This window comes from Nuphar pumila, chromosome 7 (genome assembly GCF_984573655.1).
Source record: "Nuphar pumila chromosome 7, dmNupPumi1.hap1.1, whole genome shotgun sequence".
NCBI lineage: Eukaryota > Viridiplantae > Streptophyta > Magnoliopsida > Nymphaeales > Nymphaeaceae > Nuphar > Nuphar pumila.
Window position 1 is genome coordinate 35,187,137 of NC_143255.1, and position 71,845 is coordinate 35,258,981.

General features: G+C 38.3%; 5 protein-coding genes and 1 pseudogene across 7 annotated transcripts; 3 read left to right on the forward strand and 3 right to left on the reverse strand.

Annotated features, from left to right (window-relative positions):
- Positions 1-9,451: 9,451 nt before the first annotated feature.
- LOC149831887 (rust resistance kinase Lr10 pseudogene) lies at positions 9,452-10,519 on the reverse strand (annotated as a pseudogene).
- Positions 10,520-23,823: 13,304 nt separating this feature from the next.
- Positions 23,824-26,419, reverse strand: LOC149831888 (rust resistance kinase Lr10-like). The gene is made up of 4 exons (XM_090012269.1): positions 25,585-26,419; positions 25,302-25,334; positions 25,174-25,209; positions 23,824-25,018 (listed from the first exon to the last, which is right to left on the reverse strand). The coding sequence occupies exons 1-4, from the start codon at positions 26,351-26,353 to the stop codon at positions 23,901-23,903; spliced, it is 1,956 nt and encodes a 651-aa protein (XP_089868395.1). The 5' UTR covers positions 26,354-26,419; the 3' UTR covers positions 23,824-23,900.
- Positions 26,420-29,539: 3,120 nt separating this feature from the next.
- Positions 29,540-33,111, forward strand: LOC149831889 (rust resistance kinase Lr10-like). Of its 2 annotated transcripts, XM_090012271.1 has the most exons (3): positions 29,540-30,347; positions 31,207-31,236; positions 31,866-33,111. In XM_090012271.1, the coding sequence occupies exons 1-3, from the start codon at positions 29,543-29,545 to the stop codon at positions 32,960-32,962; spliced, it is 1,932 nt and encodes a 643-aa protein (XP_089868397.1). In that variant the 5' UTR covers positions 29,540-29,542; the 3' UTR covers positions 32,963-33,111. The 2 variants fall into 2 exon arrangements, with proteins under 2 accessions (XP_089868397.1, XP_089868398.1); XM_090012272.1 differs by lacking the exon at positions 31,207-31,236 and having other exon boundaries at positions 29,577-30,347.
- Positions 33,112-47,957: 14,846 nt separating this feature from the next.
- Positions 47,958-50,740, reverse strand: LOC149831890 (rust resistance kinase Lr10-like). The gene is made up of 4 exons (XM_090012273.1): positions 49,709-50,740; positions 49,426-49,458; positions 49,302-49,337; positions 47,958-49,148 (listed from the first exon to the last, which is right to left on the reverse strand). Exons 1-4 carry the CDS (start codon positions 50,484-50,486, stop codon positions 48,031-48,033), a joined length of 1,965 nt encoding a protein of 654 aa, XP_089868399.1. The 5' UTR covers positions 50,487-50,740; the 3' UTR covers positions 47,958-48,030.
- A 2,054-nt stretch (positions 50,741-52,794) lies between these two features.
- LOC149831891 (rust resistance kinase Lr10-like) lies at positions 52,795-56,519 on the forward strand. 2 transcript variants are annotated; one of them, XM_090012274.1, is made up of 3 exons: positions 52,795-53,632; positions 54,490-54,519; positions 55,149-56,519. In XM_090012274.1, the coding sequence occupies exons 1-3, from the start codon at positions 52,825-52,827 to the stop codon at positions 56,243-56,245; spliced, it is 1,935 nt and encodes a 644-aa protein (XP_089868400.1). In that variant the 5' UTR covers positions 52,795-52,824; the 3' UTR covers positions 56,246-56,519. The 2 variants fall into 2 exon arrangements, with proteins under 2 accessions (XP_089868400.1, XP_089868401.1); XM_090012275.1 differs by lacking the exon at positions 54,490-54,519.
- An 8,446-nt stretch (positions 56,520-64,965) lies between these two features.
- Positions 64,966-66,257, forward strand: LOC149831892 (uncharacterized). Its single transcript, XM_090012276.1, has 2 exons — positions 64,966-65,211; positions 66,034-66,257. Exons 1-2 carry the CDS (start codon positions 64,990-64,992, stop codon positions 66,118-66,120), a joined length of 309 nt encoding a protein of 102 aa, XP_089868402.1. The 5' UTR covers positions 64,966-64,989; the 3' UTR covers positions 66,121-66,257.
- The last annotated feature ends 5,588 nt before the right edge of the window (positions 66,258-71,845 follow it).

A 71,845-nucleotide genomic window follows, 5' to 3' on the forward strand; every position in this document is an offset into this window, starting at 1 on the left:
TAATGCCTTTTCTATCCTCTTTCGGAAAAAGACTCATTTACCCCTCTATGCCTAATTTTCGTTTATCGGATCTAATTATGGTCGGGTTCGAATTAAATCCGGCAGGTTTGAACTTTTACATGTATTTTTTTCATCACCATATGGCCTCAAATCAACTCCCAAGAAGTTTCCTGGTCCGGTGAGAGCGGACCTAAACGGCTCAGTTTTAAACGCTTGGGAATGAGGTTCGTTCTCATTGACAGTGATCATACGATTGTTCTATTAAAAAGACTTTTATTTATGCCTTTTTAAGACTATAAATCCCATATATTATAATGTGGATCTAACCTTATCTCAGATCCACTGCATGGATTTTGAGTCATAACCGGGCCCTATTGGAGCCCAATCCCATGCTATTGTCAGTTCATTATTATCCTTCGCCTGCTTAGCTTATATTAATCAAAGAGCAAACTGTAACGAATTACTACAGAATACCAATTCACGTGATCCCATAAAATGTCATAGTCACATAAAAAAAACTAATAAATTCCATCCATATTTGGATTTTTTGTCTCCGACCCGGATCCTAACCAAACCTTCTTATTTATCACCAAACCCTGATTCGATAGGGTTAGGGTTTGGTACAGGTCAGGTCCGAATGAAACCCTGCCCGTTGAGACCCCTAGACACAGCCTGTCAACTGTGGAACCCAACACTAGATGGTGGATGATCAGGTGCAGCAGCACACTTGAGGTGTGCAATCACATTAAGGGTGTCATCAACCCATCAGGTTTGGTTCCTACCCAGGTGAAACCAGACTTGGATCAGATTGTCAGGTATGGTATCGGGTCCAGACACCGGTTTAATCGGGTATACTATAAAAGAAGCCATACCTCGACCCAATAAGAATTACATGAACCATGCCCGGTAAAATAATATTTTTTTATCATTTTTACATTGAAAATTACGGGTTTTGATCAGAACTCAGGTCGGGCCCTGTCTGTTATAAAATTTCACAAACTATACCCGGATCCATGTATTGATCGAGAGCCTTCGTGTCCGAACCTGGGTCTTCTCATTTGTCACCATACATTGACCCTATACCCGTTGACACCCCCAAATCACATTCCACCTTATCTCAATCGAGAGCAGATCGGGTCATAGTTTGTGGAACCCATTAACCGTTATTATATTCAAAATCTCCACCCCACATCTCACTTGGGAAATGTGAGAGTGGGGCTTGCGCATATGTACTATTCAGTATGGTCTCATGTTGAGGAGGGGTGGACCAAAGACTGACCCAACCTTTTGTGCTTTGTATGAAGTGGCTGCTCTCAAGTCTCAAATTAACGTTTTTATATTAACATTGCACTGAACAATTGTCATTAAAAAACATTTACCCATTCCAAGCATTAGTCCCCGCCATCCAAATAATTTTATCCCACTGTTGATCCAAACGTTATCATTTATCTACCCACTTATTTATGGAAATACCATTCCATTTCCACTTATGGCCCGTTTGGAGGTAGGGAAAAAATGTAAAAAATTCCATACCAAATGCGAAGACCAGAATATTCTTACGCAACTCCAAATGCCAGAAAAATTTTCATATGAATCATATTTCATACTAACCACAAATATAAAAAGAGTTCCCTGTTCGAGGAGAAAGACGAATAATAGTAAAAGCTTTTCATCCATGCATCCAATACTTTTCATGTGATAGGAATGTTCTTATTTAATAGATTATTTTTTTGTAATTCCAAATGTGGCCTTGGAGTGATAAAATCTCTCTCTGATTAGTCCTTGCTTATTGGTTAGAATGTTATTGTGAGGAGTATGAGAAATTCTTTCAAACAATATCAAGAATTGCCAAATCCAACAACCACCAAGTATCTTATTTGCCAATTCCTAGTTCTCTTCCCAAACACCAACTGCCAAACAAAACTCTATGCCACGGTTGAAACTCGAAACTGAATTCTTTAAGCTTGAGCTAAGATAGATACTAGTACTAATACCATCGATCTAGCTTTAAAAGAAGTTAATCTCTATATCAGGTCAAGCCTAGCTTTAAGGGTGCAAATGAACCTGGTTTAAGAGGATATTTGGTCCAAATCGGACACTGTTATGCAAACAACAAGATAGAGAGGAAAACACAAAACAAAAAAAGGCACTCGGTTCACTGGCAAAAAGAGGAGCAAAAACTCCACTAGCAAGATGTGAGAAAATATAGAGACCATATATATATATATATCAAAACCCTAACCCGTAATGCACCCAAAAACTCTCACTCTGCTCTAAGAAAAAAAATCTTATATATATATATATATATATATACACACACACACAAAAACACACCAGTGCATACAAAACGAACTCGCATCGGCGCGTGATGGATGCTCTGTGCATGGTTCCGCCAAAGAAGACCTTTAACGATGACTTTTGATGCCACTAAAGGTCTCTTTTGTCGCTGCTAAAGCTCTAGTTCTGTAGAAACAAGCATGGAGCGTCCATCGTGCACGATGGACATTCCCGCCCAAGTTCGTTTTGGTCATGTTCAAAAGTGATCATGCACCTACGTGTTAATATATATATGAAATCAAGAGCATAAAACTCTAGCCAAAGAAAATTACAAAACTAAACAAGTTCATACCAGGTGCCACCGAAGAGGTTTATGGTGAACTTCGATATTCTCGCGCCTAACAACCTGATCCCTTTGCTACCATAACATCATTGAAAATTTCAATCTTACAGACCAAAATATTTTCAGATTGGGTAATGGATATGTGCGAGGTCAAAATTCAAGACACCCACAACAGATAAATTATAACTAAATATGATCTTTAGCTTAAGATCTGTAAGTGTATTACGATCAGATCTGGAACTGCTGGCTGAAATTACTTTTGGATTTGGATCAATATTTTGTGTCTGATCTGCATTTAATTTTGGATCAGAACTTATCCATTACATGTTTCTACAAGAAGAAAAGCTTGTTTTTAGTCCTTTTCACCAGATGCAGTATGCCGTATATATTTGGAATCTAGACTCAACCATACTTCATCAAATCTCATTTGGATCTAACTGAGATTCATATCTCTTGGATGCATTACATATTCAGATTAGGATCATCTTGGATGCTTAATTGAATATTGAGTAATTGCAAATGGAGTTGGATTCAAATTCATATAGAAAAAGACGGTATCAAATCCAGATAGTTTAAAATAGCTGATTCGATATACTTTTGCACATAATCAGACTTGGATATCATCGGATACAGATTCTGTTTAAACTCTGATATGGATTTGGGTGTAAAACTTCATACCAAAATCCAACTTGGATTGTTAAACCCCTTGTTATTTACTCAAATAAATCTACTTAATCATATTTTAGATTTAATCGGATATACAAAATTCAAACACAAATCTGATCTCATCAAGATAGCTTAAAGAATCTAAGTACTATCTTTTACAATGGATACAGATCTATGTCAGATATTCAACCAATCTGGATCAGATTTTTTATCCACATCCAAATTAAGTCCAACCTAAAATACTGGTCCAAATCTGCTCTGATTCCAATCCAAATGCACATATGGATCTTACTTTAAGCACCCTAATCCACAAATAACGCATGGAATTTGGATAGACTATCCAATTCATTTTCCCTCTCCATAAGTCTAAGTAAAATTATTATATTATCCTCTTAGATCAATGGCTGTCATTTTCTTGCACGAAGGTGGTAATTAGCGGTGTAAACGGGTTTGGTTTGGTTCAGAACCAGACCTGATTTGAGATGATGGTATCAGGTTTTGATTTAGGTCCCATTGGATCCACTATAAGAGAAACCTTGCCCAGATTACATGAACCAGACCTGGTAACATAATAATTTTATGTATTTATTAATGAAAACTTACGATCTTATTCAAAATTCGAGTTGGACTCAGGTCTAGTATAGAATTTGGGTTGGTCCTGAATTCTAATCGAACATTTTTTATCACCAAACCTTTACCCCCACAAGGTTATGGGTCGGGTTTGGGTCGAACCTGACCTATTGAAACCCTATATGGTTTACTTCGGGTCCATATACTCCATTTATATTTAGAGATGGTAGTGGATCGGGGCGGGGGCAGAGGACAAGGTCACCAACCCAACCCTGTCTGATTTTTTTTTCTCCATCCTCAGTTCATATAGTCCCTATTTCTGTCCCTGTTCCCATCTCAAACTAAAGAATATATGTTTACATAGATAAAGATTTATAATATATAACGATATATTAATAATTTTATTAACGATAAGGGGGCAAAAACAAGTTCATTTATCTCCGGTTCTTTTATGTCCTTCATTTTGGATCCAAACGGGTCCACTGCCATCTCTATTCATATTGTCTGCCGCATTCTTAGGAAAGCTAATTACTGAAACGGCCCATCTTGTTATGTCTGCATTGGACCGCCAAATAAATAAATAAAAAAATTAAATAAAAAAATGAGTTTGAGTGATCAGATCATCAGAAGCACCAAGAAGTAAATAATAAAAACATAACGGGGGGTAGAGGGACAGGGAGAAGGTGGGTGTCGGGTGCAGAGGCAGCAGAATCGAGGGAAAACAGCTATGGTAGAGAAGAGTGGTTTCACTTGGTTGGTGAAAATTACTTTTATACCCTTGTTCACAAACTTTGTAATTTGTCTTTTTTCTTTCGTCGTTGATAGTTTTAAACCGGATTGGTCCTAGTCAGAAGTCATGGCCGAAACCGGTTATGGTTTGGGCGCTAGCCTAACTACTAGTGGGTTATCTTGAAAAGCATATCCAGTCAGAAGGTCCAGTCCCGAGCAATATCTGATTAGATCTGGTTCAGTAATGCCTACATTGAATCGAATCTAATCATTTTACATCCATAAGCCTAAGTAATAGGGGAGGAGTTAAGGGCCGATCTGACTATATCAGATCCAAATATTAGGCAAAATCTAATTCTCCAATCCAATTCTGAATCCAATTAGACAAACGTTGAGCATGAGAAAACTTGGTAGAGTTTTTTCTCCAATCCAATTCTGAATTCAATTAGGCAATATCTAATTACATCAGATTCAGTGATACCTGCATCTGAAACCGAATCAATCACCTTACATCTATGATTTTTTTTTTTTTTTATGATGAGGAACCCTCACCTAAGCGAGGATTTAACCCTGGGTGGGACCCCACAACCACCCTGCCTTACAGGCTTACAAAGAATAAGGGCGAGCAGGTTGTATGTTCCCCCCCCCCCCCCGAACACGGGGCCGCGTGTTCGCGGGTCCGAATGAGTGCCATGTTGGCACTCATTCGAGAGTTATGTACGGAGGAATATCTTGGGATCCGCAATATTCCTTCGTACACACCCAAACTGACGAATGAGTGCCAACGTGGCACTCATTCGAACCCCCGAACACGCGGCCCCATGTTCCACGGGGAACATACACCACCCTCTCGAATAAGGGGACCAATAGGGGGCTCCGCTTGTCTGGCAGGAGCCGTTAGTGCATGTCACCTTGTGTTGGGATGTTGCAAGTTCGAAATAACTGGTAGGGTTCTGCCTAACCCTAGCTTTCTCTGTCGAAAAAAGAGAGAGTAAAAAATAGGGAAATTCTTACTCTCAAGAGCTCTTCATACCTGGCTAGGTGGGTTCAGCTTAAGGTGTTCAAAACTGAAGGACGCCGAGAGATGCATATCTTTTACCACAAAGCCAAAGCATATCTCGGTTATAAGATGTCTAAACAGAGATGGGGGCGATGGGCTAGAATATCGGTGTTGGAAGGATAAGCCACCTGACTGGTTTCCTTCAGTCGATGATTTGTAATTGAACTTTTGTGTTTAGGTAGGGATCTGCCTAAAACCCAGCTTGCTTATAACATAAAAAAAAAATGGTGTCAATATGAATGGACTATATGGACCCGAAGGAAACCGTATTCATGGTGGTGGTGATAATGATAGTAATAGTGATGGGGTGGAGCGAAAGAAAATGATCCAAACACGAAAAAATGCTACTTAAAATAAGCATATATAGCAAGAAACAGTTTATAAAGTGATCCAAACAGGTATAAGAGGGGCTGATTTAGTCAAGTCTCCCGGCCCGTTCTTCTATTTTTTATTTCCAAAGTTGAAAACCGAGGAGTTGGTTTAGTGAAGTCTCTTGTCCCTCTAATTTTATTTCCAAAGTTGAGGCCATGTTCTGTTAGTTGCTAGCTAGCTTTAATTGCGATGCACCCTCTCTACCTGGAAAAAGAACCGGGTAGCTCGTGGCTTGGTTCTGCTTGGTGTGTCAAGAGTATGTTCAATTAAACCTTAAGCTACTAGTTTAAATTACTGAGCCGAGCATGAACAACGGGTGCCCTTGCTTGGCTTGGCTCATGAAGGTTCGTTAATACTAAAAAAATACATAGTTTAGGTGTAATTTAAGTTATACAGAGTTAATATAGGAGTGCTTTAAGGTCTGTGGCTTGCAGATACTAGTTTGGGGTTCGATTCTTGCTGTTACAGCACAATAGTTTTCCTTTCTGTTGTTTTTTTTAATATCTTTCTAGTGCCAGCTCGAGCCCTGCTCATGTAGCTTGGGCATATACTGAACGATTGCTCTGCTCGGCTTACCACGATCTCAAGCTAGGTATGAACCTAAACGAGCAGAACTTGAACACCGCAGAGCTCGGTTCCTTCAGCTCGCTAGCCCTACGTATGACAATTCTTTCTTTTTTTCAACTGCATTGTGTCTTAAGAATGGATCAACTAATATGGTAAATTTAATGACAAGCAAACGTGGTGCCACCACATAAAATGTAACAAGGGTGTGCAGGTACCTTTAACTGGTGCGCTCCGTAAGGGCTTGGGTGTTGGTCACACTACCAAGGGTTTACCTCGCAAAGAGGCAGGGCTTATTAATTGACCCAGCTCTCAGCGTGGGTTCCTTGTCATCCAAAGAAGAAAGATTTGTAACGAGTCTTCCGAAGGTAAGCCTCCCAAGTGCATCGTTGTAGCATAAGAGTCGTGACAAGTGATGTAGATAAAACCTCTAGAGGGGATTTCTGCAAGCCCAAAGCTTCCTGATAATTTAAAACTTGATAATATACATTAAACTTAAAATTGGATTTGGTTCAACCCATGAATTATATTATTTTGTTGTTGAAACCAGCAAATTACTTCTTAAGCTTCACTACAAGAAACCTGTGGATTAGCGACCACCTAAATTCGTCGCTAATCCGACGCTAATCCATCGCTAAACTGTTTAGCGTCGGAAAACTTTCATCGCGAATTTTTCGACGCTAATCCGTGCCAGAACTTATCCGCCGCTAATTTGCGACGGATTAGCGACGGATATGATCCATCGCGAGTCCTTCGCTATTTTAAATTAGTGATGGATAATATCCGTCGCTAATCCGTCGTTAAATTTTTTAAAAAAAATTAAAAAAAAAATTGCTCGCTACCGGCGCGTTCTCCGGCAAGGAGCAATTTTTTTTTCACAGAACCGGCGCGTTCCGGCAGGCTGCGACTCCACGCGGATCCGGGGGAAGCTCCTCTTCAAGTTCCAGGTCTGCCACGAGAACCAGCCGAAGAGCTTCACGACAGTGGCGCGTTCCGAGGGGAGCTCTTCTCTTCAAGTTCCAGGTCTGCCATGAGAACCAACCGAAGAGCTTCACGGCGGGGACACTCAGCTTCAGCTGAGACTCTGCGCGGATCTTCGCGAGCTGCAGGGGGAGGAGCAACGAGTACGACATCTTCGCAACTCCGGCAGGCTCTTCGCGCGGATCTTTGCGACTCCGGCAGGCTCTTCGCGACTCCGATAGGCTCTTCGCGACTTCGCGCGGATCTTCGCGACTCCGGCAGGCTCCAGTGGCTCCCCAACAACAGCCACCTCTTCGTCGCCACTCTCTTCGACTCCAGCAGGCTGCAGTGGCTCCCCAACGCCTCCTCTTCGTCGCCCCCTTGACGTCTCGGCTCCGACGAAGCCACGACGGCTCCATCTGCGACTTCTCGTAGGGATCGACTCTTTGTGCGTGTGTCGTCAGCGGAGCTTCGGGGATGGTTTAAATTGAACGGGGGGGGGAACAAAGGGCGGAAAATTTTTGAACGGAGGGAGGGAAAATTTCGCGCCTCAGGTGGGACGAAAATTAGCGACAGAATTAGTGAGGGAATTTTTCCGTCCCTAATCCGTCGCTAATTAGCGACGGATTAGGGATGGAAAAATTCCCTCGCTAATTCCGTCGCTAATTAGCATTTTTTTGTAGTGTTTTGGCGACGAAAAAATGTTGTCGCTAATCCCTCGCTAATTAGCGATGGCTTTAGCGATGGAGATATTTCCATCGCTAATTTTGCAAATATTTCAAACGTTAGCGACAAATAGTTTTCGCTCGCTAATCCGTCGCTAATTGGCGACGGAAAAAATCCGTCGCAAATTTCCGTCGCTAAGTAGCATTTTTCTTGTAGTGCTTGGACTCTTTATTGAACCAAATTCAAATGATTTAATGTGAGCATAGTTTACATAAAAAGCAAGAAAACGAACAATCTTGCCTTTACCTCTTAAAACTAGGCTGTTTTTTTTTCTCTAGTTTCTCAAAAGAATTCAACAATCAAGTCACCCAAATAGTGCTCATTCCTTTTTGAAATAAACATAAACAGAAACAATACAAATTAAGCACATCCAAACGCACTACTTTGGTGTCAGCAGGGAACTATCTTGAAGGCAAGAGGGAAGAGATTGAACTGAGTTTTGTACAGTTGAATACCTAATTTCTTGATCGTTGGAACTGTGGTGAAAGTGGCCAGTTTAGAATAGAATGGAAGTATCCGATCCATAACCCAATTCAAAAATATTTTGATGACCATTAGGGTTTTATGTCCTTCGTCATATATATATATATATATATATATATATATATATATATATATATATATATATATATATATATATATATATATATATATATATATATATATATATATATATATATATATAAACCGCCTATTTTGACAGTTGGGTAAGAGAGTTTTGGGTGAATTGGGCATTAGGTATTTGAGAGCTCTATATCTCGCTTCTCTATTTCCTCACATTTGCTAGTGGATTTTTTTGTTCTTCCTTTGCCTAAGTGTCGAACCATGTAAATCTCATCTTCTCCCGTTTTCTTTCTTCTTTTTATCTTGTGGTTTTGATTGTGGTTTGCATAACAAAAGACTATAAGATAATTAGGATTCTGTTTAAGTGAAATCACAAATTCAAAAAGTAGAATACATTGGATTAGGAGGTTCGCAGCCCAAGGCATCTTGAAATGGAAATCAAAATTGAATAAAACATGAGATAGTTAACAACGGAATTGTTATATATGTGTGTGTGAATAAATACATATAAAGATGTACTTATGTGTTTTAGATCAAGGTTAATTCACAGATTCGAGCAATGATGTTATGTCATCTGATTCTGAAGCAGGATCTTTTACATCCTTTCTTGGAGGAGAAGATTAAAAGGGCTTTGGAGGCATTTGCAAGGCATGAACACTCCCCTCCAGCATCTCTACAACTTGGCTCATTGTGGGACGATCAACAGGCATTGTCTGTTGCACCATAGACCCACAATACTTAGCTTCTTCATTATATCCTCCATTTCTGTTACATTGCCAACTTCCATACTCTCTCCACTGCTCAACCGGTCATAAATTCATGTGGGGAAGTAAATTTGGCTTGAATTCTCTGCAAATGGATTCACATTCCTTCTTCCAGCCATTTCTAGCAGCAACATTCCAAAACTGTATACATCAGACTTGTAGCTAATGCCTCCAAATGCTCTGGAAATCTGCTCTGGTGCAATGTAGCCTATACTGCCTCCAGCGGCAGTGACGCTTACCGTATTGTGAGTTGAAGGATATGGCCTTGCAAGACCAAAATCAGAAATCTTTGGGCAGAAATTGTCATCTAGAAGAATGTTGTGTGGTTTGATGTCGAAATGGAGAATTCTCATGTGACATCCTCTATGAAGATATTCAATTCCCCGAGCTGTGCCTAAGGCAATTTGGTACAGTTTTTCCCAACATAACGTGTGGCCTTTGTCATTTACAGCAAAGATGTATTTATCTAATGATCCATTTTCCATGAACTCATATATGAGGGCTCTCTTAGAACCTTCTGCACAGAAGCCAATGAGATGAACCACATTGACATGATGAATTCTACCAGTGGTGGAGACCTCATTGATGAATTCTTCACCGTTGTTTTTCTTGGATTTTGCCAACATCTTCACGGCAACTGATCGACCATTTGGTAACCTTCCTTTGAAGACAGAACCAATGCCTCCCTGTCCTACTTTCTCCTTGAAGTGGTCAGTGATCCTCTCGATCTCCAAATAAGAATAGCGTGTCGGCATGGCACGTTGATAATTCGATAGAAATTGCTCAATGTTAATCCTTAGACAGGTGGATTTTCCAAAGTTTGTAGATAAGGTATACAATGAAGCATGCTACTGCAATCGATGTTCTTACAAGCATGTAATCCTCTGTTTTGAGCAAAATAAGGATGAGTAGGTTAGCATTCATTCTTTTACAGTCATGAAAACACTCTATGCTGAACAGTACACTACAAGAAAAATGCGTAATGGCGACGGATGCTATCCATCGCTAATCCGTTGTTGTACATGTTTACGATGGATTTTGCAACGAACTAGTGACGGATATCATCCGTCGCATAATCCTCGTCGCTAAATTGCGACGGAATTTATCTGTCGCCAATCCGTCGCTATGTTGCGCCGACTTAGCGTCGGATAATGTACGTCGTGAATTCATCGTTAAACGTTGATCGATTTGGTTAAGCGACAGACTTTAATTTGTCGCTATTTCCATCGCTACCATTTATCGATGGATGAATATCCGTCGCTAATTTGTGACGGACATTAGCGACGGCTTAAATTCCGCTGCAAACCGACGACTACTTCAAATTGGCGATAGAGTAGCGACGGATAATATCCATCACTAATTTGTAATAAAAATTTATTTTTTTTGAAATATTTTGAAAATAAAAAAATTTCTCGTACAATTCATATATCCTGTAGTACAAATAAAAAATGCATACAAATTAAACAAAAATGCTAAGTTAAGCAAACTTTAACTACCAAGTACAGTCCTTACGAAGTTATAATTAGTTACAAGTTTGTCAAACAAATTAAACAAAAAAATTTAATCCTCGCCAAGATTTTGGGCATCATCCTCTTCATTTTCTCGATTTGCCCCTTCTTCCATGCCTCCATCAGCTCCTCTACGTTGATCATTTCAATCATCCTACAAAAGAGAACCAAAATGTTAGTATTTATAAACAAAACATAATGAAATAAATTATATGCAATCCACCTAATCTAATGCAACAAAGTAAATGGCTGAATGACAACTAAACTAGTAATAAACTGAAGGACATTAAAAAAATTATAAGAAAAAATTTATCACAATTCAATCATGTATACCTGACGGGCGCCTGAGCTCATGTTGAATGCAGATGAAGTTCTCCTGTCCTGAAAAAAGTTGCAAAACTCATTACGGAAAAGGTTGGGAATAACTTCATTTAAAAAGTGTTGCATTTTGTCCTCAGGATGCTGACAAACACCATCTCAAGACATAGTAGGGTCAATAGGAAGTTGGGAGTTGATGCTGGTGGGAGAACTCTATGAGCCAGGCTGTAGAAGGCAACAACTGGTGTGGGGTTCATGTTACTCCCAAACCTGAACACACGACCCTTTTTGGGTTCACCTGTAGAAGTCACCCATGCTGTAGGATCAAAAGACGAATGTTGAGTGGAGTCATCGCCATATCATTGTATCATTTGTTGCTCGTATGACTCCTACAAAGTAATAATTAGAATATGAATGAATAATTAAGAATTACAATGTTTATGATAACATAATTCAAAGTAACTTATATATTACAATGTTTATTAATACAATAAATACATACTGTTGTCGCTCTCGCCTTCTTTGATATAAAATCTCCCGTGCTCTTACATGTATGTGTTTCAACAAACACATTCTTGTAAGACACAATGCTTCCTTTTTCTACTTCCTGCGATATGGCATGATATAAAAAATTGATTAATAAGTATGTAGAAATATTTACAAATTTTAATATATATATATATATTGATGACTTACCATTTTCTTCTGGTGGCTCCTAAAAGTCCTAGATCCACCAGTGTGTAGATGTGCATCGGGCATCACTGCTCGATTTTATGCAGCCTTTGCTGAGCGGTTTCAAAAATCATTGCTCACCCACTTGTCGCACATGCCCTCCCAATAATCTCTCCTGACAGTAGTCGGCCTATGACCCTTCCACTGCAGTGGATCATCTATCTCACCAATTGCTTTTTTTGCTGCAGTCTTCATATTGTGCAGTATGTCGACAAATCGATCGGCAGCCACCTTCTGCCACACTACCCTCGCATCCTTCTCCTCGTTTGCACTCGTGAAGCGATGAGAGACCTACAAATACTTTCAGAATGTTAGCACATGATGGTTATTTTGTGCAAGCGTTATTTAAAACGTATTAGTATCATTGAAAATGTTTTGGAAAATCACCCATCAAGTAATAATAACCTGACTTTCCACGAATGTGGCGAGTACTGGTCGAATCCACAAGGAACGAGATACACTCAGATTAAAACTAAATATTGCATTTTATTGATATTGAACTTGTTCAATTACAGAGAGTATTACACTGAAATCAAATTTGAACAAGAACAGAAAAGAAGCGCGCAATGACTCAAGCCTGCGAACACACGGGCATTTTCGTCAGTTTACTTGCTGCGTCAATCTATCACTGAGACGAGATGCTCTTACGACCAACATCCAAGCCTTTACGAAGCGCACCTAAACACCCTTGTTACATTTTATATGGCACCAGGTTTGCTTGTCATTAAATTTACCATATTAGTTGATCCCACATGCAGTTGAAAAAAAGAAAAAATTGTCATACGTAGGGCTAGCGAGCTGAAGGAACTGAGTTATGCGGTGTTCAAGTTCTGCTCATTTAGGTTCATACCTATCTTTGAGATCGTGGTAAGCCGAGCAGAGCAATCGTTCATTATGAGCCCAAGCTACATGAGCAAGGCTCAAACCGGCTCTTAAAAGATTATAAAAAAATAGAAAGGAAAACTATTGTGCTGTAACAGCAAGAATCGAACCCCAAACTACTATCTGCAAGCCACAGACCTTAAACCACTCCTATATTGACTCTGTATAACATAAATAACACCTAAACTATATATGTATTTATTTTTAGTATTAATGAACCTTCATGAGCCGCCCATGCAAGGGCACCCTTTGTTCGTGCCCGACTCAGTAATTTAAACTTGTAGCTGAAGGTTTAATTCACCATACTCTTAATACATAAAGCAAAACGAAGCCACGAGCTACTCGGTTCTTTTTCCAGGTAGAGGGTGCATCACAATTAAAGCTAGCTAGCAACTAACAGAACATGGCTTCAACTTTGTGTTATTCCAACCTTGTGATAAAATGGATTTCAGAAAAGAGATCTCAAGCCTAGAGGCACGTTCTTAAGATCGCTATCTTTAGAACTTCAATTGCCCCACTCCGGGAATTTCGAAGATGCGAAAAAGGGTTTTGTTACGACTGAGTTCCCAGGATACAACTAGGCTTGAACCTCAAGAGAGTCACTGCTTCGCAAGAACAGATGACCTCTCCCACATATGAACTCTGCAAGCCAAACCGGGAAGAAAGAAAGGAGAAAACTGGAGAGTCAGAAATTCTGATGATCTAAAAGACGGAAAAGGAAGAGATTTATAGACTTGCTAGAAAATCCAAAACGTTTTGAGATAAATGAGATTAATGGCCATAATCCTGACGATTTGAAAATAGGATGAAAAGGTCCTTGAATGGTCACCCACCTTTGACTGTCAATCAAAGGCCTTCAAAACCGTCCAACAGCCACAAAGTGTCATAAACTCAATGTAAATGCTATTAAAACCTTTTAAACGGCCAGATATCTCAAAACTGAAAATTCAAAATGGACATTTGTGCCTCATATGCACCTCGCACTGCTGCGAGCGTGCGAAGTGTAAAGTGCTCCATCAAAATGCCACATTGCGCCTCAAGCGCCCTTGCGCACACAGGCACGTGCACGCGCGTGTGCGCGCAAACGGTGCGTCCATTGTTGCACGATATGCAGCAACATCCGCAATCCACCTAAAGACTCAAGGCTTACCAAAGTAAAGAATAGATAACAAACTCTCTATTTAAACCTCTTGAAAAACTTTTCTCTCTTAGATATGGGACTAAACTTTTTCAAGGCACTTTTGGTAGTAAACAAAATCACCAAGATTTTATATTTTAAAACTTTTCTATCAATCCCCCACCAGTTTTAAAATATATTTGGCTTGCATAGAAACTTATGCATCAGTGAGAGTGTCTGCATGACTTGAACCCTCACTTTTTGAAAGAAAGCCTAAATTAACGAAGGTGCTAAGTGGACTTACATTGAACTTAGCTTCTTATATTGTTAAATCATACATAGGTTTCCAAAAGTTCAATTGTATGGATTTCATGTTGGCACATTTAGAGTCTTGTGCTTTCCTGGATTCAAGAGTGCTCTAAAGAATTGCTAAATCTCATAAGAAGCGGCTCACACTTCTACACTCACATAGGTGAGTTTTTCTAGGTGTACTGTAACACACACCCTAGCCTTAAGGCCTACAAACTCATTAAGAGCTATTAGCTCAACCCTCATATTAGTTACAACTCATGAGCACACATTAGTAATGGGCTTACATAAATATGCTCAATATTTATCATTCACCAATTCGTTTCCCATTGAACCTATGCATGTGGGATCTCCAGCGCTCTAGGTTGGGTATCCTTAGGTGACGACTTAATTGGCTTAATTCTCATTCTCCTCGATGTTTTACTGATGTCATCTCTCGAAAGGCCTTTCGTAAATGGGTCTGCCAAATTTTGACATGACTTCACATATTTCAGTGAAATAATATTGTCATCAATCATTTATCTTATAAAACCGTATCTTAGACTAATATATCTAGACTTCCCATTGTATTTCATATTACCTGTTTTACATATAGCTGATTGGCTATCACAAAACATTGAAATAGCATGTATAGGCTTCTCACCTAGTGGAATATCTACTAGCATATTCTTAAGCTATTCAACTTCTCTACAAGCAGATGCCAAAGAAATAAACTCAGATTTCATTGTAGAATGAGTTATACAGGTCTGTTTCTTAGACCCCCATGCAATTGCTCCTCCACCAAGGGTAAAAATCTAACCACTCATAGACTTGGAATCTTCAAAATTGGTATTCCAACTTGCATCACTATACCCTTCAATAATAACAGGAAACTCGGTATAGTAGATTCTGTAGTCTAAAGTATACTTAAGATATCTAAGAATCTTGTTAACTGCATTCCAATGTTGATGACCAGGATTATTAGTATATCTACACATTTTACTCATTGCATAGGCAATATCAGGCCTTGTGCAATTCATTGCATACATAAGACTACCTACAACACTGACATATTTTAATTGTTTAACACTTGCACCAACATTTGGAGTCAATTTCATATTTGGATCATACAGTGTGCATGCCAGTGAACTATTCATATATCCATACTTTGTAAGAATTTTCTCAATATAATGTGATTGACATAATGCAAGGCTATTACTATTTCTTACAATTTTGATTCCTAAAATAACATCTGTCACACTCAAATCTTTCATACAAAACACTGAAGAAAAAAATCTTTTTGTTTGATTTATGCATTCACTATTGGAACCCAAAATAAGCATATCATCAATATATAAACAAATAATGATAATTGAGTTACAATCTACTTTACTGTAGACACATTTGTCAGCATCATGAATTTTAAAACCATTATGTACCAGCGCACTATCAATTTTTTATGCCATTGCTTAGAGGCTTGCTTTAATCCATATAAGGATTTCTCAAGTTTGAAAACTTTGCGCTCTTGCCCTAGCACTACAAAACCTTCAGGTTGCTCCATATATATCTTTTTATCTAATTCTTCATTCAAAAAGGTTGTTTTCATGTCCATTTGATGGATTTGAAGCTTATATATGACAGCCATGACAATCAGAATTCTAATAGTTGATATTCTGGTTAGAGGAGCAAAAGTATCCAAAATAATCAATACCTTCTTTTTGTTTAAAACCTTTTGCAACCAAACAAGCTTTAAAATTATCGATTGTACCATCAATTTTTAATTTCTTTTTAAAAATACATTTGCAGCTAATAGTTTTGCAACCAACAGGTAAATCCACTAATTTCCAAACATTATTAGACATAATTGATTCAATTTCATCATTAATAACTTCTCTCCACAAGACAGCATCTTGAGAAGACATCGCCTCTTGAAAAGACACATAATCATTCTCAATTAGAAATATATAAAAGTCAAAACCAAAATTAGTTGGTTTTCTAATGTGTTTACTGTGTCTAACTTCAGTTTCTGGTTCATCAACACAATTATTAGAATATTCAATCATGTCATTAACAGGATGTTCATCTACTATAATACAACTGCCATCAAGAAGAGAATCAAATGCATTTTTATGTTCTATAAAAGATGCATCTCTAGATTTTACAATAACATCATTAACAATGTCCAGAAATCTATATGCTTTACTATGTTCAACATACCCAACAAATGCACATTTAAATGCTTTAGGTCCAACCTTCTTTCTTTTAGTTTTTGAAATTTTAACATATACTAAACAACCCTAAACACGAAAATAACTAAGATTAGGTTTCTTACCAAAACACAATTCATAAGGTGATTTTTTATATTTGGAATAAGAAACTCGGTTAAGAATATAACAAGCAGAAAGTATAGCCTCTCCCCATAAGTTGGAATGCAAACCTGTATTAAGAAGCATAACATTCATCATTTCTACAAGTGTTCTGCTTTTCCTTTCTGCTACTCCATTCTGTTCAGGAGTTCTAGGAGCTGATGTTTGATGGATAATACCATTATTTCCGCAAAATTTATCAAATTCTCCACCTAAGTATTCACCTCCTCTATCTGTTCTTAAATATACAATCTTTGGTTTAAACCTATTTTGTACTTCAGCAAGATAAAGAAGAAATTTGGAAAATACTTCAGATTTAAGAGTCCTCCATTTTATGTCCTCCATCCCCTGGGTTCCAGTTTGGTGGACACATACCTGACTCAATCAAGTAACATCAACTTCCTTATTTAAGAGTCAAATTTGCACTAAAAAGAAGGCTTTTCCCTTAATGTTCTCCCTCGCGCGGTGGACATGTTTCACAAGCTACTTTGTCAAGGAAGGAAGTAGTCACTGTTTAGAATTCCTGGCATGGCGATCTGCTTTCACACTATGGTACGGAGCTAACGGTTCACACTACCATGCTGTGAATTTTAAAAAAGTATGTGACAAAAGATGATCAAGGTCACTGTCATTTTTCTATCAGAAAAGGTCACTGTCATTTATTTTTCTAAAAGATCAAATTGTTGCTCATGGCTCTATTTTTGTTTGGCTCATAAAGAGCTCCTTAGAACTCATGAAATGAGCTTGGCAAGCCAAACGTGAGAAAACTGGTGTTTGGCTCATTCCCACTCGTATAGGCTCGTTAGCCAATAATTAATATACTTTACATATAGTTGTCAGACTGTTTGGCTTGCAAGCCACAGCTCCACCAAATGAGGCTTTGTCGACTCTTGTTGCTGTGGGATCAAACCAATGACACTTGAATAAAGTTACACTATTATTTGTGCCTAAGTAAGTCAACTCCATTATTTCTTCTAGAACACCATAGTAGTCATGTTCATTTTCATCGTAGCTGCTACCTTTGACGCACATGCCACTATTCATTGTTGACTTGTTGACACCATAGTCTTTTGTATGGAATCAATAACCATTTACGTTGTACCTATTGTAAAATTGCACAACTTTGGTCGGACCACTTTGTAAATTACATATTTCTTGATCTTTAACATTACCATGGCGGATCTACAAGCATAAACAATGATTGTTTTCATGACCAATTAAGTAACTTATTGTTGTTTACATGGAAAGAATGTATGTCATCGTCCTTACCAACTCTTTTAACCATGACACAAACTTATTTTTAATATCTTTCTGTACTTTTGCATCAGTGAAATATGGAAGTTTTCTTCCCAACTCCATATCAAATCGTCTTCACTTAACAAATACTTATATTACCGAACCATGTATGCACGTATAGAACTTAGTGTTACATATTAAGTATACTTACTCGATGTATGGGTCAATTGCTGAGCAATTAAAAAGGATATAGATTTGTGCTGTGTCTTGCTCTCGATCTTCCAAGAGTCTTGACCGGCAACTGCCAAATGCATGCTCAAGTGGTTGAAATATCGATAATTTGTTAGCTACAGTAAATTATTTTGCAATCTTCATATTAAAGTTTTATTTTTTGTGGGCATCGTACGTTTGAACACCGTCATCTCACAGTATTTTCAGTTCATCAATTAATGACCTTAAATATACATCAAGATTTTGGCCAGAGAAGTCAGACTAGGGATCAATAGAGACAAGAAAAGATTTTGACGCTTCATACACAAGCTTGAAGGAAGGTTGTCTGGGGTGACAAATATCGGCCAACACGAGTATGGGGTTGATCTATTCCCAAATGGATTAAATCTATCTGTACATAAACCTAGCCTAACATTTCTCACTTCCATTATGAACTTCTGATGAGTACAATCAAAGTGCCTCCAAGCTTTCATGTCAACAGAATGTGTGATCTTGTCTTCATCATGTCAAACTTTATTTGCATGCCATATCATTTGTTTAGCTATCCTCGAAGACATATAGAGTCGTTGCAATCTAGGGGTGAGAGAGAAGTAGCGGAATGGCTTGTATGACATTTCTTTTGACCTCATGCTACCATTTTCCCTTATTTTTGGCTTGAACCGAGGATATCCACATGATAGACATGATATGTTATTTTCTTGATCTTTGAAATACAACATGCAGTGATTTGGACAAGCATCTATCTTTTGATACCTCATACCTAGAGCATTGACCATAACCTTCGCACGGTAGAGATTTTCTGGCAATTTTTCATCTTTAGGCAACATACTCTTCATAATTGAGCACAGACAGTCAAAACATGATTGACTTAAATTATACTATGACTTCAAATTTAGTAGTTGAAGAACTGCAGACAAGATAGTGTGACTCTCGCAACCATTCTACAGTGGCTCATCAGCATCTCTAAGTAAGTCATAAAATCTACTGGCTGCATCGTTTGTTGCTTCTTCCTCTACCCCAGTTGGTGCATCACTATGTCCCATAGCAGAACCCATTTCTAGTCCTGCGGCATTAAATATCAAATCCACATATGGATTATCGTGCACCATATCCACCTGTGCGTCAAAATTATTCTAAAATTCTTCATCATGAAGTATCATATTCTGATAACTACTAACAAAACCCTTCCTGTATAGGTGATGTCTAAAGCCATGAGGTTCTACAAATTGATTGTTCTTACACATCGTGCAAGAGCATCTGATCCGACCGGTGGGATCCACTGTACTGACACTTGCCGTTGCGAATTTAATAAAACTGTCAACACCATCTATATATTCATGCGATACCTCATTATCAACTATCCTACGGTACATTCATTCATGGTTTGTATCCAATTTGTCCTATAATGTTACGGATATTATCAATACCAGTTAAAAGAGAATCATAATAATGTTATGATGAAAAAAATATCTAATTAATCTATTAATTCTTGTTTGATGATTGTTTGTGAGCAATTTTTTTGTTTCAGTTAATGCGTAAATTTTCTTCCCCTCTATACCACAAACATACTTAACATAAAATGCAATTCCATGAACTATTATACATGCATTGATAATTCAATATTTTCGTGTGTAACATCATCACATCATATTTATACACATCACGAGGATATTTAGAAATATGAAATCATATTTCATAAAATGATACATTAATTTGAAGCATGTTTTCATGATACAATTTCATATGAAAGGCATAATCAAATGAAAAATAACTTCATGCAAGCATGAATATAGACACATCAAACATTACAATACATTCAAATCATTTATATCAAAACAATATCAAACATATACATGTAACAAACACACTCTAATATCTTGTTAAGTACTACCATGTCTAGCATGGAATCCGAACTCAAAAAATAAGAACACTTCTATTTTCATACATTAAAATCATGCTCAACATGATCTTCAAACTCCATCAAAGTAGTCTTAGATATCCACAACTAAGTGAGTGTGTGAATAGAAAAGTGTTGCATCCAAGAAATTAAATAACATGTGATGCGCTTGCATCACTTATTCACCATGGGTATTTACTTGATTTGCATTGCTTTTGCCTATGCATTTTTTTTTATTTCTTTTTGCATTGCATTTTTAGCTGCATGTCATGCTTAGCACTAAGCATCACATATTTAGCTCAACAATGTATCTGCAAAGCATAAATATACAAAACAATATAGGGAGGAGGCTCGGCCCCTCCTTGGCGAAAAAGGAAATAGAGAGAGGTCAGAGTCCCTCCCTCGCATCCCGTAAGACAGGGAGGGGGATCAGCCCCTCCCTGGCAAAAAAAAGAAAACCAGGGAGGGAGCTCGGCCACTCCCTCTCATCCCGTACGACAGGGAGACAGAGAGGGGGCACAACCCCTCCCTAGCGAAAAAAATAGGGAGGGGGCTCGACCCCTCTTCGACGAAAAAAAATAAGGGAGGGGACCGAGTCCGTCCCTCGCATCCCGTAAGAAGGGGAGATAGGGAGGGGGCTCAACCCCTCCTTGGAGAAAAAAAAATAAGGAGGGGGCTTGGCCCTTCCCTGGCAAAAAAAAAAAAGGGGAGGAGGTGAGCCCCTCCCGCGCATCCTGTAAAACAGGGAGGGGGCTCGACCCCTCCCTGGCAAAAAAAAAAAAATAGGGAAGGGGGCCAACTCCTCCCTGGCAAAAAAAAAAAATATAGGGGAGGCGGTTGAGCCCCTCCCGCGCAACCCGTAAGACAGGGAGACAAGGAGGGGGCTCGGCCCCTCCCTGGCAAAAAAAGCACAGGAAGGGGGCTGAGCCCCTCCCTCGCATCTCGTAAGATAGGGAGATGGGGAAGCTCGTCCCCTCCCTGACAAAAAAGGTAATGGCCGGCAAAAAAGGAAAGAGAGAGGGGGAGTCAGGGGTTACCTCAACCGAAAGGGGAGGTCGGCGGGTGGCAGGCGATGGGCGACTGGCGACGTGCGGCATGTGGCAAGTGCCAAGAGGCGGGCGGCAGGCGGAGACGAAACAAAAAGAGAAAGAAAGAGACTCAAATTAGGGATTTATAGAGAAATTAGCAACAGATTCATGAGGGAAAAATTTTGTCGCTATTTGGCGATGGAGTAGCGCCAACAAATTTCTGTCGTTGATCCATAGCTAAGTTGCGACAGATAGTGAGATGAAATAAATTTCATCGGTAATCCATCGCTAATTAGAGACGGATTACCGATAGAATGGTTTCTGTCGCTAATTTTACAAATAAGTAAAATTTTAGCGACGAATAGCTTTCTCTCGCTAATCCGTCGCAAAATTGTAACGAAAAAAATTTGTCACAAATTTTTATCGCTAATTAGCATTTTTCTTGTAGTAGTGGTGGACGAAGGCTCAATGACAGGAGATTATGGGTAGGATTCTTGGGATTTAAAAATGGGTATAGGTATGACATTGGTGACATCAAAGGGAGGGGCCGTTTAATCTTGAAAAGGGAAAATATTTTCATAAAATTTAATATCTCTACTGACAAAAATCTTTTGAGATTTAATGTCATAAACTTTATACCCAACTTGACTATATGGATATCCTACAAAGATGCATTGTTTGGCACGTGTGTCAAATTTGTGGTTATGGTGGATGTTAAAGGCATAACATAAACAACCAAATGTGAGTAGATGAGCATAATTAGGCCTTTGGTTATATAACATCTCATAAGGGGTTTTACACATCAAAGGTTTGGAGGAAAGACGATTAATAAGGTATGTGGCAGTAAGAACACATTCCTCCCAAAACTTGAGTGGTAAATTGGATTGAAAACGGAGAGCCCGACCGACATTCAATAAATCACGATGCTTGTGTTCAACAACACTGTTTTGTTGTGGTGTTGCGACGCAACTATGCTGATGATGGATGCTATTGTCTTTAAGAAAAGTTTGCATATCATTTGAAAAAAAATCGGTTTCATTATAAGATCGAATGCTTAAAATGTTGATTTGAAACTGATTGCGAATTAACGTGCTGAAACTTTTGATAATATTGAATGTCTCAGATTTATACTTCATGAGATACACCCACATGCATCTGTTGTAGTCATCTACAATGGTCAAGAAAAAATGGGCCCCAGATACAGAAGAAGTTTGATATACACCCCATATGTCGCAATATAGTAACTCGAAAGGTTTATAAGAGGATATAGTCTCATGAGGGAATGGTAACCTGTTTTGTTTAGCTTTATGACAAACAGAACAAGGGTCATAAGAAATTTTGTTATTAACTTTATTAGAATTGATAAGAACTTAAAGACGTGAACTTGATAAATGTCTAAGTCGAAGATGCCAAATAGAAGAAGATGAGGTATTCAAGGCATGGTTACTACCACCCTCAAGGATATAAAGGTTTCCTTGTAGTCTACCCGTTTCAATCGTCATTTTTGAGTGCGGGTCCTGAAAAACACAATGATTGTCATTAAACACAACGATACATTTTAAATCATGAATTAATTTGTTAATGGAGAACATTATGTAAAGTAGGAGTTGGAGTCAATATAACACTCTCAGTATGAGTGACATGGGCGAACGTCCCATCAGGAAGATCGATGGGTGGGATGGAAATTGACATTGGGGAAGAAAAGTTGGATATAAAGTTTGTGATATGATCTGTTGCTCCTGAATCTATAATTCAACTCTGAGATGCAAACAAACAAATTAAAGATTTGGGTATATTACCTGCAAGGTTGGCCATAGATGGAATATTTTGGTTACCTAGATTGACAATGACCATAATCTTATCATATTGTTCTTGGGTAAGTTTAGGAAGCAGAAAACTTGAAACATATTTTTCGGGTTCAGTAGTGGAGGCACATGCATTAGCTTGGCTGGTGAAGAGAGCATTAGAAGAACCCCTTGGTCAGTTACGAAAACCATGAAGATAATAGCATTTTTGCTTGATGTATTCAAGACGTTCACAATGATTGCATTTTGGTCTTGGACGTGTCTAGCCTATCTTTGATGCGTTGGCCTTTACAGGGATATTACCTTGATCGACGACCACGACAGTTGGTTCATGTGATGGCATGAAACGAATGTCGTACTGTCGTTCCTCTTCGATGATCAACAAGTATGCCTTGGATATACTTGGTAAGGGTGTCATAAGAAGTAATTGACTCTCTATGGTACTGAAGCTATCATTGAGGCCCATCAGAAATTGAATGAGCCGTTTAGTTGTTGAAGATCTTGAATGACCCTGATGGTGCCATGGTGAAATCTCGATATATGTGAACACTTTGTCCAATAATCCTTTTAACTTAGGTGAAGTAAACGGTTATGGGAGATTAATTATCTCCTATTGGATTTGGTATATCCGGAGAGCATTTGATTGAGAAAACCTTTGGCCGAGCTCTGCCTAAACTGTGGTTTGCATAACAAAAGACTATAAGATAATTAAGATTCTCTTTAAGTGAAATCACAAATTCAAAAAGTAGAATACATCGGATTAGGAGGTTCGCAGTCCAAGGCATCTTGAAATGGAAATCACAGTAATAAAACTTGAGATAGTTATCAACGGAATTGTTATTTATATATCTGTCTGTCTGAATAAATACATATAAAGATGTACTTATGTGTTTTAGATCAAGGTTCATTCTCAGATTCGAGCAATGATGTTATGTCATCTGATTCTGAAGCAGGATCTTTTACATCCTTTCTTGGAGGAGAAGATAAAAAGGGCTTGGGAGGCATTTGCAAGGCATGAACACTCCCCTCCAGCATCTCTACAACTTGGCTCATTGTGGGACGATCAACAGGCATTGTCTGTATGCACCATAGACCCACAATACTTAGCTTCTTCATTATATCCTCCATTTCTGTTACATTGCCAACTTCCATACTCTCTCCACTGCTCAACCGGTCATAAATCCATGTGGGGAAGTAAATTTGGCTTGAATTCTCTGCAAATGGATTCACATTCCTTCTTCTTCCAGCCATTTCTAGCAGCAACATTCCGAAACTGTATACATCAGACTTGTAGCTAATGCCTCCAAATGCTCTGGAAATCTGCTCTGGTGCAATGTAACCTATAGTGCCTCTAGCAGCAGTGACGCTTACCGTATTGTGAGTTGAAGGATATAGCTTTGCAAGACCAAAATCAGAAATCTTTGGGCAGAAATTGTCATCTAGAAGAATGTTGTGTGGTTTGATGTCGAAATGGAGAATTCTCATGTCACATCCTCTATGAAGATATTCAATCCCCCGAGCTGTGCCTAAGGCAATTTGGTACAGTTTTTCCCAACATAACGTGTGGCCTTTGTCATTTTCAGCAAAGATGTATTTATCTAATGATCCATTTTCCATGAACTCATATATGAGGGCTCTCTTAGAACCTTCTGCACAGAAGCCAATGAGATGAATCACATTGACATGATGAATTCTACCAGTGGTGGAGACCTCATTGATGAATTCTTCACCGTTGTTTTTCTTGGACTTTGCCAACATCTTCACTGCAACTGATCGACCACTTGGTAGCCTTCCTTTGAAGACAGAACCGAAGCCTCCCTGTCCTACTTTCTCCTTGAAGTGCCCAGTGAACCTCTTGATCTCCAAATAAGAATAGCGTGTCGGCATGGCACGTTGATAATTCGATAGAAATTGCTCAATGTTATCCTTAGACATGTGGATTTTCCAAAGTTTGTAGATAAGGTATACAATGAAGCATGCTACTGCAATGGATGTTCTTACAAGCATGTAATCCTCTGTTTTGAGCAAAATAAGGATGAGTAGGTTAGCTTTCATTCTTTTATAGTCATGAAAACACTCTATCCTGAACAGAAAATTTATGGATCAGTAGGCCAGCATTCATTCTAAAATAAAAGTTTGATCATTGGAGATGAACAGAGGAGAGCCATACCTAGTACCTTCCGTAACGTGAAGGACCTTAGGAATGCTGTTAGTAGAAATAAAATGAAAAATATAATTAAAACATGTTACCATAATTAATACCCAACTCTTAATTAGGTGTGGTTGAAGGTACTTTACCCTGTATATTCGTAGCTCCTATTTTAAGGAAACCTGGAACATGAAAGAATGAGAATAACATCAATACAGAGATAAGCAGAATAGTGTGCTACGCCTCCCATAAGTATCATCATCCTCCTAACATATTCCTAGTCTACACTGAGCTGGGTCATGTGGCATTATCATCATCCCAACATGGTTTTTAAGCCTTATGCAGGTTCTAGCGTTGAAGACCAAGAAGAAGAGGCATAAGATGGATTTGAATAAGGAGGTAAAACATTTTGCAGGAAGGAGGTTTACTCACAGTTGGTAGACTGGAACAGTAATCTGCATTCTGGTGGGCATGTGATTTCACCTTGAACGTTGTATTGACATTGTTGTCCTGCGGCGTAGCATTCATAACAGGACATCCAACTCCAATCCACATCAAAGCCCTTCTCCAAGAGCTCTGCTGTGTACGAGGCGTTTGATATGTCCTTCACGTTGTAATTGTTTGCGAAGGTGCTAGTAAACTGTCTGCAAGAATTGCGTAGGTCTGACATCCTCAAGTCCCCAATGAAGAGGTAGAAGTATGAGCCGGAGCTAGTGAGGCAAGGAAAAGGGATGTACCCTTCCACTGCCACACGCTCTGTGCACCTGACCCATGTAACGGCTGTGGTATAACGAAGGGCGTTGAAAGACAGTAAAGCGCTTATGTTTCGTTCTACTAGAAAATGCTGGGGCAGAGGGCAGCTTTTGTTTGCAGGGGTGGAAAGGCCAGGATCAGCAACTCTAATGGTCCGGTTCTCATAGAAGATGTCCTTCACGTTGAAGGTTCCAATGGTGAGATTCCAGAGGGTGGTGGTGTTTGCTTGGCAGACGAGTTCGAACACATCAGTTGGGAAGCCACAATTTGTGGGGTCTCCCCTGAGTCTGAAGGGGTAACTGATATTCTTGATCCCCCCACAGCTTGAAGCAGGGCAGCGTGTGCCAGGATGAAGCCCCGTTTCTGAATGGCATGATCTGAAGAAGCAGAAAAAGAGTATGACCAAGACATTGAAGAAAAGCAAACCATCAAGAGTATGCTTTGCCATGAGAGAGAGAGAGAGAGAGAGAGAGAGAGAGAGAGAGAGAGAGCTCAATTCCGGAAAAAAAAAAAAGTTCTCAAGCTAAGCAAGTTTTGGTTTTGCCATGAGTGGCGATGAAAAGCTAAGGTGGAAAAGATATGGGAGACCTCCAGAAAATCAACCGGCATGGGAACACGTTTCTAACAAGATTTGGTGAGCAGTGATTTTCTGCCTTTTCTTTCTTTCGTGGTTTTCAACCACAAAATCCCAAATCATTTGGAACTTGGAGGCATAATGAGAGTCAAGAGAGGCAGGTGCTTCATTACAGTCCGCGTCTTGGTAAGGCCAAGTCACTCGGGTCAAGCTAACTGCCGTTAACTGGGCTAAGGCTCGCCTAATGAAAGGCCAGGCCAGGCCAGGCTTGATCCGAAAAATAAGACCCGGAACAGCCTGCCCTAGCCCATTGTTCATCCTTGGTAAAGAATATGGATTCACAATTAAAGCAACACTTGGGTTTGAGTCTAGTCCATATCTTGCAAACAACATCCATATTTAGACCAAGAATTGGATTTTAATCTGTACGAAGGTTACGCAAAATTAATTTAGAATCTAGATCCACTTGGCTAAACATGGTCCAAAATACATGCCCTAGTTGGGCCCAGTAACTAGTATGGACAAAAATTTAACCTAAAGTCTGGGTTATGGCTTATATCTGGATACAGATTCACCTGGATATGGCCCTAATTTGAGTCCATTCTAAGTCCCAACTCAAGCCAGGATTAGGGCAAAATGGGTCCAATTCCAGAAGCTTATTGGATTAGTGTCATATGAAGAAATCTTTTATCAAATCTGGATCAATCCGATTAAAATTATTTATGTTAATCAGGAATACATTTACTTGTAAATGATCTGGATCTTGTTGTATTCAGCACCAAATTCAGATTAAAAGAGTACAAAATGCTAATCCAAATCTGATTCCAGTTACTGGATCCGACTAAACGGATTCAGATCCAGTCAGATATGTCCAAAAATGTACAGTTGGAATCCGTGTTTAAGACTAGAGTCTCATGGAGCCCTACTACACTTGAGATCATCTTTTCATTCACTTGGAAGGTGCCAAGTCAAAGTCTCCTGTATAATTATGTGGTCAAGTTCTATGAAAAGGCTAGAAAGAGCTGATTTAATGGGTAGCAGTAGGCATCCTTGTCTAGGGCCATTTTTCTGGGCAGTTTCATAACTTGGGACCACGATTCAGTTAGATGCCAATAGTTTCATGAAGCCCCCACACTTGACCTTTTCATCTCATTTATGCGTGTAAGAGAGAAAGACCAATAATTAATGAGACAAGGTCTTGCATTTTTTTTTAAAAGGCAAGCTGGGTTTTGAACCTTTAACGCCCCCAACACAAGGTGACGTGCACTAGCTGCGATCCTACCAGACAAGTAAAGCTACCCTTGTTAGGTTTGCATTTTTTTTGCTTTACTAGGAAGTTTCCTTTGATAATCTCCAGGTGGGGTCATGGGATGTAAAAATATCAGGTGGTGCAATATGATTGTACAAATATTTGTGCATTAAGCACTTGATGACCCGACAGGTGTGTCAGTTGTGAGGCCCAAGGCCTGATGGACGGTGATCAGATGCTTAATGCACAAATTTCTGTGCCATGTGATTGCGCCATATCCTGACTTTCATCGGATACCCCATAGCCCTAATTGCAAAATTAAACAGTAAGTTCCTCGTGGAAAAACCAGGAAAGAGTTGATTTATTCAAGGTCTCCTCTATCTAAAATTAAATGGTCAAGTTCTTTGAGGCGGTGGTGGTTGCAATGATGGTGGTGGTGATAGGGTAGTAATGGTGGTGGAGGTGAAAAGGAAGAAAATAAGCTCTTGTGAAAGAAATTTTTTTATTTATTTTTAAAATGTCAAATTTTATAAATTATCATTAAAAAATAAAAGTAAACAATCCAAACACTGCTATTTAAAATAAGCATAAATAGCAACGAGCAGCTTATAAAGTGACCCAAACAGGTAAAAAAGGAGCTGATTTAGTAAAGTCGCCTTCTTCTATTTTTATATCCTAAGTTGAAAACCAAAGGGCAATTGATTTACATAATTTTATTTCCAAAGTTGAGGCCATGTTCTGTTAGTTGCTAGCTGGATTTAATTGTGATGCACCTTCTACATAATTAAGGCTGGAAAACGAACCGGGTAGCTTGTGGCTTGGCTCTGTTTGGTGTGTTAAAGAGTATGTTGAATTAAATCTTAAGCTACTAGTTTAAATTACTGAGCCGAGCATGAACAAAGGGTGCCCTTGCATGGGTTGTTGGCTCATGAAGGTTCGTTAACACTAAAAAAAATACATAGTTTTAGGTGTTGTTTATGTTATACAGAGTTAATATAGGAGTGGTTTGAGGTCCGTGGCTTGCAGATGGTAGATTGAGGTTCGATTCTTGCTGTTAGAGCACAATAGTTCTCCTTTCTGTTTTTTTTTTTTTTTTAATATCTTTAAAGAGCCAGCTCGAGCCCTGCTCATGTAGGATGGGCTCATACTGAACGATTGCTCTGCTCGGCTTGCCACGAGCTCAAGCTAGGTATGAACCTAAACGAGCAGAACTTTAAGAGCCAGCTTGAAGCAGGGCAGCATGTGCCAGGGTGAAGCCCCGTTCATGAATGGCATGATCTGAAGAAGCAGAAAAAGAGAATGGCCAAGACATTGAAGATATGAAAACCGTTGCCATGAGAGAGAGAGAGAGAGAGAGCTGGAAAAAAAAAGTTCTCAAGCTAAGCAAATTTTGCTTTTACCATGAGTGGCAATCAAAAGTCAAGTGGGGGAGAAGATCTAGGAGACCTCTAGAAAATCAACCGGTATGGGAACTCGTTTCTAACAAGATTTGCTGAGCAGTGAATTTCTGCTTTTTCTTTCCTTCGTGGTTTTCTTCCAACCACAAAAACCCAAATCATTTGGAATTTGGAGGCATAATGAGAGAGTCAAGAGAGGCAGCTGCTTCATTACAATCCGCGTCTTGGTAAGGTCAAGTCACTCAGGTCAAGCCGCCCATAGACCATTCTCCAGAACATCGATTACCTGGTAGTTGTGCCACTTCCCGTCCGGCTTATGCATTTTGAAAGTGTACACGATAAGGTAGAGAAACTGTCTTTACAGCTTTTTATACAGTGGTCTAGGCCTCTCTTTCTCTCTCTCTCTCTGTCTCTGATATGGGTTCACCGTGTAAAACACTTGCAATTCTACTAAGTGCCATCTTGGTTAGAGAGATGGCTGCAAACGACCTTGAGGAGTTCATCAGGGATTGCCCAACTTCCAAATGTAGTGAGAATGGTCCTGAAATCAGATACCCATTCTTCATCAAAGGTAGCCAACACCCTCACTACTGCGGTCTCCCCGGCTACGAACTCTCCTGTATCAGAAGCAGCAGTAGTCGGGGCAACCTAACCGTCATAAAGTTGCCCTCCTCTGTGGATATGTATGTCACCGGTATTTATTACGAGTTTGGACGCCTCACTTTGCAGGATCCTCAAGGTTGCCTCTTGAAGAGCATCACCAATCTTAATATTTCTCTCGTTAAGTCCTGTGACACTATTTTCTCTGGTTACACCTACGACTCTCCTAGTATAGATGCAACTCCCTTCTATTATTACTCCTATGGCAGATGCGTGACATTGTTACGTTGTTCAAAAAACATTCGCACAGTAGGATATTCTCAACCAGATGCAGTTCCTTGCATGAGTGGGAATGGGAGCTACGTTTTCATGACCCCCGCATATACTTCGGCCTATGATCTTCCCGAGTCATGTGAGCCCATCAAGAGCCTAGTCCTACCCGTGACCCAGCTTGACCGTCAGGATGTTCTACAGGAAATAACTCTGCAATGGAAACAGCCAGCTGGTTGTGAGGTCTGCCAAATACTTGGTGGCACTTGCGGATTCATTTCCACTGCAAACGCTAGCGCCTGCCTTCGCCCAACCGATTCCATCCCCGTTCCTTTGCCCATCCCTCAACGAGGTAATCTCAACCAACTTACAGCTCTTGTTTGAAAGAACCTGTTTGGTTTGGGTAAGTCGAAGTCGATTCCATTTGAGAATTTTGGTTTTTCTGTGTTTCCACTTGAAAACGAGCATGTACAAGCCATAAGACCATCTCTCTCTCTCTCTCTCTCTCTCTCTCTCTCTAACGCAACATGCTTGAATTCAAATCAAATAGAGAGCGCAGCTGCTGATGACCACTTTTTCCCACATTGTACTGGGGAACGTGGGGGTATCAGGGCTGCTGCCTTATAAGGTCAAGAATTATGGAGAGTTATGCTACAGGGAAGCTCATTTGGATTTGACTGTCTAGATTTTCAACCAAACTCCGTCTTCCTTACCATTTGCGTGATAATATAGCCTACCATGAGAGGCAAACCCAGAAAGGACCCGGCTAAGGTAGTTTGGCTTCTTTCAGATATCATGTTTGACCCTGGCTATGCTTCCATTCTGGGTGTGTAGCTGCATTTTGTAAGATATTCTGTTGTCTCATTCAATACCTCGATCTACGCTGCTGTGTATCTAAGTTATTCATCCAATAATGTATCTTTGGCCACTGACAGTTAAGAAATCCTTTCAGAACACCAACTGAATCTCATGGTTCTCTTTGGCCCGTGGCTTGGTAAGAGCCTTTCCTCATTAGCAGCATATAAAACTTTCCTGGACAAAGTATGAAAAATTCCACACACCCGTGAGCCAAGAGGTTGAACCGTTGAAGCCATCTACCTCATTCCTTGCTCAAAGAAGAGGCCAATAAATTTGTTAAATTTTTTTCTTCTGAGGCTGCATTAAAAATCCAAACAAAGGGGTCTAATTTCCTTTGTATAATTTGAATGCAGGTTCATCAACTAAGAGGGATATCATTATTGGTAAGCAACTGTTGGCTCTTTTTCTTTTATCCTTTTTTATGAAGAGGAAAGTAAACCACCAGGATTGAGACCTAATTGCCACGAATCTATAGCAGTGAACCTTGATAGAGTGAACCAGCCCCACCATGCTGTTCCATACTTGATGCAAGTATCCCATAAGAAATCGAACTCGTGATGCCTGGGGCCTCCGAACATTAACCCTACACACACTATCTAGCTGGGTGACCCTTCTGGGGCTTTACTTTAATAACTATGATGACATATCACTACCAAACATTTTACTGTGCAACCTGATACGATTTCTTATTGCGGCTCTACCAATTGAAATCGTTATAATATCATTCTTTATGGGAATGACGTAATTGGGACGAGGCTGTTCCCCTCAGCGGTGTTATCAAAAAAAGAAAAACTGCAATGCACCATTGCAAATCCCCAACAGTGAATTTCAGTACCTGGCATTGAGTTAGCTTTATGGCTTTGCCCCACATCTGCATTTGTAGTACTTTGCTACCTATAGGGGAGGGTTAAAAGGTTCCTTCCAATTCATGTTTTTTGGTACTCACGTGTTCATAGTGGTATGGTGCTAATTGCCTAATTCCTTCTTTTCCTGAATTTGCATATGCTTGCAGGTGTTACTGTCAGTAGCTTCATGTTGGCCATGGTAGCTATAATTATATTCATCGTCAATTATAACACCAAATTGAAGAGGCAAGATGAACACGAGAGGCAACTCAAAATTGAAAAGTTTCTAGAAGAATTCAAATCCCAAAATCCCACAAGATATTCCTATGCAGAACTGAAGAAAATGACCAACGAATTCAGGCAAAAACTAGGACAAGGTGGATACGGAAGCGTCTACAAAGGCAAGCTTTCAAATGGAATTCCTGTTGCTGTCAAAGTGGTTGAATCTTCTAGCAGCAATGGGGCAGAGTTCATGAATGAAGTGGCTAGTATTGGAAGGATTCACCATGTCAATGTCGTTCACCTTCTCGGATTCTGTTACGAGGATTATAAAAGAGCTCTCATCTATGAGTTCATGCCTAATGGATCACTTGAGAAGTTCATATTCTCAACAGAGGCTGATAAAAAGAACCTTCTGAGTTGGGAAAAGATGTATGATATAGCATTTGGAGTTGCTAGAGGAATTGAGTATCTACACCAAGGTTGCAACCAAAGAATCCTCCACTTTGACATCAAGCCACACAATATTCTACTAGACCATAACTTTTCAGCAAAGATTTCTGATTTTGGCATGGCAAAGTTGTGTTCAAAAGAACAAAGCATTGTGTCAATGACATTTGCACGAGGGACAATGGGTTACATTGCTCCAGAAGTGCTGTCTCGAAATTTCGGGACCGCATCACACAAATCTGATGTTTATAGCTTTGGCATGCTGTTGCTAGAAATGGTCGGAAGGAGGAAGAACATTGATACCAACATTCAGAACACAAGTGAAATCTATTTTCCTGAATGGATTTTTAACCACCTTCAGCAGGTTGGAGATGTAAGAATCGAAGGCATTGAAGAAGAAATTCCAAACAAGATGGCAATTGTTGCACTTTGGTGCATCCAGTGGAACCCGGTCGATCGCCCTTCAATGACAATGGTTGTTCAGATGCTGGAAAGAGATGTTGGTTGCCTGCAAATGCCTCCTAAGCCATTTGCACCCCCAGCTCAACCAGAAAACTTGGCAACTTCTGCAGGTGAAGGTCAAGAAGAAAAGTGACCCTGGTAAAATCACTGAATTCTGTGTTGCTCTTCTCAAGTTGGTATTTAAGACAAGCAACAATCCTACCAACAGTCTCATGGTATCCTTCCCTGATGAAAAGCAGATTGTACTTGGAAATTATGAAGTGCGTTTATCTTTTACTCAAATTTGCTCCTAACCTGAAATGTGCAGTAATATTGGTGAAACCAATTTATATCCAGCTATATATATCTATGCCACACGTAATTTAAAGTGTTCGTAATATTTATATCCAAAAGTATTTATTAATTTCTATATGTTCAGATGGCACCCTGCACCCAACTTCACTTGGTACGACACGGTAGTGTCAAGTTTGCGTAGAAGACAGACTGCTTTATGGTGTAGTTGTGGGCCGCTGGTTTGAAGTCAGCCAGATCAAGTCTGATCCTGTTTTACACCAAATTCCGAACTGAATTCTCACATTTGGCAGAAATTGGTCTTTATATCCGTCTCTGTTTTTTAACCAAGTAGGTCCCAAAGATTGGTCCATGGGGCACATCAAAAACTCTACTGATAAAGTTGGACCAAAGAAAATACAGTGTGTCAAACTGTTAGATTATCAAACATCAGAGTAGACTATCATGCAATATTAAATAAGAACATGCAAGCATTGGGGTAGAAAGTTATGATCAAACCAAGATATTTAGTAAAAAATCTTGTTTTTAGGTAGGTCTCACATTGAATGCATTTTTTATCATGATTGAATTTGGTTTTTGCATATAAAATATAAATTAAATTTGAAGATGCAAGCTTTGAAATGCATCAAAGGTACCTCGCCACAACAAGTTATCAAGTAAATAAATCTGAAATACAATCAGATTTAATAAGGGAGATTCAAAATTTTATTATTTAATCTATAAAAAACCATTAGAAATCTCATCCACCCAAAAACCTATCCTTGTCTTCGTAGAACAAAAAATAAAATATTCTTAAATCATATTATATCCAAACTTCTATCCCTAATAGAACTCTTCTTGGACAAGTCTTATCATCCATAAAGATAAGAACATATTCATTTAGTTTGGATTCAAACTCAGAAATTCTTAAATTCATATCTCATGCAGAAATCTTATAAATAAGGGTAGGACCCTATAATCTGGAGAAGAAAAAAAATGAGATCTATAAATCTTTTGTTTGAGTACTGGCCTTGGAGAAAGTCTTACTTAAGCATTGCTTGCACTCTGACCTAAGCCCAGCTTCTCTCGGCCTGAATCTTAGACTGCCATACCAATGTAGAGGTGTTGCTGAAATCATTGAAGAATCCTTAAACCTACGCGAACGTGTTGTTGAACTGAGGACGAAGAGCTTAAAAGAACTAAACGGACCCCAAAGTTCGAAAAAATATTTTCTAGATCAATGTGTCTATTCATTTTGATTTATTTAATCTTTTATCGATATTCATACACATTTTACATCTTTTCATACCTGAATCCGTGGTGGTGTGATTCTAACTGTGAAAATCGAGAAACTTGTTTGACCTTTGCCTTTTCTTGAAAAAATGACAGTTGAGACTTGCAAACGGCGTTCCTACATCTTTCAAAAAGAGTTTGCAAATCTGGGTAAGTCAAGTCTTTTCCTTTTAAATTTTTTTATCAAGACAAGCCAATGCCGCATTCAGCCATTGTACACTCTAAACAAAGATAGTGAAAATGAATCGGGAAGTCATTTAGGATTTTTTTTTTTTTAATTTATTGTGGAGAAACCACCACCATGTTTTGAATATCTCATTACGGCCGAGAGGTGTCAAGTTGACCATGGACGAGTATTCTTTCCCTGCTCACTAGAGTAGTTTCTCATTTGCTTAGACCTTGCCGCAAAGGACGCACATCCTAGGTATCGATCTCTTGACCTTCTTCAACGTAAAAGCCTTAAGCTGACGCACCTCTGTGCATTTAGCTACTATCCTTTTTGACAGGGTTATGACAAGGTTGCTCCAAGTAGAATCTAAAAAGAAAAGAACAATTTTATTGATCTCACAACGAATTTATTGATCTTATGCCCCTATTCAGTGCGTTCTTCATGAACTAAGGCACTCACTCGGGGTTTACTATCTAGAGAAGAGGGCCAGTAAGTGAGCTCGTTCCTAGCCATTAAAAAAATAGCAAAACCCAAATTCAAGGGGTACTCAAAGGGTTAACGAAGCAGAGGATTTTGGCAACATTTACACTGATGAAATAAATAGGCAGGCTTTTAGTCAACATAACAACAAAATCATGAAATCATTTCTCTTTCTATAAAAATGCATTAATTGTAACTTCTTGTATGCCAAAATTCAGGACCTCGCAAGGAAAAAGTCATTATAGGTGAGACCTCTCATGAGTTTCATCTGAACAAGCAAAATTTCATCTTTAATACTTTAGTTGCTTTAGCTATTAACCTTTTTAAGTTGCAATAGCCGGGCCCTATAAGATGACTTAAATAGCAAAAGTGGGTTTAGATCATATACATTTATCAAGATTGGAAGTAAAATAATGGAATCATAACATATTGATGAAATATTTTCATCTTATGGCCAATAAGAAGGGGGAAAAAAACGTTTTGGAGAGAGAGAGAGAGAGAGAGAGAGAGAGAGAGTTGTCAAAAAATTACAATGTGCCATGTAAGCAACACTTCTTTTTTCGCAAATAATATCATACAAATTTTGATCATTCTCAACTCAACTGACAACAATGTCTATTCAGAAAAAAAAAACGAAAGAAAAATATTTATTAATTAATCAAGATGGAAAGTATTACATCAAAATCCTATCCTATAAGATATCATCAAGGAACAAAATTTTCAATTTTTACATGAGATTATGTTTGGTTGCATTTAAATGAGTTTTGGAATAAAAAAAATGACCATACTGTATAAAAAAATATGACCCATTTTTCGAAAATGCCTTAGAATTTTTGCTATTCTCTTCTCATGTCCAAAATCATAAATATACTTCACTATGACCTTTTTAACCTTTGCATGTGCATAATTGGTAAAGTTTGCGCGATATCGATTTGCTCCTCAGGTAACACAAACTCCCACTTAAGAGGAGTACCACACATTTTTTTCTTGTGGACAACATGAAGGTCGCATAAAATTATGTGTGAATTTCGTATTAATCTCAAAATTCAGAAGATCAGACATATGTCACGAAGTTCTCACATAATTTTATGTGGACCTCATTTTACTCTCAAATTTTGAAACATCGCACATACATGATGGAGTTTGCACATATGTCATGAAGTTTGCATAAAATTATATGCAAACTTCGTGAGTATAAAAACTGAAACACTGCAACCCAAAATTTGTTTGCATAAATTTTTAAGGTTTTTTGCGGTCCCCAACCTGCTTTTTGGCGGTGACTTTTTGGTAACTATCTAGCAAGACTTCATCCTCAAGTATTACAAAATCATCGATGGTGATTTTTCTAGTAAGCATATATTTAACGGTTGAACCCATTTTTTTTAAACATAATTTTTTTCAATTTGTTTTAATGATTTGTATTTTTTATTCCATCCTCCACTTTTGTTGTTTATATTTTATGGATCTTGTATAATAAAAATGTATGTTAGGCACGATGTTTGATGTTTTTTTAATTAACAATTTTGGTTTTTGTTCTGCGTCGCTATCGCCCGCCTATTTACCTATATTATCTATCTTCATATTATAGGAAATTCTTAATTTGTTTAGTATGCAAACTAAGAAGAACATGTTAGAGTGATCCACATCTGGATTATCTTCTACTGTTAGTGCACAACATAGAAAGCCAAAGAAGAAAAATTATGAACTAGGCCATCCTTTGTACTATAAAGCAAAGAGTTTATTTGACACGTGGATAAAGAGACAACCACGTCTAATTTCAAGAGTTTGGGTGTCCAACATTTTACATGGAAAAGGCACTCTTCGTAAACTCAAAAAATTACACTTAAACACTCAAAAAAAAATGCAAAGCAAGTTGGCTAAACAATAGCTAGTTGTTTCACAGTGGCCCATATCTAAGAAGAATATGTAGAAAAAGTTAAAGGATTTGTGGTCACAATCTTGTCTCTCATCCTGAAAGCATCTAAAGAGTGGGAGGGTGTTATCATCATAAAATTTTACTTTGGCAAGTCAAACTGACATTTGAAAAAGATTTTGAAAATAACTCGCCTCCATTTTAAAATGCGGGAAAATTCTGAGGAATGAGACTCGCTTGTTGGTACGAGGTTCAACCGTTCTTGGTGCTATAACCAAGAGTAATTAAACCAAGGATCAATCTGGTGCTTTACTTTGCTCAACTTGTCTAAATCGATATTTTATTCCTAAATGCATAAAGAATCAGGCATGTGTTATGAACTTTAGAAAATGCAGATTGAAAACATGATGTATGCTTCGAAGATTTGAAAATACTTGGAAGAAGGATGCTTTGAAAATCGTGAATCACATTGAGAAAATACTTTTGAAGAAAAAGGAAAATAGATTTCTAAAGAAATCTTGATGTTTTAAGAAAATCGGTTTTGAAGAAAATTTAAATAACTCTAAGAAAGTTAATTTCTCTGGACTTGAATTCTTAAATTGAAACTTTGGAGAATCATGAATTAAACTTATAAAGATTGAAAATTTCTTGAAAATCAAGGGTTTTAAGAAAATCGATTTTGAGAAAAACTCAGGTGACTTTGAGAACATCGATTTTTCTATGATAGGATTTTTGAATTGATCAAAAGAAGGGGCGTGTGGCCCTTTGAAATCTTTTCATGATGCAGTCTAAACCAAGATGATGCATGAATGCAATTTGAGAAAATATTTTTTGAAGAATTTTGAGGCAAATAAATGATAAAAAGGATTTTTGTGCCTTATAGAATTTAGATGAGATAAATTCACCACATATCCTTGACTATAGCCACAAATATGTATTCAATATAGTCCATTTGATTCTAAATGAGGCAAATACTTAGAAAACTTTTGAAAATGCAATGATTTCTAAAAATAACCTAAGAGTGTAGGCCGTTTGTTGCTTAAAAGAAGATAAATTTGGATATTGTTCGTATTCTAACTATGGCCACAAATACGAACTCAATTGAGTTTATTAACTTATTAGAAGCGAGTGCACGTGACATTCGTGTAGACCATTGTGCATTTGAATATGCATGAATCATTATCCATCACACAATTAAATTTATTAAAAATAAACTATATGCAATGCAACCCTAATCTAAGCAGAAAAAGCAAATTCTTTTTCTAGGGTTTACATTTACTACAATATTTAGAATAAAATAAAGAAAAGGAAAAGGAAAAATCTAATCTTGAGTGTCCCTACAAAATTAGAAAACTTGTTAGTAGACAAATGTCAACTTTTTTAGATTTATCCAACAATATCTAAAATTAAGAGATTTATCCAGATATAAGCTTTTTTCTATACAACAACAACAACAACAACTACGCCTTCATCCAAAAACAATTGGGGTCAGCAATATGAGCCAAAAAAGAAAATCATTCTGAGTCTTCCACATGAATCCTTCTCCTCCAATCATTTCTATCCAATGCCATGTCCTCGGTGAGGTTTAAAGCATTCATATCCTTTCCTATCATCTCCATCCAAGTCTTCCTAGACCTACCCCGACCTCTTTTAACTAATATATTTTCCCATTTATCCATCCTTTTAACTGGAGCATCATTAGGCCTTCGCCGAATATGTCCAAACCACCGTAAATGATTCTCTCTTATCTTATTTTCAATGGGTACAATGCCTACCTTCTTACGTATCTCTTCGTTTCAAATCTTATCTTTTATTGTATTTCCACACATCCATCTAAGCATACACATCTCCACTACACTCATTTTTTGAATATGATGTCTCTTGGCAGCCCAACATTCTGTACCATATAATAAAGCGGGCCTAATAGTCATCCTATAAAACTTTTCGTTCAACCACAATGGCATTCTACGATCGCACAACTCTCCAGTTGCACTTTTCCATTTCATCCACCCAACCTTTATCTTATGATTTACATCTCTATCATTTTCTCCATACTTTTGAATGATAGATCCTAGATATTTGAAACAATCATCCACCAATATTTCTTGCTCACCAAGCTTCACTACACTCCCATCACTACTTTGTTGTTTACTAAACCGACATTCCATATATTATGTCGTACTCTTACTCAACTTAAAACCTCTTGCTTCCAATGTCTGTCTCCATAATTCTAACTTAGCATTAACCCCAGCTCTAGACTCATCAATCAAAACAATATCATCAGCAAACAACATACACCACGAAACATTTTCTTGAATTGATCTCGTAAGCTCAACCATCACTATAGCAAATAGGAAAGGGCTTAAAGCAGATCCTTGATGTAACCCAACTGTTATAGGAAAATTGGTTGTCACCCCTCCACAAGTGCGGACATTGGTTACTACTCCTTCATACATATCTTTAATTATACTAATGTACTTGAGAAAAACACCTTTTTTCATCATTGTCCACCAGAGAACGTCCCTAGGTACTCTATCATATGCCTTCTCCAAATCAATAAAAACCATATGCAAATATTTGTTCCTCTCTCTATATCTCTATAAGCTTTTTTTTATGCTTCCCTAAAATAAATATAATAAAGAATGATGCAAAATTGAATAAATAATAAAAATAAACAATTTTAAAATTTATAATTTTAGAAAAAATGGCCAAAATACTCTTGAAAATTGACTTTTATTGAAAAATAGGGTTAAAAATATGGTTTCTCAGAAAATATTTTTGTAAAAAGCTTAATCCGGGGATCAAACGAATTCAAAACAACACCAAATCGGGTGGAGAGCACCGTAATATGATTATGAACATGATCAAACCCTAAAAATATAAAATATTTCATGAAAATTTGAAATATTATAAAAAATTCAATTTTTGCCCGTGTTTCAGTTGGATCAGGATTCCACAAGCATCATATTTTTATGATTTAACTAAATAATGCATCAAATAAATTCTAAACTTAATAAAAATTGACATGGACACTTATAATAACCCTAAAATAAAAATTCAATCGATAAAATATATTTTTTGTATTATTTAAATATGAAAATTAAATAAAAAAAATATGCAATTTTGCCTGCAAGCACATACCTATCACACTGTCAGACCTGAATCAAGTTTCAAACAGTAATTAAAACTTATGAAATTTTACAAGGGAAAACCAGAAAAATGAATAAAAATAACCCTTTTTACATATTGGGAAAAGCATCTACGGCCAGGGAGATACGATTCTGGCAAGTTATACCTAATTCTGGCTTATACGTAAAGATATGAAACAGATAGATTCGGTTTTGAGTGCAGGAAAATATAACAAAATAGAATCAAAATTTATAAAAATTTTACAAAAGATAGTAGAAATCATGATGAAAACACTCCTTTTACATTTTGTCGATACGATCTCAGGTTAGGAAAAAATCATTCCATTAAGTTGGCTTTGATTCTAAATAATGATTAACAGTTGCAGAAATATAGATCTGATTTTTAACTGAAATAAAATAGCAGTCCACCATAGAAATTTATAAAATTTTTACAAGATAAACTAGACATTCTAATAAGAACACTGTTTTTTACGGATTATCGATCTGATCTTCGGTGAGGGAGATATGCCTCCGACAAGATGACTTTGGATTTCCATAGTGTTCTCCCAGTTCAAAAAATAGGTTTCAGTTTGGATTTTTAAAAATAGAGTTACAGGCCTCAAAAAAATCTATTTTTTTATGAAAAACCGTGGACATATTCATGATTCTACCATAAAAAATTTAGATTTAAAAATTGAGTATAAGCATGTGAAACTGCATCATTATCAGACAACCAAAATTGCAAATAACGAATCTAAAACCCTAAAATAAAATAACATGGATTTTTCATGCTAAAAATAAAAAGATGTGTAAATAATACAATGAATCATGATTTAATGCTTAAAAAATTAAAATAAACATGAATATGATGAAATAAACAAAAAAAATTAGGGAAGCATGATTAAAAAATTGATTTAGCCATTAAAAGAGGGATTCGACCTATCGAAAGGTCGAATCTCGATCTTTTTTGGGCCTTTAGCATAATAAACATATTTCCAACTAATCCAACAGATCAAAACCATGAAAAACCACATGGATGATCAATAGATCATCATCTTGAATCGTGCACCATGGGGCTTAAAAAAAAAGTAAAAAAAACTCATGCATAAGGGGGCGGCAATAGTGAAAATAATAAAAAAAGTTAGAATAGAATAAAAGAAGAAGAAGAAAGCTTACCTTGCTTGCACCAATGGAGGAGGGTTGAGAAAGAGGAGAGAGAGACACGAATTTGAGAGAGAGAGAGAGAGAGAGGATGAGAGAGCATGCATTGGTTGATCCCCATAGCCCCTTTTTATGGCTTTTTCCAACTCTTAATTAGAGAGTTTGGTTTTTTTGGAACTCTCCTTAATTATACCAATTAAGGGGGGCGATTTTCCTAAAGACTTCTAACCTTGTTAAAACACTAACTACTAACCTTAATTAAACCTAATTGAGTCCTAATTAGTTTAAAATGACATCAAATGTGGTGCCACCTCTATGGGCCCACATTTGGTTTTTAAAATTTTAAGTAAAAGCTAAAAATAAGAATAAGGGTGATATACAAGATTGCACAAACTATCGTGGTATAAAACTCATGAGTCATACTATGAAACTTTGGGAGAAGGTGATTGAGTCTAGGTTGAGGAAGGTTGTCATGATATCGGAGAATCAATTTGGTTTTATGCCTGAAAGATCTACTATGGAAGCTATACATCTTCTTAGACAACTTATTGAGAGAAATAGAGAGAGGAACAAAGATTTGCATATGGTTTTTATTGATTTGGAGAAGGCTTACGATAGAGTACCTAGGGACGTTCTCTGGTGGACAATGATGAAGAAAGGTGTTTCTCTCAAGTACATTAGTATAATTAAAGATATGTATGAAGGAGTAGTAACCAATGTCCGCACTTGTGGAGGGGTGACAACCAATTTTCCTATAACGGTTGGGTTACATCAAGGATCTGCTTTAAGCCCTTTTCTATTTGCTATAGTGATGGATGAGCTTACGAGATCAATTCAAGAAAATGTGCTGTGGTGTATGTTGTTTGCTGATGATATTGTTTTGATTAATGAGTCTAGAGCTGGGGTTAATGATAAGTTAGAATTATGGAGACAGACATTGGAAGCAAGAGGTTTTAAGTTGAGTAAGAGTAAGACAGAATACATGGAATGTCGATTTAGTAAGCAACGAAATAGAGATGGGAGTGTAGTGAAGCTTGGTGAGCAAGAAATACCGGTTGATGAATCTTTCAAATATTTGGGATCTATCATTCAAAAGTATGGAGAAATTGATGGAGATGTAAATCATAGGATAAAGGTTGGGTGGATGAAATGGAAGAGTGCAACTGGAGTGTTGTGCGATCGTAGAATGCCATTGCGGTTGAAGGGAAAGTTTTATAGGACGACTATTAGGCCCGCTTTACTATATGGTACGGAATGTTGGGCTGCCAAGAGACATCATATTCAAAAAATGAGTGTAGCTGAGATGCGTATGCTGAGATAGATGTGTGGAAATACAATAAAAGATAAGATTCAGAACGAGGAGATACGTAAGAAGCTAGGCGTTGCACCCATTGAAAATAATATGAGAGAGAATCGTTTACGGTGGTTTGGACATATTCGACGAAGGCCTAATGATGCTCCAGTTAAAAGGATGGAGAAATTGGAAAATATATTAGTTAAAAGAAGTCGGGGTAGGCCTAGGAAGACATGGATGAAGGTGATAGGAAAGGATATGAATGCTTTGAACCTCACCGAGGACATGGCATTGGATAGAAATGAATGGAGGAGAAGGATTCATGTGGAAGACCCAGAATGATTTTCTTTGTTGGTTCATATCGCCGACCCCAATTGTTTTGGGATGAAGGCGTAGTTGTTGTTGTTGTTGTAAGTAAAAGCTAAAAATCAAAGTTAAATATCAAAATAAAAATGGAGAGTTTTAAAAATCAATTTTGATTCTTTCAAACTTCTAACCTAACTTGAATACTAACTAGACTTGAACTAACCTAAACTTCTTCAAATGTGATGCTGGACTTTGCTAGGCTTTCGCACCATGAGGGACCTCGGTGATGCTGGAAATACACCATGGAACTGTATTATGCAGCTGCAACACGTTTAAAGTCCACTGAAGATGGGTGATGAACCGATTCTCGATCGGGTGGCTTACAAGATCGGATGGAGGTAGAGTCGATCCCTCTTGTTGGAGTGTCTCGCACTTCCACGCAAGAGAAGGTATCTTCAACCTCTGCTACACCTGCAAAACACAACCAACATGATGATTAACCAACAAGGATGTAAAAGAAACGAAGAGATATGGAAGAGAGAAGAGAAAGAATGCTTGGATCTCAAGCAAATCTTCGATTCTCCAATGGAAATGGCATGGGATGAGAGGTGAGAAGGGGCTGAACCAAGTTTCGTGCCCCTAGGGCACGAAAACCAAAGCAAAGACAATAGCCTAATGGGCGTCACTTTCTATTTAAACGGCTGGGGTTTATTTTGGGAATTTCCAAAAGATGGATTAAAAAGTAAAATTTCTTTGGGCGCCTCATGTAAGAAGAGGTTTTTAGAAAATGCTTTATGAAAACGTGAATGGGCTGAAGCTGGGTGGAATCCATGCGTTTTGGTCCAGATCCACGGTCCAAATCGACGTTTGGATCCAAATCATCCAATTCTACTCCGAGGTTTGATCCGTTACACTGTAAATGCAATAATTTCCTCAGTTTAAGTCCGATTTCAATGAAATTCAAACCATAGCTCTATAACATCATTATGCACCTAAGTGTGGACCTTAAACCTATAGATGATGCATTTATGCAGTGAAAATGTGTTAAAAAAATGTATATTTTATGCATCATCAATGGCCTAAAGGAAGATCATTCATATTTGATTTGACATTGAAGGTTATGACACATCTCGAAAGAGAAAGTCCAAAGACTTGTGAAAAAAAAAAACTTGAATTCTTTGATTTCACAGATACAAAACTATATGTTGACTGCATAAAAGCTAAGCACTCTAACCCATATAAGAAAGATGCCAATCAGAACAATGAAAAATTATAGATCATGCATACGAATGTTTGCGAGCCTTTTTTCCCATGTTACATGGGTAAAAAATATTGTCACCTTTATAGATGATTACTTATGGTATATATATCTCTACTTATTATCTGTAAAAATGTAAAGTCATTTATGTTTTTAAAGACTTCAAGAAAGAAGTAGAGAAACAAACTGATGAAGTTATTAAAGCAGTTAGGTCTGATAGAGGTGACAAATATTATGGTTATTTCATTGAGATGAGATAAAAAAAGGGTCATTAACAAAATTTCTAAAAAAAAAAGTATTGTACATCAATATACCATGCCTAGTAGTGCTTACTAAAATGGTATAGCTGAAAGAAGAAACCATACACTTAAAGAAATGGTTTGAGCAATGTTGAATCACTCAAACCTTTCGGGTGAAGCTCTTAGAACAATAGTGTATATTTTGAATAAGGTTCCTTTGAAAGTTGGCCAAAAGTCTGCTTACGAGTTATAGACTGATAGAAAACTTTTTTTTGTTATATATGTGCATATGAGAATGTTTAGCTGAAGCTAAATTGTATAATCCACATATAAAAGCCTTTGATTCTAGGACGACTAGTGGATTTTTTATTAGTTATCGAGACAAATCAATGGGCTTTCGGTTTTATTGTCCATCTCATACACCATAGATAGTGAAAATAGATAAAGTAAGATTTTTTGAAAATAGTTTTATTGGGATAGATGTATCTCAAAGTTTTGAATTTGAGAAAATGTTGGATTCAAGTTTCATACCGACGAAAGAAAAAGAGCCAGTTTTTTTTATTATTGTCTCTTTGGATAATGCTAGGAAAAATTCATTCAATGAACGTCAATCCCAAATAGAATGAGTTATTGATGAGGATATACAATAAAAATAGGATGCATATGTTCATTTTAAACCCCCTGTAGTACATGTATGAAGGTCTACAAGGATAAGAAAATATGTTATTCATCTAGACTATGTGTTGTATTTGCAAGAGCCCAATGATTTCATAAACATTGATAATGATTCATTTACCTTTGCAAAATCATTGAAAGTGAAAGATCGACACATTGGATCAATGTCATGAAAGAAGAGCTTGACTCTATGATAAATAACCAAGTGTGGGATCTAGTATCTCGACCTGATGAAGTAAGACCTATTGATTGTAAGTAAGTCTTTAAGACCAAGACAGACTCCAAAGAGCAAGTAAAGAGGTACATGGCTAGGCTCATTGTAAAAGGTTTCACATAGATGGAGGGCATTGATTATAATGACTTTTTCTCATGTCTCAACTAAGAAATCGTTGATGATAATCATGGCTCTCGTAGCTCATTTTAATTTAGAGGTACATCAAATGGATATAAAAACTACTTTTCTGAATGGAGATTTGGAAGAAGAGGTATATATGCAACACTCTCCTGGTTTCAGTGTAGATGACTCAAATCATTCAGTTTGCAAATTGAAGAAGTCAGTTTATAGACTTAAACAAGCTTCCTACCAGTAGTATAAAAAGTTCAATCAAGTAATTAGAACTATAAATTCACTAAAAACATTATTGATTAGTGCATATACCTTAAGGCTAGTAGGAGTAAGTTCATAATTTTGGTTTTATATGTTAATGCTATTGTTCTTGAAACTAATGATTTGAGCATATTACATGAGATCAAATATTTTCTTTCCTCTCATTTTGACAGAAATGATATGGGGGAGACCACATATGTCCTTGAAATTAAGATCTGTCATGATACAACTAATGGTATCCTTGACCTCCTTCATAAATCCTATATCCTTAAGGTTCTTAAAAGATATGGGATGGAGAATTGTTCTCCTACATCGGCATTTATAATGAAAGAGGATAAATTGAGTATAAAGGATTACCCTTAAGATGATAATAAAAATGCTCAGAAGATAACTATCCCATATACTTCGATGGTTGGGAGTTTACAGTACACACAAACCTAAATACGACCAGATATTGCATTTGTTGTAAGAATGCTTGGTAGATATCAATCTAATCTAGGCATTGCGCACTGTAAGTCAGCAAAGAAGGTTATGCACTATTTGTAAAGAAAGAAGAACTATATGTTGACCTACAAAAAAATTGACCACCTAGAGGTCATTAGATACTATGATGCGAACTTGGGAGGAAGTTTCAATAGTGGAAAGTCTACTATTGGATATATCTTTCTATTGGTAGGTGGTGTCATCTCATAGGGAAGTGAAAAGCAGTCTATAACTGTTGCTCATACCATGAAAGCAGAATTCATTGCTCTATACAAGAATTTATCGAAAGTCATTTGGATAAGAAATTTTGTTATAGGCTTGGGATTGTGGATTATATTAAGAAACCATTAAAGATCTTTTGTGATAATGAAGTTGTTATGTCATTCTCGAATAATAACAAGAGCTCAACCTCGTGTTGACACATGAAGTTAAAGTATTTTGTTGTTAAAGAAAATACTGAGAATCATCTAGTATGTATTGATACAATTAGTACGAAGAAAATGACTAAAGAGCTAGTACCAAGATTATATTCTCAACATGTAAAAATGATGGGTCTGTTTGATTCCTTCTAATGTATGACAATACATTATGGTTATATGTGATCACATTTGTTAAATTAAATTGATTCTTTATGGCTTTGTGCATTGTTGATTCTGCATAAAGGATCTCTCATTTAGGTAGAGAGAATAACATAATAATAACATTAAATGACCAATAGAATGAATTAGAGACCAACCTATTCATAAAGATAATCTTAACATGCTAAAGCATTGAAAATAAATTATATTGTAGTGCATAAAAATATGACATTTTACAAAGAAGTGTCCATCTCCATGACTCATATGGTTCATTCTTGTGATATCGGATAACATGCGATCCCACATAAAAATTAGATCGAGTTAACAGTAAAAAACCCTAATTTTGTGACTTTTCGTGTTAATGGGTCAAGTGAGAGAATGTTGGATATTTTGGATTAGGTCTAACCTTGACTGACCCAGTTTGACACAAGACACTAATGAAGGCATTAGTGAGGAGGCGATTACGTGAATGTAAAGAGTTCACATTCAATATGGCATGTGAAGGGTTCACATACATGAATGCCATGTGTGTAACCCCCCACTCTCCTCCCACAATAAATTGAGGCATGATTGCTTGATGAGTGCAACCAAGGTGTCTCGTTTCTCTTATTTAGGTTTAGGGTCCTGCTCACCACCGACTTTATGGCTTGGGATCATCGTGGGCACCGATAGGTTGAGTAGAACACCGTGCACCTACTACGCCAACGCTCGTTTCATCCATGGTGTCTACCGGTTTATGTTATTGCTTTTAACATTCCGGTTATGTGTTTTTAAGAACGCCAACACTATCTTGAAGGTAAGAGGGAAGAGACTCAACTGAGTTTTGTAAAGTTGAATACATAATTTCTTGATTGTTGGAACTATGGTGAAAGTGACCCGTTTAGAATCGAATGGAAGTACCTAAGCCATAACCCAATTCAAAAATATTTTGATGACCATTAGAGTTTTATGTCCTTCGTCATATATATATATATATATATATATAAAACCGCCTATTTTGACAGTTGGGTAAGAGAGTTTTGGGTGATTGGGGATTAGGTATTTGAGAGCTCTCTATTTCCTCGCATTTGCTGGTGGATTTCTTGTTCTTCCTTCGCCTAAGTGCCGAACTACTTAAATCTCATCTTCTCCTGTTTTTTTTTTTCTTTTTAACTTGTGGTTTTGATTGTGGTTTGCATAACAAAAGACTATAAGAAAATTAGGATTCTGTTTAAGTGAAATCACAAATTCAAAAAGTAGAATACATTGGATTAGGAGGTTCGCAGCCCAAGGCATCTTGAAATGGAAATCACAATCGAATAAAACTTGAGATAGTTAACAACGAAATTGTTATTTATATATCTCTGTCTGAATAAATACATATAAAGATGTACTTATGTGTTTTAGATTAAGGTTCATTCTCAGATTCGAGCCATGATGTTATGTCATCTGATTCTGAAGCAGGATCTTTTACATCCTTTCTTGGAGGAGAAGATAAAAAGGGCTTTGGAGGCATTTGCAAGGCATGAACACTCCCCTCCAGCATCTCTACAACTTGGCTCATTGTGGGACGATCAACAGGCATTGTCTGTATGCACCATAGACCCACAATACTTAGCTTTTTCATTATATCCTCCATTTCTGTTACATTGCCAACTTCCATACTCTCTCCACTGCTCAACCGGTCATAAATCCATGTGGGGAAGTAAATCTGGCTTGAATTCTCTGCAAACGGATTCACATTCCTTCTTCTTCCAGCCATTTCTAGCAGCAACATTCCGAAACTGTATACATCAGACTTGTAGCTAATGCCTCCAAATGCTCTGGAAATCTGCTCTGGTGCAATGTAACCTATAGTGCCTCTAGCGGCAGTGACGCTTACCGTATTGCGAGTTGAAGGATATAGCCTTGCAAGACCAAAATCAGAAATCTTTGGGCAGAAATTGTCATCTAGAAGAATGTTGTGTGGTTTGATGTCGAAATGGAGAATTCTCATGTGACATCCTCTATGAAGATATTCAATCCCCAGAGCTGTGCCTAAGGCAATTTGGTACAGTTTTTCCCAACATAACGTGTGGCCTTTGTCATTTTCAGCAAAGATGTATTTATCTAATGATCCATTTTCCATGAACTCATATATGAGGGCTCTCTTAGAACCTTCTGCACAGAAGCCAATGAGATGAACCACATTGACATGATGAATTCTACCAGTGGTGGCGACCTCATTGATGAATTCTTCACTGTTGTTTTTCTTGGATTTTGCCAACATCTTCACGGCAACTGATCGACCACTTGGTAGCCTTCCTTTGAAGACAGAACCGAAGCCTCCCTGTCCTACTTTCTCCTTGAAGTGCCCAGTGAACCTCTCGATCTCGAAATAAGAATAGCGTGTCGGCATGGCACTTTGATAATTCGATAGAAATTGCTCAATGTTATCCTTAGACATGTGGATTTTCCAAAGTTTGTAGATAAGGTATACAATGAAGCATGCTGCTGCAATGGATGTTCTTGCAAGCATGTAATCCTCTGTTTTGAGCAAAATAAGGATGAGTAGGTTAGCATTCATTCTTTTACAGTCATGAAAACACTATCCTGAACAGAAAATTTATGGATCAGTAGGCCAGCATTCCTTCTAAAATAAAAGTTTGATCATTGGAGATGAACAGAGGAGAGCCATACCTATTACCTTCCATAACGTGGAGGACCTTAGGAATGCTGTTAGTAGAAATAAAATGAAAAATATAATTAAAACATGAAACCATAATACCCAACTCTCAATTAGGTGTGGTTGAAGGTATTTTACCCTGTATATTCGTAGCTCCTATTTTAAGGAAACCTGGAACATGAAAGAATGAGAATAACATCAATACAGAGATAAGCAGAATAGTGTGCTACGCCTCCCATAAGTATCATCATCCTCCTAACATATTCCTAGTCTACACTGAGCTGGGTCATGTGGCATTATCATCATCCCAACATGGTTTTTAAGCCTTATGCAGGTTCTAGCGTTGAAGACCAAGAAGAAGAGGCATAAGATGGATTTGAATAAGGAGGTAAAACATTTTGCAGGAAGGAGGTTTACTCACAGTTGGTAGACTGGAACAGTAATCTGCATTCTGGTGGGCATGTGATTTCACCTTGAACGTTGTACTGACATTGTCGTCCTGCGGCGTAGCATTCATCACAGGACATCCAACTCCAATCCACATCAAAGCCCTTCTCCAAGAGCTCTGCTGTGTACGAGTAAGAGGCGTTTGATATGTCCTTCACGTAGTAACTGTTTGCCAAGGTGCTAGTAAACGGTCTACAAGAATTGCGTAGGTGTGACAATGTCAAGCCCCCAATGAAGAGGTAGAAGTATGAGCCGGAGCTAGTGAGGCAAGGAAAAGGGATGTACCCTTCCACTGCCACACGCTCTGTGCAGTTGACCCATGTAATGGTTACGGTATAACGAAGGGCGTGGGAAGACGGAAAAGCGCCTTGGATTCGCTCATCTACTAGAACATGCTGGGGCAGAGGGCAGCTTTTGTTTGCAGGGGTGGAAAGGCCAGGATCAGCAACTCTAATGGTCCGGTTCTCATAGAAGATGTCCTTCACGTTGAAGGTTCCAATGGTGAGATTCCAGAGGGTGGTGGTGTTTGCTTGGCAGACGAGTTCGAACACATCAGTTGGGAAGCCACAATTTGTGGGGTCTCCCCTGAGTCTGAAGGGGTAACTGATATTCTTGATCCCCCCACAGCTTGAAGCAGGGCAGCGTGTGCCAGGATGAAGCCCCGTTTCTGAATGGCATGATCTGAAGAAGCAGAAAAAGAGTATGACCAAGACATTGAAGAAAAGCAAACCATCAAGAGTATGCTTTGCCATGAGAGAGAGAGAGAGAGAGAGAGAGAGAGAGAGAGAGAGAGAGAGAGAGAGAGAGAGAGAGAGAGCTCAATTCCGGAAAAAAAAAGTTCTCAAGCTAAGCAAGTTTTGGTTTTGCCATGAGTGGCGATGAAAAGCTAAGGTGGAAAAGATATGGGAGACCTCCAGAAAATCAACCGGCATGGGAACACGTTTCTAACAAGATTTGGTGAGCAGTGATTTTCTGCCTTTTCTTTGTTTCGTGGTTTTCAACCACAAAATCCCAAATCATTTGGAACTTGGAGGCATAATGAGAGTCAAGAGAGGCAGGTGCTTCATTACAGTCCGCGTCTTGGTAAGGCCAAGTCACTCGGGTCAAGCTAACTGCCGTTAACTGGGCTAAGGCTCGCCTAATGAAAGGCCAGGCCAGGCCAGGCCAGGCTTGATCCGAAAAATAAGACCCGGAACAGCCTGCCCTAGCCCATTGTTCATCCTTGGTAAAGAATATGGATTCACAATTAAAGCAACACTTGGGTTTGAGTCTAGTCCATATCTTGCAAACAACATCCATATTTAGACCAAGACTTGGATTTGAATCTGTATGAAGTTTACGCAAAATTAATTTAGAATCTAGATCCACTTGGCTAAACATGGTCCAAAATACATGCCCTAGTTGGGTCCAGTAACGAGTATGGACAAAAATTTAACCTAAAGTCTGGGTTATGGCTTATATCTGGATACAGATTCACCTGGATGTGGCCCTAATTTGAGTCCATTCTAAGTCCCAACTCAAGCCAAGATTAGGGCAAAATGAGTCCAATTCCAGAAGCTTATTGGATTAGTGCCATATGAAGAAATCCTTTATCAAATCTGGATCAATCCGATTAAAATTATTTATGTTAATCAGGAATACATTTACCTGTAAATGATCTGGATCTTGTTGTATTCAGCACCAAATTCAGGTTAAAAGAGTACAAAATGCTAATCCAAATCTGGTTATTAAGCAGCTATGGTTCCAGTTACTGGATCTGATTAAACGGATACAGATCCATTCAGATATGTCCAAAAATGTACAGTTGGCATCCGTGTCTAAGACTAGAGTCTCATGGAGCCCCACACTTGAGAGTATCTTTTCATTCACTTGGAAGATGCCAAGTCAAAATCTCTTGTATAATTATGTGGTCAAGTTCTGTGAAAAGGCTAGAAAGAGCTGATTTACTGGATCCGATTAAACGGATTCAGGTCCTTGTCTAGGGCCATTTTTCTGGGCAATTTCATAACTTGGGACCACGACTCAGTTAGATGCGAATAGTTTCATGAAGCCGCCACACTTTAACTTTTCAACTCATTTATACGTGTAAGAGAGAAAGACCAATCATTAATGAGATAAGGTCTTGCATTTTTTTTAAAGGCAAGCTGGGGTAAGGCAGACCTCTACCAGTTATACAACTATACAGTTTGCATTTTTTTTGTTTTACCAGGAAGTTTCCTTTCAAAGTGGATAATCTCTAGCTAGGTGGGGTCATCGGACCTGAAAAGATTAGGTGCAATATAATTGTACAAATAGTTCTCCTTTCTGTTTTATTTTTTTAATGTGTTTTAAGAGCCAGCTCGAGCCCCGCTCATGTAACTTGGGCTCATAGTGAACGATTGCTCTGCTCGGCTTGCCACGAGCTCAAGCTAGGTATGAACCTAAACGAGCAGAACTTGAACACCGCACAGCTCGGTTCCTTCAGCTAGCTAGCCCTACGTATGAACCTAAACGAGCAGAACTTTAAGAGCCAGATTGAAGCAGGGCAGCATGTGCCAGGGTGAAGCCCCGTTCATGAATGGCATGATCTGAAGAAGCAGAAAAAGAGTATGGCCAAGACATTGAAGATATGCAAACCGTTGCCATGAGAGAGAGAGAGAGAGCTGGAAAAAAAAAGTTCTAAAGCTAAGCAATTTTTGCTTTTACCATGAGTGGCAATCAAAAGTCAAGGGGGGGAGATCTAGGAGACCTCTAGAAAATCAACCGGTATGGGAACTCGTTTCTAACAAGATTTGCTGAGCAGTGATTTTCTGCTTTTTCTTTCCTTCGTGGTTTTCTTCCAACCACAAAATCCCAAATCATTTGGAATTTGGAGGCATAATGAGAGAGTCAAGAGAGGCAGCTGCTTCATTACAATCCGCGTCTTGGTAAGGTCAAGTCACTCAGGTCAAGCCGCCCATAGACCATTCTCCAGAACATCGATTACCTGATAGTTGTGCCACTTCCCGTCCGGCTTATGCATTTTGAAAGTGTACACGATAACTTTGAGAAATTGTCTTTACAGCTTTTTATACAGTGGTCTAGGCCTCTCTCTCTCTCTCTCTCTCTGATATGGGTTCACCGTGTAAAGCACTTGCAATTCTACTAAGTGCCATCTTGATTAGAGAGATGGCTGCAAACGACCTTGAGGAGTTCATCAGGGATTGCCCAACTTCCAAATGTAGTGAGAATGGTCCTGAAATCAGATACCCATTCTTCATCAAAGGTAGCCAACACCCTCAATACTGCGGTCTCCCCGGCTACGAACTCTCCTGTATCAGAAGCAGCAGTGGTCGGGGCAACCAAACCGTCATAAAGTTGCCCTCCTCTGTGGATATGTATGTCACCGGTATTTATTACGAGTTTGGAGGCCTCACTTTGCAGGATCCTCAAGGTTGCCTCTTGAAGCGCATCACTAATCTTAATATTTCCCTCCTTGTTAAGTCCTATGACACTACTTCCCCTTGTGACACAGACGACTTTCCTAGTAAAGATGCATTTTCCTTCAGTTATTACTCCTATAGTAGATGCATGACAGTGTTACGTTGTTCAAAAAACATTCTCACAGTAGGAAATTCTAAACCATATGCAGTTCCTTGCATGAGTGGGAATGGGAGCTACGTTTTCATGTCCCCCTCTGATACTTCGGCCTATGATCTTCCCGAGTCATGTGAGCCCATCAAGAGCCTAGTCCTACCCGTGGCCCTGCTTGACCGTCAGGATGTTCTACAGGAAATAACTCTGCATTGGAAACAGCCATTTGGTTGTGAGGACTGCCAAATACTTGGTGGCACTTGCGGATTCAATACCACTGCAAACGCTAGCGCCTGCCTTCGCCCAACCGATTCCATCCCCGTTCCTTTGCCCATCCCTCAACGAGGTAATCTCAACCAACTTACAGCTCTTGTTTGAAAGAATCTGTTTGGTTTGGGTAAGTCGAAGTCGATTCCATTTGAGAATTTTGGTTTTTCTGTGTTTCCACTTGAAAACGAGCATGTACAAGCCATAAGACCATCTCTCTCTCTCTCTCTCTCTCTCTCTCTAACGCAACATGCTTGAATTCAAATCAAATAGAGAGCGCAGCTGCTGATGACCACTTTTTCCCACATTGTACTGGGGAACGTGGGGGTATCAGGGCTGCTGCCTTATAAGGTCAAGAATTATGGAGAGTTATGCTACAGGGAAGCCCATTTGGATTTGACTGTCTAGATTTTCAACCAAACTCCGTCTTCCTTACCATTTGCGTGATAATATAGCCTACCATGAGAGGCAAACCCAGAAAGGACCCGGCTAAGGTAGTTTGGCTTCTTTCAGATATCATGTTTGACCCTGACTATGCTTCCATTCTGGGTGTGTAGCTGCATTTTGTAAGATATTCTGTTGTCTCATTCAATACCTCGATTTACGCTGCTGTGTATCTAAGTTATTCATCCAATAATGTATCTTTGGCCACTGACAGTTGTTAAGAAATCCTTTCAGAACACCAACTGAATATCATGGTTCTCTTTGGCCCGTGGCTAGGTAAGAGCCTTTCCTCATTAGCAGCATATAAAACTTTCCTGGAAAAGTATGAAAAATTCCACACACCCGTGAGCCAAGAGGTTGAACCGTTGAAGCCATCTACCTCATTCCTTGCTCAAAGAAGAGGCCAATAAATTTGTTAAATTTTTTTCTTCTGAGGCTGCATTAAAAATCCAAACAAAGGGGTCTAATTTCCTTTGTATAATTTGAATGCAGGTTCATCAACTAAGAGGGATATCATTATTGGTAAGCAACTGTTGGCTCTTTTTCTTTTCTCCTTTTTTATGAAGAGGAAAGTAAACCACCAGGATTGAGACCTAATTGCCACGAATCTATAGCAGTGAACCTTGATAGGGTGAACCAGCCCCACCATGCTGCTCCATACTTGATGCAAGTATCCCATAAGAAATCGAACTCGTGATGCCTGGGGCCTCCGAACATTAACCCTACACACACTATCTAGCTGGGTGACCCTTCTGGGGCTTTATTTTAATGACTATGATGACATATCACTACCAAACATTTTACTGTGCAACCTGATACGATTTCTTATTGCGGCTCTACCAATTGTAATCGTTATAATATCATTCTTTTTGGGAATGACATAATTGGGACGAGGCTGTTCCCCTCAGCGGTGTTATCAAAAAAAGAAAAACTGCAATGCACCATTGCAAATCCCCAACAGTGAATTTCAGTACCTGGCATTGAGTTAGCTTTATGGCTTTGCCCCACATCTGCATTTGTAGTACTTTGCTACCTATAGGGGAGGGTTAAAAGGTTCCTTCCAATTCATGTTTTTTGGTACTCACGTGTTCATAGTGGTATGGTGCTAATTGCCTAATTCCTTCTTTTCCTGAATTTGCATATGCTTGCAGGTGTTACTGTCAGTAGCTTCATGTTGGCCATGGTAGCTATAATTATATTCATCGTCAATTATAACACCAAATTGAAGAGGCAAGATGAACACGAGAGGCAACTCAAAATTGAAAAGTTTCTAGAAGAATTCAAATCCCAAAATCCCACAAGATATTCCTATGCAGAACTGAAGAAAATGACCAACGAATTCAGGCAAAAACTAGGACAAGGTGGATACGGAAGCATCTACAAAGGCAAGCTTTCAAATGGAATTCCTGTTGCTGTCAAAGTGGTTGAATCTTCTAGCAGCAATGGGGCAGAGTTCATGAATGAAGTGGCTAGTATTGGAAGGATTCACCATGTCAATGTCGTTCACCTTCTCGGATTCTGTTACGAGGATTATAAAAGAGCTCTCATCTATGAGTTCATGCCTAATGGATCACTTGAGAAGTTCATATTCTCAACAGAGGCTGATAAAAAGAACCTTCTGAGTTGGGAAAAGATGTATGATATAGCATTTGGAGTTGCTAGAGGAATTGAGTATCTACACCAAGGTTGCAACCAAAGAATCCTCCACTTTGACATCAAGCCACACAATATTCTACTAGACCATAACTTTTCAGCAAAGATTTCTGATTTTGGCATGGCAAAGTTGTGTTCAAAAGAACAAAGCATTGTGTCAATGACATTTGCACGAGGGACAATGGGTTACATTGCTCCAGAAGTGCTGTCTCGAAATTTCGGGACCGCATCACACAAATCTGATGTTTATAGCTTTGGCATGCTGTTGCTAGAAATGGTCGGAAGGAGGAAGAACATTGATACCAACATTCAGAACACAAGTGAAATCTATTTTCCTGAATGGATTTTTAACCACCTTCAGCAGGTTGGAGATGTAAGAATCGAAGGCATTGAAGAAGAAATTCCAAACAAGATGGCAATTGTTGCACTTTGGTGCATCCAGTGGAACCCGGTCGATCGCCCTTCAATGACAATGGTTGTTCAGATGCTGGAAAGAGATGTTGGTTGCCTGCAAATGCCTCCTAAGCCATTTGCACCCCCAGCTCAACCAGAAAACTTGGCAACTTCTGCAGGTGAAGGTCAAGAAGAAAAGTGACCCTGGTAAAATCACTGAATTCTGTGTTGCTCTTCTCAAGTTGGTATTTAAGACAAGCAAAAATCCTACCAACAGTCTCATGGTATCCTTCCCTGATGAAAAGCAGATTGTACTTGGAAATTATGAAGTGCGTTTATCTTTTACTCAAATTTGCTCCTAACCTGAAATGTGCAGTAATATTGGTGAAACCAATTTATATCCAGCTATATATATCTATGCCACACGTAATTTAAAGTGTTTGTAATATTTATATCCAAAAGTATTTATTAATTTCTATATGTTCAGATGGCACCCTGCACCCAACTTCACTTGGTACGACACGGTAGTGTCAAGTTTGCGTAGAAGACAGACTGCTTTATGGTGTAGTTGTGGGCCGCTGGTTTGAAGTCAGCCAGATCAAGTCTGATCCTGTTTTACACCAAATTCCGAACTGAATTCTCACATTTGGCAGAAATTGGGCATTATATCCGTCTATGTTTTTTAACCAAGTAGGTCCCAAAGATTGGTCCATGGGGCACATCAAAAACTCTACTGATAAAGTTGGACCAAAGAAAATACAGTGTGTCAAACTGTTAGATTATCAAACATCAGAGTACACTATCATGCAATATTAAATAAGAACATGCAAGCATTGGGGTAGAAAGTTATGATCAAACCAAGATATTTAGTAAAAAATCTTGTTTTTAGGTAGGTCTCACATTGAATGCATTTTTTAGCAAGATTGAATTTGGTTTTTGCATATAAAACATGCATTAAATTTGAAGATGTTGGCTTTGAAATGCATCAAAGGTACCTTGCCACAACAAGTTATCAAGTCATAATAGATCTGCAATACAATCAGATTTAAGAACGAAGATTCAAAATTTTATTATTTAATCCATAAAAACCATTAGAAATCTCATCCACGCGTGCCATTTGGAGTGAAACTACCAAAATACTTATCCTTGTCTTCATAAAACAAAAAATAAAATATTCTTAAATCATATTGTATCCCAACTTCTATCCCTAATTGTAAAACCTTGATCTGAGACCTCAGGAGTCCGAGTTTGGTTGATATTACTTCATAAAGAAAAAGAGTTCAAAGTTTACATGGAGACACTACAAAAAAATAGTTGATTAGCGACGGAATTTAGCGACGGAGTTATATCGTCGCTACTTAGCGACAGATTAACGAGAGAAATGAATCCATCGCTATATTTGTAGAATTTTACGAAACTAGCGACAGATTTTATTCCCTCGCAAAATCCGTCGCTAAGTAGCGACGGATTTTGCGAGAGAATGTTTTGTCGCAATAAATACGACAGTTAGCGACGGAATTGCGACGGCTAAGATTCCGTCGCAACATAGCGACGGCCTAGGCGACGAAATATTTTCTGTCGCCTTTTTTGTTTTTTGAATTACGATGGCTTAGCGACGGAATTAATCCGTCGCTAAGCCGTCGCTATATGTCGCATTACCCCTAATCCCAGCCCTCTTTTTCCTTTCTCCTTTCGCTGCTCCCGCCCGCCGCCCTCTCCCTCCTGCCGCCCTCTTCCTTCCGTCAACCTTCCGCTGCCGCCGTCGCTGCCCGGAGCAACCGCAGGTACGTAAATGGATTGGAGGTCGACCCCCTGCTTTTTCCGGCAGGGGGTCGACTCTGCCAGGCGGTCGACCCCCTGCGTTTTCCGGCAGGGGGTCGACTCTGCCAGGCGGTCGACCCCGGTAGGTGGTCGACCCTCTGCCGTGTCCGGCCGGGGGTCAACCCTGGTAGGGGGTCGACCCCCTGCCGTGTCCGGCCGGGGGGGGGGGGGGGGTCGACCCCCCGCCATGTCCGGCCGGGGGTCGACCCCCCGCCGTGTCCGGCAGGGGGTCAACCCCGGCAGGGGGTCAACCCCTTTTGATGTCCGGCAGGGGGTCAACCCCCTGCCTTGTCCGGCCGGGGTCGACCCCCTTGCCGTCTCCGGCCAGGGGTCAACCCCCTGCCTTGTCCGGCAGGGGGTCAACCCCTTTTGATGTCCGGCCGGGGGTCGACCCCCTGCCGTGTCCGGCCGGGGGTCGACCCCCTGGTTTCTTGCTCTTTTTTTTCTTTTTTCAGAAATTAGGGTTTTTATTTTATTTTTATTGTTTAGTTTTCTTTGATTTTCATTGATTAGGATTTTTTATTTTGATTTTCATTTATTAAGCAATTGAATCAAATTTCTTAAATTAAGGCTATTTGTAGTTAATTTAATTAGGGTTTTTTATTTGATTTTGTTTTATTAGGGCTTTGAATCAAAATTTAAAAATTAGGGCATTTTATAGTTAATTTGATTAGGGTTTTCTTGGATTTGATTAGAGCTTTTATTTTTATTTTCTATGATTAGGGATTTGAATCATAATTTTTTTAATTAAGGATTTTTAGTTAATTTGGTTAGGACTTTAAATCAAAATTTTTTAATTAAGGCTTTTATAGTTAATTTGATTAGGTTTTTTTTATTTATTTAGAGTTTTTATTTTTATTTTCTATAATTAGGGATTTAAATCACATTTTTTTAATTAATACTTTTTAGTTAATTTGATTAAGGATTTTTTTGTATTTGATTTGGGCAGGTTTTTTCCTTGTTTGATTAAGGTTTAAATTGTGGCTTTTTTATTTAATTTTATGGTTTATTTTTCTTATAGTTTATGATGTTTTGGTTTATTTATAATTTATTTTCTTGTATTTTAAGGTTTTATGATTTAATATGGTCGAATAATTTCATGGTGACTTCATTTTAAAACATCATTTTTTTTTGCAGATTTCTCAACAGAACTTGCTTGTGCCCCGCCACCCGTGGTAAGTAAGTGACAAAAACAATGCAAATCGGGTAAATACCCGTGGTGAGTAAGTGATGCAAGCGCATCACATGTTATTTAATTTATTGAATATAACACTTTATTGTTCACACACTCACTTAGTTGTTGATATCTATGACTACTTTGTTGGAGTTCGGAGATCATGCTGAGCATGATTTTAATGTATGAATATGGAAGTGTTCTTATTTTTGGAGTACGGAGTCCATGCTATGCATGGTAGTAGTTAGTGGGATATTGAAGTGTGTTTGCTGCAGGTACATGTTTGATATTTGTTTGATATGAATTATTTCGATGTATTGCAATGTTTGATGTGATTGTATCCATGCTTACATGTAGTTACTTTCAATTTGATTATGTCTTCCATGTGAAATTGTATACTGAAAGCATGCTTCAAATGAATGTATCGTGTCATGAATAGTTTGCACATGAAAATATTAAGTTATCAATGCATGCATCATAATTCTTGTGATTGTATGACATCATATATTGCATGATAAATTTGATATTTTCTTCATCATAGTATTCTGATGGTTCTCTTTTAACTGGTTAGGATACTATTCGTAACATCATACGACAGAATGACTGCAAACCGTGAATGGATGTACCGTAGGATAGTAGACAATGAGTTATCGCATGAATATATGGATGGTGTCGACAGTTTTATTGAATTTGCAACGGCAAGTGTCAGTACGGTAGATCTCACAGGTCGGATTAGGTGTCCCTGCAAGATTTGTAAGAATAATCGATTTGTAGAACCTCATGGCGTTAGACATCACCTATACAGGAAGGGTTTTGTGAGTGATTATCAGAACTGGACGTTTCATGGAGAAGAATTTAGAAACGATTTTGATGCACGGGTGAATGTGGTGCACGATAATCCATATACGAATTTGATATTTGATGCTGCAGGAACAGAACTGGGTTCTGCTATGAGTTCTAGTGATGTAAGAACTGTCGTAGATGAAGAATCACCAAACGATGCAGCTAGTAGATTTTATGATTTACTTAGAGATGCTGATGAGCCACTTTGGAACGGTTGTGAGAGTCACACTATCTTGTCTGCAGTTCTTCAACTAATGAATTTGAAGTCCGAGTATAATTTGAGTCAATCATGTTTTGACCGTTTGTGCATGATTGTGAAGAGTATGTTGCCTAAAGATGAGAAATTGCCACAAAATTTCTATCGTGCGAAAGTTATGGTCAACGCTCTAGGTATGGGTTACAAAAAGATTGATGCTTGTCCAAATCACTGCATGTTGTATTTCAAGGAGCAGGAAAACGACATATCATGCCCGTCATGTGGGCATCCTCGGTTCAAGCCAAAGACAAGAGGCAATGGTAGCACGAGATCAAAGGAAGTTTCATACAAGTCGCTCCGCTACTTTCCTATCACTCCTAGATTGCAGCGATTGTATATGTCTTCAAAGACAGCTAAACACATGAGATGGCATGCAAATAAAGTTCGACACGATGAAAACAAGATCACGCATCCTGTTGACGCTGAAGCTTGGAAGCACTTTGATCGTACTCATCAGAACTTCGCAATGGAAGTGCGAAATGTTAGACTCGGTCTATGTACAGATGGATTTAATCCATTTGGGGGTAGATCAACTCCATACTCATGCTGGCCAGTATTTGTAACTCCATACAACCTTCCACCAAGCTTGTGTATGAAACGTCCAAATCTTTTCTTGTCTCTGTTGATCCCTGGTCCGACCTCACCTGGCCAAAATCTTGATGTATATCTAAGGCCATTGATTGATGAATTAAAAGTACTGTGGGATGACGGTTTTACCACGTATGATGCCCACAAAAAACAAAATTTCAACATGAAGGCCGCTGTTCTATGGACAATCAGTGACTTCCCTGCATATGGTATGTTATCTGGTTGGAGCACACATGGGAGGTTGGCTTGTCCGTACTGCATGGAGGATTCCAAAGCTTTTAGATTGAGGCATGGAAGGAAGCCTTGCTGGTTTGATTGCCATCGTCGATTTCTACCCAGCGATCATCCGTTCCGACGTCAAAAGAATGCATTTACAGCAGGCACAACTGAAATGGAAGGTCCATCCTCAAGATTGTCTGGCATAGAGATTTTAAGAAGATTGCGATACTTTCCAGATGTATTAACAGATGCCCGCAGTCCTACACCCTTCCGTGGATTTGGGAAGGAACACAATTGGACGAAAAAATCTATTTTTTGGGAACTACCGTATTGGCCGACCCTATTGATACGACATAATTTGGATGTGATGCATGTAGAGAAAAATGTGTTTGATAATGTGTTCAATACAGTAATGAATATTAAAGGAAAAACGAAGGATAATCCGAAGGCCCGTATGGATTTAAAATTAATATGTAAAAGACCAGAATTGGAACTCAAAGAGTATAATGGCAAAGTACTGAAACCAAAGGCGAAGTACGTGCTCGGACCTGATCAAATAAAACATGTATGTCAATGGTTGAGACAACTGAGATTTCCAGATGGATATGTCTCTAACATTGCTCGGGCTGTGAAGATTGACGATGGACAGTTATATGGGTTGAAGAGCCATGATTGTCATATCTTTATGCAACGATTGATACCCCTAGCATTCCATGATATGTTAGACAAACCTATATGGGGGGGGGGTATTGTCTGAGTTGAGCGGATTTTTCAGAACATTGTGCGCATCGGAGGTCATTGTATCAGATGTAAAGAATCTCGAGGACTCTGTCATCACCACTGTTTGTCTGTTAGAAAAGATATTTACGCCAGCATTTTTCGATGTTATGGAACATTTGATCATACATCTGCCATATGAACTAAGGGTTGGTGGCCCTGTGCAATATTGATGGATGTACCCATTTGAAAGGTATATGTTTTTTTATATTTGTCTCTTTAATGACAGATATTTAAAATTTGAAATGTATATTCTTGTCAGATGCATGTTCGACCTAAAAAAAAAGGTTCGTAATAAAGCAAGAGTAGAAGGCTCTATTTGTGAGGCGTACACTTTAGAAGAGATTTCAAATTTCTCATCTATGTACTTCGAACCTCATATTTCAACACGTTACACATGCCCGCCCCGTAACGATGATGGAGAACAAGTAACTGTAGCTGACAAGCTGTCGATATTTCAACGACTTGGGCATGCATTTGGTAGTTGCCGATCAAGGCTATTGACAGATCGAGAGCAAGATGCAGCACACATCTATATTCTTTTTAATTGTTCAGCGATCGACCCATACATCGAGTAAGTTTATGTATATGCAACTCAATTATAAATCCTTTTATGTTCTATATGTGGATACATGGCTCGGTAATATAAGTATTTGTGGTTTGCAGACGATTTGATCTGGAGTTGCAAAGCAAAGTTTCACATCTCACTAATGCAGAAGTACAAAAAGAACGTGAAACTAAGTTTGTGGAGTGGTTGAAACAGTTGGTAAAGAAGCTAACATAAATTTTGTACTTATAAACAACACTAAGTTACTTAATTGATCGTGATCACAATAATTGTTTATGTCTGTGCGTAGGTTCGCCATGGTGATGTTAAAGATCAAGGAATATGTGATTTAGAAAATGGTCCGACCAAAGTTGTGCAATGCTACAACGGGTATATCGTAAATGGTTATCGATTCCATACAAAAGACTACGGTATAAATAAATCAACGATAAATAGTGGCGTGTGTGTCAAGGGTAGCAGCTACGGTGAAAATGAACATGATTACTACGGTGTTATAGAGGAAATAATGGAGTTGACTTACTTAGGCATGAATAACAGGGTTACGGTATTCAAGTGTCATTGGTTTGATCCAACTGCAACAAGACTCGACAAAGCTTCAGGCATTGTGGAGGTGAATCATAAATCCAGGTTTGGAACATATGAACCATTCATATTAGCCTCGCAAGCTCAACAAGTTTATTATACTTCATATCCGAGTATAAAAAAGTCAGATAGAAATGAATGGTGGGCAGTTTGCAAGGTGAAATCCAAACTATACCCCGAGTATGATCAGTTACAAGAAGATGAGTTAGCTGAAGACAGTGATTACTATCAATCAGATGATGTCTGTGACTTCGCTTATGGTCACGATGTTGCGCATGATATGCATGTCATATCTCCATTGGCTGATGAAACATTCATAGAGGAATGTGATCCAAATGATGTACCAAGTGGATGGGCAAACAATGAAGAAGAAGAAGAAGAAGAAGAAGAAGAAGAAGAAGAAGAAGAAGAAGAAGAAGAAGAAGAAGAAGAAAGTCAAACTAGTGACGAGGAAGAATTCTCAAGCTAGTGAAAAAAATCTTATACTACAAACCTCTATTTAAATGCATTGTAATACTTGATGTGAGTTGTATTGCAATACTTAGTGTGAATGATTAAAAATTTTATTTCAATGTATTGTAATACTTGATACGAATGATTCGAATGCATTGTAATTTATCTGAATGTATTATAATTTATGCAATTAACGAATGATTTGAATTAGTGCAATACTTGATGTCAATGATTTGAATTATTTGAATGCATTGCAATGCTTGATGTGAATGACTTGAATGCATTGTAATACTTGATGTGAATTATTTGAATGTATTGTATGACATATGTTATTTGTTAGAATATGGTTCGTGGAGGTTATAGTGGTCGCTCATCCAGTAGTAGCCAGGCTCAACCTTCATCTTCACGGGCTCCTGTGATAGGTATATCATATAACTAATTAGATGCTTGATTAGTTCAAATGCACATTCTGAGAACTTGGTGTGTATTTTTTTACAGATGATGTTGCGCCTGTATACGACCCACCTACACCAGTTGATCGCACAAGTCAACAGCCAACACAGGAAACAGGGTCTTCACAGGCTGGCACAAGAAGACTCATTCGAATAGTGTATATCGATAATCGACCGTAAGTATTTTGTTTTCAATTATTGCATATCTTTTAAATATTTTATATTGATATTTACTGTGTAACAATTCATGTGCAGCACGAGGTTTGAGCCACAAGAAGTAGTACGGGAGATTAGGAATTCACTTCTTCAACATTTACCAGGACCAGTTGCTCAATGGAAAGAGTATCCAAAGGAGGTGTTAGACAGATTGTGGTCCTCATTCATGGTATACAGTTGTTCCTCATAGTTAATGTGTTTCATATTTAATTTATTTAAGCAATGTCTACTAACTTTCTGAAAATATGTGTAGGCTTCGAATCGCTTTGCAACTACGGTGGAAGAAAATGATGCAAGGAAGGTGTGGCAGAAGGTGGCTGCCAATCGATTTGCAGACATGCTGCACACTATGAAGACTGCAGCAAAAAAAGCATCTGGCGTAGTAGATGATCCATTACTGTGGAAGGGCCATGGTCCTATTACTATCAGGAGAGATTACTGGGATGAAATGTGCGATATGTGGGCGGGAGATGCATTTAAAAATCGCTCTGCGAAGGCTTCACAAAATCGATCGAAGATGCCCGAAGCCCATCTACACACAGGTGGATCTAAGACATTTGGGAGCCACCTAAAGAAAATGGTAACTCATCAATATATAATATTAATTTTATAAGTATAGTTGCAAATTTGTGTACTAAATCTTTTGTCATTTAACTTCGCAGGAAGCAGAAAAAGGAGGCAGTGTACCATATAAGGATGTGTTTGTAGAAACACATAAACGGAAGACCACGGGAGTCTTCGTATCAGAGAAGGCGAGAACGACAACGGTATGTATTAATTCTATTAATAATCATTGCAATATATATGCAAGTCATCATAATGTTATCATTAATTATTAATGAATACTTTAAACATTATTTTGTAGGAGGCATATGAGCAACAAATGGTAGAGCGATATGGTGAAGACGCTACTCAGCATCCATCATTTGATCCTACAGCATGGGTGACTGCAGCAGGTGAACCCAAAAAAGGTCGCGTGTTCGGGTTTGGGAGTAATATGAACACTTCACCAGTTATTGGTTCTTCCAGTTACGGCTCACCAACTTCTTGCGCCGACATAAGCTCCAAGCAGCCGACTATTCTTTCCGGTGATGATGTACGCGAGATCATTAATGAATCACTGAATAACTACTTCCAATACACCGTCGCCCCCTTTCTCCGAAATGAGATCAAGGCCGCTGTTCAGGATAGGGGATCTTCGATTCCAGGTCCCTCTCAGGTATAATCACATATATAGTTTTTTTGACTATCTTAAAGCACATCTGAGCATGGTAGAATCACATATAGAGTTTTTCTAGATGCCTTAGAACACATATGAACATGCTATAATCACATATTCAATTTTTTTACTGCCTTAGCACACATATGAGCATGATAGAATCACATATATATATATTTAACTTTTTGTCTGTCTTAGAGCACATATGAGCATGATAGAATCACATATAAAGTTTTTTTGATTGCATTAGAACACATAAGCATGCTATAATCACATATTCAGTTTTTTTACTGCCTAAGAACACATATGAGCATATTATAATCACATATTCTGTTTTTTGACTGCCTTAGCACACATATGAACATGCTATAATAACATATAGAGTTTTTTAACTGCCTTAGAACACATATGAACATGTTATATATCATTTATGATAGAATCACATATAAAATTTTTGGCTTTGCCTGCCTTAGAGCACATATGAGCATGCTATATTCACATATTCAATTTTTTTACTGCCTTAGCACACATACGAGCATGATCGAATCACATATATAGTTTTTTGCTTGCCTTAAAGCACATCTGAGCATGGTAGAATCACATATAGAGTTTTTTTATATGCCTTAGAACACATATGAACATGCTATAATCACATATTCAATTTTTTGACTGCCTTAGCACACATATGAGCATGATAGAATCACATATAGAGTTTTTTTATTGCCTTAGATCACACATGAGCACATGATAGAATCACATATAGTGTGTAATTTATTTCATTATATTTTGTTTATCAATACTGACTGTTCTTTTCTTGTGTAGGCTGCTAGCGATAATCAGGGTAGTGGAGCTGAAGGGACAGATAAAGACAATGAACAAGAAGACGCACAAAATCTTGGCGATGATTAGAGGACTGTGTTGAAGAAGTTCTATTTTTTTTATTTTTCCTAATTGTAATTGTTGAATTGTAAATAATTAAACTTCTTAGTTTTAAGGTGGAACGATTAATTATTATAGATACTTGTTATATGAATTTTTTTGTGTGGTTTGTTTTTTATTTACAGGAAATATAAATTGTACAGGAAATATAAATTGTACAGTTCTCCGTAATTAATTTTTAAATAAATTTTTTTTGATTTTTTTTCGTTTTTGCGACGGATTAGCGACGGATGATTCCGTCGCTATTCATATTAATCTAGCGACGGCTTAGCGACGGAATTAAATCCGTCGCCACACCGTGGTCGCCGTTTAGTACCGGCGGATTGGCGACAGAATATAGCGCTCGTTATTCCGTCGCAATTAGCGACGGACTTGGCGACGGAATAATTCCGTCGCCAGTTAGCGTCAAAATATTCGCGACGTAAGCATACTGTCGCCGCGTTGTCGCTAATCCGTCGCTAACATGGTTAGCGACGGATTAGCGACGAAAGGTGGTCGTCGCTAATCTACTGCTCTGTTGTAGTGAGAAAATGTAGCTAAAAAAAAATCGTTTTATTCTCATAATCAACTTTTTCTTTACAATGTTCATCATTCATAACAAAAGAAAAACAATCACATCTTTATTCAATGACAAGAAAATAAAATCTACCAAGTACTCTACTGATGATGAAGAAGCTGCTCACGTTCTGTTTGTGTTAATATGCCTGAAACCTACAGTTGTAATTAAACATTAGAGGTGAGTCTACAATTCAGTAAGAAATAATTATAAGTAAATAAACATTTAAACTTACAATTGTAGTAGACTCTAAGCTTCTAGTCTTAGTTTAGTTTTTGACACACCACACAAGTTAGTATATTTTAATTACCCTCATTAATTTTTTTAATACTCTCTCAAAACAACTGTCACTAAATCGGCTATACCGATCATAGTCGTCTATGGGTGTAGTAACCCCGTAGAATACCCAAATTCTAAATGTTGGTTAGACAATAAACCATACATTCCCAGTGGTCCTCGAACTACTAGGTACTGCAGTGAACCACCACGGGAACCCCATCGGTAGTTAACCGGGAGGTTAAACTCTCAATCTCGGTATGGTTCATGCGACATCCTAACCATGATGGTTATCAATCATCCATGGTCCTCTAGAGTCTCAAACTCGGTGTGAGTGTAATCTTAAGTCATGACTAAGTTCAACACATTGAATCATGTTCTCAAACTCATAATTTACTTGTTCTCTCATGAGTAATGTTGTGAACGTATCACAACAAAATTCATTCTTAAATCTCATGATAACCTTATAACTCACACACATCTCTCACCAAACATGCAATGATGTAGTGTCTCTACATCGTTAAATCACCGGTGGCCCACTTTCTATGATGGCTGCACTCTAGCTGCGAACCAGGTAGCCCTTACCACAGGTCGCCACTTTTGAGATTTAAGGGGTCCGCATGCTGATCTCAAAATATTTATTCATACAACATTAATAGAATAAAAGGGACTTCAATCTAAACATAATATCATCATAATGCATGATATTAATAATCACATCGACATGCGTTCATAAAACAATTCTCTTTCTAACATGCATGACAAACTACAACTAACATGCATATCATAATAACATATATAAAAATTTAACTCATAATGTCAAGCATAGAAATTTTATACACGTCATGATCTCACTCAAAGACTATCATGCTACTCATTTCATTCACAACATTACAATAACATGCAACATAGAAAAATATTTATTTATATCTAAAATTACTTATAATATCCCTTACCTTGAGTGCAAATATTGTGCTCTCACCGCAATTGAGATTCAAGAAGCTCTATAGCATGATCTAGTCATTACACAAACACGTTTATATTATACACAAAACTTTTAGCAGAATTACCAAAGTACTTCTCTCGAATTGACTCATGAAACCTCAATTTTTGTATCATTAATTTAAACAAAATTACTGATAAAGTAGATTCCTCTCTTTGATATGAGTTCAATGCATCAAACTTCACTCAATTCTGAGTTTGGGGCGCAAAGTTATGTCTATTTTACCAAAATAGATCTCGGGTACTCAAAGGGGTACTAAAATAGATCTCTGGGTAAGTCAAGTCTTTTCCTTTTAAATTTTTTTATCAAGACAAGCCAATGCCGCATTCAGCCATTGTACACTCTAAACAAAGATAGTGAAAATGAATCGGGAAGTCATTTAGGATTTTGTTGGATCCGTCGAGGTAATAGACTTTACTAAGTGAACTTCACCTGAACAGGCTCTGTATTGTTGAGGAAGGCTATAAAGAAATGCATTACATATATGGAAATCCCTTTGTTCTTTTCGGAACAATGAAACAGTGGATATGCCTGCTTCTTAATAAGCTCTCTCCTGGCAACTCAGTCCATGAATAATATCTGATTCCTATTGATGTCATCTGACTGCTTATTTGCTGAAGTAAATTTCCCTAGATTTACCATTAAATAGAACTAGGAAATTCTTATGTTTCCTTAAATCTTAGGAAGCCTAATGTCTTCCCTATTTTTATTGGCATAACATTAACCACCCCAGATCGTTTTACTTTTCAATAGCTCTTGTTTTCGGTTACTCTCTTTAGACTTTAATGAATCAATTTGATTTCTTTTGAGAAATTTTTAGGTACTCACCTTTTACCATTTTTTGTTTGATTGCTTAACTTATCAAACATTTCATGTAACAGCCTTGGTTTTTTCATTTTTTGTAAAAGAGTAGCTGCCCCAGCTTCACTATATCCAGTTAACTATTGCTGAAAGCTAATCGCTTAGCTTTTTAATTGATAAACTAACAAAATTTACCTCTCAAACTGCCAAGTTCTTTGAAATTTCCACCTTTGTGGTGAGACTGACACCGGCAACCAAGATTGATTGATTGAGTCAGAGTCGCAAGTTAACCCCGGAACCGTCCCTATCACGTTGGGAAGAGTCTTGGAAACACTTAGGGTAAGTTCGGCTGCTGCTTTCAAAAAACATGATTCAAAATCACTTTCTAATTTGCTTGAGATTCCTATTGGAAAGTGATCCTCGTTTGCAAAGTCTTTTTATGTTCGGCTGCTTATACAAATCAGATTCACTTTCTCATTCAAATGAAAAAGTAAATCAGAATGATCCGACAGAATATTTTGGACCACAATATGTCATTATGGCAGCCTTGACTTATAAAAACTCCACATCAAAATCATCTCATCTCTCAGCTAATCTTGCGTGCCTCTCTCTCCCATTGAGGACCACCAAATGACATCATCTGCACAGCTTTCCCATCATATCACATTTGAAGCAACATTGGAATCTAAAGAACAAAGACTAGAAACAAATTTACTTCCTCTCATGGTCATATCATCATTTTCTCCCGGAAAGAAAAGAGTGAGAGACAATGAATAAGATAATCCTAGTTTTCTCTCTCCTACTCCAGCTCAAGATGAGGGACTGCCCAACGGCCAGGTGCAGGAAGGCTGGACCAAAGATCAGGAGAGCTAACCATCACCCAACCCAATGTTGCTAGACTAGAAAGAGGAAGCCAAAAATAATACAAGCGATGCATTTTAAAAAGTGGGAAGAAATAAATAAAAAATACATATAAGAATTGAATGGGAGTAAAAAAGAAAAAATAAAAACTAAAATAAAAGTGACTAATATTAAATTTCATGATTTTTTTAGTGTAAGATTTAAATTTTTAACAAAATCTAAAAACAATGACTACCAATTTAAAGAAATCACATGGAAGTAGTGAGAAGAGTGAAAGAAAACATATTAAAAACATGAAAAGTTGAATAAAAGAACTTATAATAAGAAGAACAGAGGAAGTGTGTGAGAAACATAAGAAGCATGGGGGAATCAAGGTTTCAAAAACAATGAGTATTCGTACTTTTGAAGTGAGTTTCTAAGAAGCGACCTTTCCACCTATCTAAGAAGCTTTCAATAATTCTATGACCCAACCCAATGTGAGCACCCTAGGTTAGAGCTCACCTGCATGGGCAACGAAACTGTGCTTAAGCTTCCATATTCAACGAACTTGTACGTGCAGAGCATCGACTACACATCACCGACCCATAAAATTGCATCCTGAGACTTCTCTCCCCCCTCAATCTCTCATCTTCCCCCTTCACAAACGATGGGTTCTCTAGAAACTATACGTTCTTCAACTGCATGCACAGGGAAGGCGGGTAAGAGAAGGTGTTGGGAGGTTGGTTGCCTTGGGTCAAAAAGGAATCAAGTGTACGTGGTGAGGACAGATGCACCCTTGATGTCTTTACCCAGACTCTTGTAGTAGGTTTCTGGGGATGCCTCTGTCTTGGGACCCTCCCCTTCCCTTCTACAAGTCATGTGAAAGAAGTGGAAAGCGTTGTAGATTCAATGCAACAACAGACAGGTCAAGCTTCTGTTACACTCCCCACTTGGCCAACAAAGGTACTCTCTCTCATTCAAACTTGCTTAAAACACAAAAAGAGAAAATTATTCCATAGCAAATCACTACACACGGCTATTTTAGGTGTCGATCCTAACCGTTCAATCGAATTCATATCTAAGAAGTCTAAGAACCTTCACTCGATCGAGAGGGGAACATGGATGGATGGGACGGTTAAGCATTCAGTTCGACAGCTAGAAATAATATGACAGATTATATTCAACATCATATGCCACAAGATATGATCTCTATTCTGGTCATGGAGAGCCACTTGGAAAGATAACCACAGTCTGCAATGCAATCTCTGACGCCAGCAGCAAAGGCCCCCTGGGGTCGGTAGTAGTTTAGTGAAGAGCATGGCTGAGGGGAGGATGTACCCCTCTCTGCACCGCGTATACCCCTGTGCTTTGATACCATTGTTGGGTTTAGGATCAGAGTGAGGGAGGAGTGAACATAAGAAAGAGGATAGAAGGGAATTTGTGTTTGGGAAACGACCTCCATTAAGAGGGATTCGACCTTCTCGGATCTCACTTTCTACGCAGGGCAGGGGGTTATAAAAACCTTCCTTGAGGGGGTGGCTTGCACATCATATGCCTTATCCAAGCATTTGTTGATTCCAATCATGTTTGTAGTATGAGCGGACAGCCAGATGACATGCACGCCTAAGTTTACTGATCCAGGTATTGCATAAAAAGAAGCCAATGTGCTGCCTTTTTTTGAATATCTCATTACGGCCGAGAGGTGTCAAGTTGACCATGGACGAGTATTCTTTCCCTGCTCACTAGAGTAGTTTCTCATTTGCTTAGACCTTGCCGCAAAGGACGCACATCCTAGGTATCGATCTCTTGACCTTCTTCAACGTAAAAGCCTTAAGCTGACGCACCTCTGTGCATTTAGCTACTATCCTTTTTGACAGGGTTATGACAAGGTTGCTCCAAGTAGAATCTAAAAAGAAAAGAACGATTTTATTGATCTCATAACGAATTTATTGATCTTATGCCCATATTCAGTGCGTTCTTCATGAACTAAGGCACTCACTCGGGGTTTACTATCTAGAGAAGAGGGCCAGTAAGTGAGCTCGTTCCTAGCCATTAAAAAAATAGCAAAACCCAAATTCAAGGGGTACTCAAAGGGTTAACGAAGCAGAGGATTTTGGCAACATTTACACTGATGAAATAAATAGGCAGGCTTTTAGTCAACATAACAACAAAATCATGAAATCATTTCTCTTTCTATAAAAATGCATTAATTGTAACTT

Excerpts from the sequence above, each read along its gene's own strand:
- LOC149831888 (XM_090012269.1), bottom strand. The coding sequence starts at position 26,353 with ATGGCAAAGCATACTCTTGATGGTTTGCTTTTCTTCAATGTCTTGGTC. Across the intron at positions 25,335-25,584 it reads ACTGTTCCAGTCTACCAACT|GTTTCCTTAAAATAGGAGCT; the intron begins GTGAGTAAACCT and ends TTCATGTTCCAG. Across the intron at positions 25,019-25,173 it reads CACGTTACGGAAGGTACTAG|AGGATTACATGCTTGTAAGA; the intron begins GTATGGCTCTCC and ends TGCTCAAAACAG.
- LOC149831889 (XM_090012271.1), top strand. The coding sequence starts at position 29,543 with ATGGGTTCACCGTGTAAAACACTTGCAATTCTACTAAGTGCCATCTTG. Across the intron at positions 30,348-31,206 it reads TTTGCCCATCCCTCAACGAG|GTTCATCAACTAAGAGGGAT; the intron begins GTAATCTCAACC and ends ATTTGAATGCAG. Across the intron at positions 31,237-31,865 it reads TAAGAGGGATATCATTATTG|GTGTTACTGTCAGTAGCTTC; the intron begins GTAAGCAACTGT and ends ATATGCTTGCAG.
- LOC149831890 (XM_090012273.1), bottom strand. The coding sequence starts at position 50,486 with ATGGCAAAGCATACTCTTGATGGTTTGCTTTTCTTCAATGTCTTGGTC. Across the intron at positions 49,338-49,425 it reads AGGAGCTACGAATATACAGG|CATTCCTAAGGTCCTCCACG; the intron begins GTAAAATACCTT and ends TTCTACTAACAG. Across the intron at positions 49,149-49,301 it reads CACGTTATGGAAGGTAATAG|AGGATTACATGCTTGCAAGA; the intron begins GTATGGCTCTCC and ends TGCTCAAAACAG.
- LOC149831891 (XM_090012274.1), top strand. The coding sequence starts at position 52,825 with ATGGGTTCACCGTGTAAAGCACTTGCAATTCTACTAAGTGCCATCTTG. Across the intron at positions 53,633-54,489 it reads TTTGCCCATCCCTCAACGAG|GTTCATCAACTAAGAGGGAT; the intron begins GTAATCTCAACC and ends ATTTGAATGCAG. Across the intron at positions 54,520-55,148 it reads TAAGAGGGATATCATTATTG|GTGTTACTGTCAGTAGCTTC; the intron begins GTAAGCAACTGT and ends ATATGCTTGCAG.
- LOC149831892 (XM_090012276.1), top strand. The coding sequence starts at position 64,990 with ATGAACACTTCACCAGTTATTGGTTCTTCCAGTTACGGCTCACCAACT. Across the intron at positions 65,212-66,033 it reads CGATTCCAGGTCCCTCTCAG|GCTGCTAGCGATAATCAGGG; the intron begins GTATAATCACAT and ends TTTCTTGTGTAG.